Source organism: Phoenix dactylifera, chromosome 9, assembly GCF_009389715.1.
Source record: "Phoenix dactylifera cultivar Barhee BC4 chromosome 9, palm_55x_up_171113_PBpolish2nd_filt_p, whole genome shotgun sequence".
In the NCBI taxonomy this organism is placed as follows: Eukaryota; Viridiplantae; Streptophyta; class Magnoliopsida; order Arecales; family Arecaceae; genus Phoenix; species Phoenix dactylifera.
In genome coordinates, this window is record NC_052400.1 from 19743986 (window position 1) to 19813998 (window position 70013).

Below are 70013 nucleotides of genomic sequence, written 5' to 3' on the forward strand. Positions count from 1 at the left end.
TGATATTTGCAGGATAGTGAGAGATTGCAGTTCTTTTTAGGCCGTGCATATGTTTCGAGAGGCAAATAATTTGCTGCTCAACATTTGAGAGAGGTCCTCTGGACATGTTATATAACTGCCCCTCTACCCTTGCATCACATCCTTTCTCTAGACTCTTTTGGCTATACTTGTATTAGAGCTGCGTGAGCGGCCATTGTTTTATATATATATATATATATATATATATATATATATATATATATATATATATATATATATATATATATATATATATATATATATATAAACTGCTCACTGCCACCGGACAAAATTCTGTTGAACCAGAGTCATCAGACGAAGTACTAAATGATTCTTTTAAACCTACTTCAAAAGTAGAAAATGCGGATTATGAAACTAAACCGATGACTTGGACAACTACTGTTATGATACGTGGAATTTCATCCCAAGTAATTACCTAGAAAATTACAGAAAAATAGGGCAATAGTTACTTTGACTGCATTGTTGCTTCCTCTCAAAACACTGTTTTCCCACCCAAATATGTAACAGGAGTCAACCCCACTTTGATACGATCATCAATACACTCGAGCTAAAAGCCTAAAACAAGCAACCAGGCACGGAATCTTTAGATGACTCTCCAACTTAAAGAGGGACATTTTTTATATCAAGAAAAGAAAAGAAAAAAAAGAAAAAAAAAAAAGAAAATAAATACCTGACTAATTTCTAAAATCATGCACAAAAAAATTTAGCCTAGATTAGAACTCCTTGCAGGAATCGCGCAGGCCCTTTCTTCCCAACAAGAAAATGTGATCCAAGTCTCATTCCCTTTGCATTTAGAGATACATTTTCTTGAATGAATGACAATGACTGCCCTGGCCTCGTCAGTCAATCTTACATTTTCTCATGAGTCATGATTGCCAGAAACCATAGGCCACACAAAAATCCAATTTATTCATATCTGGGGATATCTTAAAGCATTGCCAGATAATTAGATCAATATGCAAGCTAACATAACTGAAGAACTGCAGAGCGTCATACCGTCGGACCAGAAAAGACTTGTACAGCAGCTATTTTGAGTATTTTCCATCATACCATTGAGCCATGAAAGTCTCAAGGAAGAATAATTTTAAACCAGGAGACTACAATTTAACTGAATATTACTGGTTTATGACATACAATCTCCCTCTGAGTAGATAGCATTAAAAGGACTCATCCATACACACGTATTCTTTAAATAAAAATAACAGAACGAGACGGGCAGATCAGCGTCCACAACTCCTTGGTCTTTATCACTTGCGAATGGCATAAATATTTGATTCAATTCTGCATGCATATATTTGGTAAGCAATTGGTGAAACACCTGAGAATACAGTTCCAAATCTAGTACTAAGAAGAGAAGTAGAAAAACTGGAAGCAGTAGGAGAAAGCTGACTTAAATAACAACTCTAGCAAGTTCTTGGCTAGCAGACTGTTAGAAAAACAAATGACAAACTTAGTTCAGTAATAGATGACGTGGATACTATCTCATTTATGAAGAGTGCTGGCTATGCATCCTACATAATCAAGGTGTTGCAGGGTAACAGGAAAAAGGAGGATCAAATGATTATTACCAACTTGCACCAAGATGTATCAGAAGTCATCTTGATGACTGCCTCCAATGCTCTGCAAAACAAGATGCTATTTGATCCTCACATTAATATATCTGAATCAATTTGCTGAAGATTTGGAAAAAGCTTCTTCAAAGTAGTAGAGTAATTTGGAAAGCCAGCCTGCAAAACAACGAGAACCAGGAGAAAGCATTTTAGTACCATGTGCCTTGAATTGGCATCCAAAATCCCCAATTAGCCACACGTCCTAAAAATCAACATATGGTGTAATAAATATGGCTTCATAAGACAGTCGTAATGGTAACTACTACATCGAAGAATTCAAAAATTCTTGGCCTGCATACATTTTCACCAAATATTTTGATTTTAAATAACAGTACACATGTCAACAGGAACTCGGTTGGTGTTCCATGAAATCTTACACAATTTTCTCGCAGCTTTACAGAACTGTAAGAAAGTATGTTCCTATCAGTGCATCGACCTTTCCTACATAAGCATCAAGGTGTTTCATGAAAGATGCAGAGTGATCATCTTGCAGCATTCAAGAACTAAGGAGCTCAGAAGCGCCAAAGCTACTTGGGAACTCTGGAAGGGAATAAATAGGATAAGACTGAAAAACTCTTGTATGGATTGTGCTCGGGTGGAAAAGCTTCAAATCCATGCTTACAGAGGCAGAGTTGGTAATAGGCCAAGTACCTTCATTTATTTCTTTTATCTGCCATTGGTGTCTTTTTACTTTTTTTATTTCTGGGTATCCATGGAGCTATCAACTTTTTTCTTTTCTTTTAACTTCTTCATTCTCTCTATCATACTTCCTCTTCTCCTGCCATTGATTAACAATCTGATACATGACACATGCAAGTACACAAATAGACAGTGCAGGGTGACTCAAACAATACATTTCTTGGACAGCTATGGAAGATCTCATATTCATGCTCATCATCCAGATCCATGTCATAAACATATTATTCTTTAAAAAATAGAATAACGATTTAATCATTTGTCAATAAAAAATGTTTCATGACTATAAATAAACATGATAGTTCAGAAATCTCAGTTGACAACTGTGAAAAAAAGGATTTGTCCTCTGAAAACAAATTGTCCATCATGCATCATTATTGAATTAGTGATTCTCTATTTTCACAGAGAGCATTGAAACAAATCATTTCTCATTTGTTAAAGACTGTTTGCAGTGGAAAAGATAACAGAAAATAAGTTTCAAGAAATGCAAAAAGGTGACATTAAGCAAAACGATTTTATATTCCAGGACCAAAGAAAAAAGAAAGCAGCAAAAAGAAGAAAGAAGTAAGAACAAAACAAACAAAAATGTTAAGATGTAACTTTCTATCTGCTGAGTGATGTAACGTACAACACCAGGGGATGTGGATCCATAGCTGTTTAGAATTCTCAATCTTTTGGTATTTCTACAGATGCTTAGCGCTATAAATATACTTGAGATCACATTTTGAATGACTTAATAAATATTTAAGAGGGCAAAAGTGCAGACTATTTTAGAACCCTTCACAAGCCTTCTGGGAATATCCCTCGAAGAGAATCCTTTTAAGGGAGTGCTCTTAGCAAGGCAATAACAATTTCACCTATATCACGACCAATTAGGCATCACAGATGATTTTTGAAGAGCTAAAAAAATTTTCAAAATCAATTTCATTAAATATGTGATCACAGCCCAAAATGTGATTCTAGTTGACATGCTAGCATGATGTGTTTACAGGGGCTTAGACAAGAACTAAGAAATGGGAAAAGAAAAAGGAAATTAGTTTCCCACAATCAGAAATAGCATTTGGATTTTCATCATACTAAAACGAAGTTTTCGTTGATATCAGCAGCAAATTCATTCAAATTATGATACTTGACTAGTTATCTTTTGAGCACTATGATCTGCCATTAAGACGGCAGCACAACAAATACTTTTATAGCAGTAGTAATCTATTTCTATGTCTCCATTCTTCATCAATTCACTTTGTTCAAGAATAAAACATTCTATGCCATCAACAAGACTTGGGTTAGCTGGTTGGCACCCTTCTTCACCTCAACATATGTTAAGATTCCAGGTTTTGATCGAGAAGGTGGCAGTCCCACGAAATTCCTCAAACATGCCATAATTTTGAAGGTCATTTGACAACCCTTGCTTAATGCTAAAGACCAGCATATCTATATTATGAGGGCAAGAACACAGTCACATACTTGGTTAGACCTAAGCCTACCACACTCCTAATGCTTATGTATTTTCACTGTATTGATTATGGTCATAATATTTGGTACCAAGCCAGCCTCATGTCCAGAGTTCAAGTCATGAAAGGGGTGACATATGGAAAGGGCTACCAGAGGGGGAAAAAAGGCTAGAGACCTGCCTATGGAAAGGGCTACCTAGCGATTGGAGTGCAGAGGCCATGGGGAACGGGCTACCTGATAGTCCAAGAGTGAACGCAGTCATGTGAAAAAGGGCTCATGCAAAAAGGGTTACCTAGAACAAAGTGAGAGCTGCTACAGACTGAGCCGCTGAGGAAGTCAGCGACGAAGAGTGTTGGCCCTTTATGTCCTTAATTAAGACCTATGCCTAATGCATCTCTAACGCCTAAGCATTTTTGGTGTATTGTTAGTAGTGGCAAAGCCAAGAGTTTACTTAGAAGAAGGGCAAATTGTATTCCTAGGGAAAAGCATTGTCCCAATAAATTCTTTTCTATTGAGTTATTATCATTCTACTCCTTGTTTATTAGATTCTCTGCAAAAAAATCACAGCTAATAACCTAAATATATCATTATTTTTCCCAAAAAGTTCAGATCTTGATAGTAGTTTTTAATAAGACATGTTATCCAATCTATTAAGCAATTATATATTTTATGAGTATACTTTACATAAACAGCTTTAGTATTTCCTATTTCAAATATTATAGTAAAAGTGAAAGTTTGAATAAAAATAAGTAAAAATAAATTAAATAGCATTAGCATAAATAAAATATATAATTAATTTAAATACATGTGTATTTCTTCATCATATATGATCTCTAGAATAGAAGATTGATCATACTTACACAATAAGTAAAGGATAAGTTCAGTAAGATAGGGTACAGAAATGTTAGTACATAATAGTCATGCTATGAGAAAAAAAAATCAGATTCTATAATCAAAGAAATGAGTTAGAAACCAAAAAGCAACCAAAAATTTTATTAGAAAAGCACATCAAGAATAAGGGAAACAAAAACCAACACCAAGGGAATCATGGTTGGAAGATGATTAGTTTTTTCTCTTTTTTTTGTGGGGGTGGGGGCGGAATCAAGGAGAGAGTATGTGAGGAACCGTGCGGGCGTGTGTTTAGTCCCACATCGGTTATTCGTCGGATAGATCTTAGGTAACTTATACAGAATCAAAGGACCCAAATAATACCTTCCGACTGGCCATTTTGGGTGCGGTCATGGGTTGTTACAAATAATATCAGAGCGGACCTGACTCATAACCTATGTGAACTAGGAGACATTGCAGCACAGATCCATTGGGGCTGACCACGGGCCGATGGTGGTGCTTGTGATTAGATTTGAATGAATTTGAACTCTTAGCCTAACGAAAACGTCAGAGCTTAAACAGAGAGAGTATGTGAGAAACCGTGCAGGCGTGTGTTTAGTCCCACATCGGTTATTCGCTGGATAGATCTTAGGTACTTATACAGAATCAAAGAATCCAAATAATACCTTCCGGCTAGCCTTTTTGGGTAAGATTCTGAGTTGTGACAACAAGAATTTCAAAAGAGATAATAAATGCCACAATAATCAATCACCTTCCAAGAAAACTAACATTAAGCAAATTCAATGCGGCTAAAGCAACAATAACAGTTCCAAGTGAAAAGAGTCATACACAAGGATTATGCTCCAGATATATGGTTGTAAGCTTCTCCCTTGAACCCGATACAGCTAATTCTAAGCCCTCCAATGATGCTATTTGGTTGTCGTTAAGCCATAAGTCTTCTAACCTGCATATTGCAATGATAAATGCCTAGAAACAAGTAGTGGTTAATGAGATATTAGGGAAAAAGTATTACAAACCTTGTCAAGTTCTCAATATCCTCGATAGCAGTAAGTTTATTTGATGAAATGTCTAAGACACGCAGATTTACTAAGGTAGCTAAACCTTCCATTTTCTGAATACCATTGTGGCTCAGATACAGTTCTTCTAGTGCTACACATTCCTGAAAAGAAATAAGACAAAATCAGCATTTAGAATGAAGACCAAAACTCATCAAAGCAACAAGAACATAGACTAAAATTTATACTTGAAACCCTGTCATGCACGTCAATCGGTTGCTCTGCAAACTAATTTTTCTGATACAGTTCAGTCCGCACAAGTTCACCATGCGGATACGATTTCTTCCGAGCCACAACTCTTGCAAATTTGTCAATGTCTGCAAGTTCTCCATTATCTGAAATGAAATTCAAACTGTTAAGTAAAAGAAAACAAGTTTAGCCATGATTTGGAGTTTAATGGGGATTTTGTTAAAGAATGAAGCATCAATGATCACGGTGAGGCTTCAACAAGCTTTTGCATAACCAAGTTCAAAAGTTTCACTTCTAAAAAAGTGCTTTTTACATTTTTCTAAAATGCATGAGAGAATCCATTAAGGTAATAACTCACCCGTAAGTTGTTTGAACCAAGTTCAAGAATTCGCAGTGCATGCAAATGCTCAAGTTCCTCCATCTTGGTTACTTCATTCTTTGAAACATAAAGCTCTTCTAGTGTGTTTGATACCTTGGACAAACCATTCAATGAAGATATCTCATTGAATGAGACATCAAATACAAGGAGGTTCTTGAAAATGCTAACATCAGGTATTTTTCTGAGCTTGTTGTCCCTGAGTACCAGCTCCTGCAGAATAGCGCATTTTTCAGGTAATAAGAGCATAGAGCAGTAATAACTTGCACTCTCATACATGCAAGAACCCAATAGTTTTATAGTGTATTCCATGTGCAGAAGAGATGATGGCTTTCTCTAGTTGTCCTAGCAAGACACACTACAAGATCTTGCTACCAGAATAGTAGTTTGGGACCTTGTTTGCTACATATTATAAAATGTTTTGTACCTTTAGATTTGAATGGAAGCTCCTCTCTTGCTGAATAATTTAGGGATGTAAGCATGAGTACTGTCACAAGTGATGATTATAGAATTTTTAACAAGTATACAAGATAAATGATGTTTCTCATTTATTATATCGTTATAAAAGTTATACATGCATATTCATCTACTGCTATGTTATTGCCATATATTTGTCCTATTTTTCAGTATTTTCCATACCTACAAGCGGGTAGGTTGAAAAAACTTATATTTAAAAAATATAGACCCATATATGATTCCGTAAAAGCTCTTCAATCTTTATTTCAACATAACTTTAAAGTTAAGCAATGAAAACCATCATACACTTTTTGCTGCCGTGCAAGCTAACCTTCACAACTAGCAGTGTCCCACATCGCAGTTTAAGTTCAGATTGTTTTACTTACTAAAATAATCATCTCCGGTGAACACTAGAGAAAAGATTTTTTTTAAAAGATTAACTAGTATTTGCAAGCATGTAGTTCCCTTCATCACCAGTCGAAAAAGTAATAATCAGATCAAAAAAATTATTGATTACTTTTTAGCTCTGAACAGAATACAACACTAGAACTCATCATTTCTCTCAAGGATAAGAATGTGAGAGAGGGTCAACCAACTAAACAATATTGTCCAAGACATGGAGAATGTGGCACGTGGCTGTCAATTTGCACCACCCCAGTTCACCAGATTTTATTAATTGCCCTCGGACAATGGCGCTTGTTGCTGGAAATTGGACCCGGGGGCCGCCGCGAAGCCGGGGAAGGAGGAGCTCCGCTGCTACAGGGGGCGGACGGCGGTGCGCCGGCCGGCTGCGCCCTCCACTGCGGGGGGGTGTGTAAGTCCTGCAAGGAAAACCGGTGGCCGGGCTCCCCGGCGCCGGCCCTCCGATGCCTAAGTCAGAGGGGGCAAGTATGTGGAGAGAGCAGGGAAGAGAGTATATGGAGAAGACAGCAAGAACATTTGGATAAGATAAAGAAGACGAAGAGGATAATGTCCTCAATTGTGTCTGTGCTTCCCGGCGGGTTCAGTCCCGGGGATCTGTTTCCGTTTTTTGTTGTCCTCCCCCCTTCACTTGGTTCTCCCAGGTTCCCTTTTATAGGGGGGGATTACGTTACCTGGGAGGTAACCGGGGGATTTGTCCCTGTCTGTGATAATTGGGTACGATTTGGCCCATTTATGGCGTAGTGGAGAACGGGGCCGAATCAGACCGGAACCAGGGAGTTGTCACGGTCGATCGGACCTGTTGGAGTGGTTGAACCGCCGGCCGTAGCGGGCCTGGGGTCTGTGGATGGTAAGTGCATTTATTACCGAATGAACCGGCGGCCAGGTAGAGCCATACGCTCTGATGGTTCAGTGATCCGGAGATCGTCTTGGGCCGTGTTCATTAAATGCCTGAGTGTATCGGAGACTTGAGGGAGTCTCATGCATTAATGGCAGATTGTGCCGAACGCCTGCGGAGATCTTATGCCTTGATGGCTTGGAGATAGTGGCAGGTCGCAAGCCGTATGAGTTGTCAAGTCCCTTGGACTTTAGGCGGGGGTTGAACATTTGATAAAGGCATCGGTTCGGCAAGGGTGCCGAGCCGAGCTGGTCGCCCAATGGGGCGCCCTGTGGCGGGGCTGCTTTGAGTACTCCTGGTCGGCGCCCTTTAGGCGAGCACCTTCTAGCAGAGCGCCTTGGCGCTGTCTTTGGTCGGCACTTTCTAACCGAGCAGCTTACTTTGGGTGGGGCACCTCTTGGCGCGCGCTCTGGTCGACGCCCTCTAGTCAAGCGCCTTCCTGGTCGGCATCCTTTGGCCGAGCAGCTTTTCGGTCGGTACTCCTTGGCCGAGCAGCTTTTCGGTCGGTCCTCCTTGGCCGAGCGGCTTTCCGGTCGGCGCTCCTCGGCCGAGCGGCTTTCCGGTCGGGGTACTTCGGCCGAGCGGCTTTCCGGTCGGCGCTCTTCGGCCGAGCGGCTTTCCGGTCGGCGCTCTTCGGCCGAGCGGCTTTCCGGTCGGCGCTCTTCGGCCGAGCGCCTCCGTGGATGTATGACTTAGGGTTTTTCCCCTAACACTACCCCCCGACTTCCGAGCTCCAGTCGGCTATCAGCTGGAGCGCGGGAAGTAGCTTTAATTGGGTTATTACGAATTCCCAAAATTTCGATTTACTGCGCGTTTTGAGCTATCGAACGCTTCAAGGTGCCTTTAATAGGCGGCGTCTCTTCTTTCCCGAAGAGCCTCATTATCGGGACACCTTTTGCGAAGCGTCCTCGCGTTGTGGGCTCATGATGGGGCCGCACGATCTTCGATTGCGGACGCCTTTCCGCGCGATCCGATGGGGCGCTTCGACGTTCGAAGCGCTAGCCCTAATTAAATGCGTCGCTCTGTCTTTTAGACCGACACGTGTTATCATCTAACCAGGACGCAGCGCTTTCTTCGCTGATCCGGGCCGTTGGGGAGGTCTATATAAACTCTCCCCCGGCCCCCTGTTCTCTTTCCATTGCTTTCTGCTTCCAGCTTCCTATTCTCCCAGTCTTCCTCAAACCGAAGTCCCTTCTCTCCGGCTTCCTTCCCAGGTCCCCCTTCTTTTTGATTTCCCTCTCTTGTAATGGGTTCTTTGCCTAGCGAAGTAGTATCCACCATGAGTGTCCTGGAGGTCGAGATGACCGAAGAGTGGTTTTTCCCTCTTCACGGGTTCCGTTTGGAACCCGCCAGGCGAAGGGATCGGGTAACCGATCCTCCGGTAGGCCGGATCGGAGTGCACTCGGAGTCACTCTGGGCCGGCCTCCGATTTCCTCTCCACAGCTTTGTGAATGAGTTGCTGGCGGTATGCCAGTTGGTTCCGGCGCAACTCACTCCAAATGCTTGGAGGACAGTGATGGGTTTCCTGTCACTGTGTTAACTACAGGGGATTCCTACCTCTGTCAACGTCTTCCGGCGACTTTTTATTTTCAAGTCGAACCCGGGAGACGGGGAGTGACTCTACATTGCCCTCCGGGCGGGTCGGCCACTTTTTCATGGTGCCCCCTCATCCATTCATGGTTGGAAGGAGAAATTCTTCTTCCTGGGCTCTAAACGGTCCTGGGGGTTTGACCCCAGGTGGAGGCCGGCCCAGCTTAAATCCATCGACAGGCTCCCCCAGCTTTCTCCGCGTGAGCAGGAGATCTTTGACACCATCCGCAGCCTTGGGGACGGGATTTTGCTGAATGGCCTCATTAGCGAGGACGCCCTGGTGAATGTGGGCTTGAGCTCGGCACGTCCTCAGGGTAAGGATAGTTACAGCAACTTTTTATTTCCTTATTGTTCTAATGTTCTAATTTTGCTTATCTTTGCAGACATCGCAAAAATGGTGACCAAGAGTGAAGTCCTTTACGCCCGCTTCCAGAAGAGGGCAGCCGAGCTCTCGGGGGAGCCCGCGGAGCCGAGAAAGAAGCAGAAGGTCTCGGTAACCTCGACTCCCTCGACGGCGGTGGTGGCCGAGGCGGGTTCTTCTCGCCCTACGCATCCCGAGGCGGGGCCTTCTCGTCCCGCTATCTCCGAGGCGGGGCCTTCTCAGCCCGCGCGCCCTGAGGCTGATCGGAGAGAGGGCGCGGGCTCCGGGGGCTCGGGCTCCAGAACCCCGATGGCGCCCCCATGCCCGGCGCCCTTGGTGCAAGTCCCTGGTCGGCAGGACGCTCCAGTTGCCGACCAGGGGAGGAGTTCAGCGGGTCCCGTGCTTGCACGCCCCGCTGTAGTTGTGCGGCGGTTAGACCAGCCGCTCGCCCGACCCCAGCCCCTTAGCTCCCAGCCGGGGAGCGGTCAAGGAGCCTCGGGGTCGGCTCCACCTAGGCCAGATGGCGCTGGCCTCCCGGGCCCTTTGAGCTCGGAAGAACGGGTGCCCTTCGCACCCACCTGGTCGGTGTTCGAGGGCGATTCGGCCCTCGAAAACCCGCGAGTGGCGCGCGAAGTTTTTCGGCTCGCGCTGCTCCCGACCGGGCCATAATGCAGTCCATGAGCTACAACGCTTTTATGGACGCTACACGCTGCAACTCCGTCCGGGTAAGCAAAATTTTTCGCCTGAGTAATCTGTATTGTTTTTCTACTAGCGGCGCCTTATGTTTTCCTTTTCGTCTTCTTTACAATATTTGCACGAGACGGAGATGCTGATGCACCTGGTTCAAGAATACCGGGAGAAAGCCTGGAGGTGCCAGCGCGGCTATGAGGAGGCCCAGAGAAGGTACATGGCCGCCGAGGCGAAGTACCAAGCCTCCGAAGAGAAGTACCAGGCCTCTGAGGCCGAACAACGGGTGCTCCAAGAGAAGGTCGGAGCATCCGATGAAAGGATTCGAGCTCTGACCGCCGAGCTCGATGAAGAGAAGGGCGCGCACGCATTGGCAAGGTCCGAGCTGCGCGCCGCGGAGGCTCGATTGGCTAAGGCCGAGCAGGCGTTGGCCTCCCACGAGCAGGAGGTGGGAAATGCCCGCCTCCGACATTCGGAGCTCGAGCAGGAGCTGAGGGGCCTCGAGCGGAGAGCCGCTTACCACGAGGCCCGGGAGATAGAGGCCCGGGAGAACGCCCAAAACGCAGTGAAGCTCTTCCGTGAGTCGGAAGAGTTTCACGAACTCATGGCTGAGGAGGGCGTGAACGGGCTGATCCAAGGCTTCCGGGATTTCCGCAATCAGCTGCGGCGGCTTCTCCCGGATTTTGATGTTAACCTGCTCCAGCCGGGAGCAGGGAGGGCGGAAACAGAGGCAGAAACTCCGGAGGCGGAGGCAGAAACTCCGGGGGCCGAGGCGGCCATAGCTGTCCCCGAAGTGACCGAGGTCGCCCCCGAGGCTACTCCTATGGCTGCCGAGGCCATCGAAGAGGTACCGGCAGCCGAGCCAACCACTCCTGGTACTGCCGAGGCCGAGGTGGTCGAGCTCGAGCCTCCGATGTAATTTTGTCATTTCTTGTAAAGTCGGGATGGCTTCCCATACTTGTAAGGGCCAAACCCGGATTTTGTACTTAGCCTACGGGCCTTTTTGAAATGAATATACATTTCTTTTTTGAAAACTCGTCTGTCGTAGCCTAAGTTTTTCTGCTCGGATCCGTTTTAGGTTCCGAGGATATGGGCTCTAGGGCCTCAGCTTTTTCCGCCACAGGGTTTGAGTCTGAGTTTGGCTTGCCGAGCTCCATTGCTCGGTTCTTCGACTAGTGGTATAACAACGCTTGTGCTTATACCAAGGATTTGGGCTCGGAAAGTTTTTCCGAGCCTAGTCCAGAATTCGACCAAGCCCTAGGGCGGTCGTTAGGACTTAAGACTTCTTAATGCGGCGAATTTCGAATCCGGGCCTCGAGTTGCCGGGGCGAACCGGATTCTTCTCTTGCAAATGGATTGGATACTCGTCAGCTCGTGACGGGGATTCACCGGATTTAGTACAATAATGTGTCGGTGTCATGAGCACTCCTTCGCCGAGGCGATTGAAGACGCTCCTCTGCTCGGTGTCCGTTCTTTGAGGACATCGGCAGAGAAATAGATAAAATGATGCAGAAACATTAAATACATGGGTACCTTGTACCGTGTGCGTCCTGGCGCCGAGGCGACTGAAGACGCTTCTCTGCTCGGACTCCGTTTTTGGAGGGCGTTGACAGAGAAATCCAATAATAGGTAATGTAAAGACATTAAATAAATAGGTACCTTGTACCGTGTGCGTCCTGGCGCCGAGGCGACTGAAGACGCTTCTCTGCTCGGACTCCGTTTTTGAAGGGCGTTGACAGAGAAATCCAATAATAGGTAATGTGAAGACATTAAATAAATAGGTACCTTGTACCGTGTGCGTCCTGGCGCCGAGGCGACTGAAGACGCTTCTCTGCTCGGACTCCGTTTTTGGAGGGCGTCGACAGAGAAATCCAATAATAGGTAATGTAAAGACATTAAATAAATAGGTACCTTGTACCGTGTGCGTCCTGGCGCCGAGGCGACTGAAGACGCTTCTCTGCTCGGACTCCGTTTTTGGAGGGCGTCGACAGAGAAATCCAATAATAGGTAATGTAAAGACATTAAATAAATAGGTACCTTGTACCGTGTGCGTCCTTGCGCCGAGGCGACTGAAGACGCTTCTCTGCTCGGACTCCGTTCTTTGGGGACGTCGGCAGAGAAATCCAAGAATAGGATAGACAATGTAGAGACATTAATGTAGAAACATTAAGTAAATGGGTACCTCTCATGCAGTTGGAGTTAAGTGCTTCAGGTCGACTCAGCGGCCTTCTTTGGGTTGTGGTCGACTCAGCAGGGTGCCCCCACTCAGATCGGGGCGTGTTGTCGTAAGAGGCGTCGAATGGCGTTGAAAGGCGTCGAATGGCGTCGAATGGCGTCGAAGTGTCGTCGAATGGCGTCGAATGGCGTCGAAGTGGCGTCGAATGGCGTCGAAGTGGCGTCGAATGGCGTCGGATGGCGTTGGATGTCGTCGAAGTGTCGTCGAATGGCGTCGAATGGCGTCGAATGGCGTTGGATGTCGTCGAAGTGTCGTCGAATCGGCGTCCCGAGCTTAGCCAGAGCATCATTGGAGACGCATACAGGAGACGGACTTCGTCCGTTTAGCGATCGTGCGCCCTATTCGGGGCGACGTTTGGTCGTTTTTTGGATTCTCCGACCTGGAAATAGATAAAATATTGAAATTATTTGAAGCCAAAGTGGCGTCCTGTACCTTTTGGAGATATTTTGATGGCTTCCGAGCTTCGAAGTCCCTTAGGACTTAGCTTGGCACTAGCTTTCTTTGGCTCGATTTTCTGGGGGAGGTGTTCTGCATTCGGGCTTCTGAGCTCGGGCTTCGGAGCTTGGCAGCCTTCTGAGCTCGGCAGCCTTCTGGACCATCAAAGGATTTAGCTTCAAAGTACTTTCTTGGGGTAGAATCTCCTATGAATCTAGCCAGAGGAGCGCTCATCCTTTGGAAGGCATACAAAATAAGGCATCAGCCGAGCTTTCATTATGTACTAAAATCCTTTTTTTAAAGCCTTGCAATGATGAGGGAAATAGCTACAGCGTCGTCATAAAGAGGGCTCAACACCCTTTTGGTCTTCATCAGAAAAGGAGATGTGACTTTCACAGTGCACGGATGCTTTGAGGAAGCTCTTTTTTCCGAGCTCGGAGCTTCTGGTGCCTCTAGTTGCCCGCCCTCTGATGGTATTGATGATGCCCGTGAGAGGTCAGTTATCATTCTGCTCCTTATGCGGCACTGGATTTTGTTCCTCGGGCTCTCTCCTGTAGGCATGATCACGGACAAAATAACTCAACCGACCTCGGCGGACAAGTGCCTCGATCTCATCACGAAGCTCGTAGCAATCCTCCGTATCATGGCCGCGATCTCGGTGGAAGCGGCAGTACTTTTTCGAGTGCTTCCGCGACTCTGTCGGACGCATTCTCAATGGAGGTCGGAGGTAGCCCCGACCCTCAATCTCCATGAGGATTTCTGCTCGGGTGGATGTGAGAGGAGTGTACGTCTGAAATTTTTGGAGGGGAGACCCCGGGCGAGCTAGGCTCTTGGGCCAAGGAGGCTCTTTCTCATGCCAGGGGAATCTGCTACTTGGTTGGGAGTGCTCCTGGTGCTTCTTCTGCATCTTGGCAGGTTGTTCGGCTTCCTCCCGCCGAGAGGCCATAGCTTCCTCAGCCTTGGCGTACTTGCGAGCTCGAGCCAACATTTCGGTGAGGTCCGCAGGGAAGTTCTTCTCGATAGAGAAGAGGAACCTGTAAGACCGGGCTCCAGTCTTTAGTGCCGACATGGCGATTGACTGGTCCAGCTCCCGGACTTCCCATGTTGCGGCAGTAAACCGATCCAAGTACTCCTTGAAGGACTCTCCCTCCTTTTGTTTGATGTCAAGGAGGGAGTCCGACGTCCGCCGCTGGGGCTGGCTAGCGGCAAAATTACTGGCAAACTGCCTGCCGAGCTGCTCAAAGGAGGAGACAGTACTCGGCTTCAGCCCGGTGAACCAAAGCCGGGCCGGTCCTCGGAGCGTTGCTGGAAAGGCTTTGCACATCATGGCCTCCGAGGCTCCTTGTAGGGCCATTAAGACCCGATAACTCTCCAGGTGGTCGAGGGGGTCGGCCCTGCCGTTGTAAGGCTCCACCTGGGGCATCTTGAACCGCGGCGGGACTGGTTCGTCATCAATTTGCTGGGAGAAGGGGGACTTCGTATTGAACTCGAAGTCGCCGTTATGTCCTGACTTCCTCCCGTGGAGTGCCTGGATTTGACGTTCCAGCCTCTCGACCTTCCGGTCGAGTTCATCGTTCTGGAGGATCGCTGCAGCGGTTCGTTCGAGCGCAGGTTGTCCTGGAACCGATTCAGCTTCCGAAGGCTGTGGCCAGCCTCCGTGGCCTTCGGCTGGGTGCTCTCTCCAAAGGGAGGCCTGGACTTGGGAGTCCTGACCTCGAAGGTGAAGTCCGCTTGTGGGAGGCTCCGGTTGAACTGGAGCCGGAGGAGGCGGTGCCGTTGGGATGCCCCTGGGCTGCAGGCTTTGGACAGCGGTAGCCAGGGCCTGCACCTGTTGTACCAGGGCATCGAACTGCTCCGGCCGAACTTGATGAACCGACTCGGTCGGAGGTGATGAGTTTCGGACGGAACGCTCCGGGCTAGGTGGAGGACGTTGAGAGGCATTGGAAGCCCCTTTGCTTCTTAGCTTCATGGCAGCGAACTCGGTCCCTTCCTCTAGCGCCAACTGTTGCTGGAAATTGGACCCGGGGGCCGCCGCGAAGCCGGGGAAGGAGGAGCTCCGCTGCTACAGGGGGCGGACGGCGGTGCGCCGGCCGGCTGCGCCCTCCACTGCGGGGGGGTGTGTAAGTCCTGCAAGGAAAACCGGTGGCCGGGCTCCCCGGCGCCGGCCCTCCGATGCCTAAGTCAGAGGGGGCAAGTATGTGGAGAGAGCAGGGAAGAGAGTATATGGAGAAGATAGCAAGAACATTTGGATAAGATAAAGAAGACGAAGAGGATAATGTCCTCAATTGTGTCTGTGCTTTCCGGCGGGTTCAGTCCCGGGGATCTGTTTCCGTTTTTTGTTGTCCTCCCCCCTTCACTTGGTTCTCCCAGGTTCCCTTTTATAGGGGGGATTACGTTACCTGGGAGGTAACCGGGGGATTTGTCCCTGTCTGTGATAATTGGGTACGATTTGGCCCATTTATGGCGTAGTGGAGAACGGGGCCGAATCAGACCGGAACCAGGGAGTTGTCACGGTCGATCGGACCTGTTGGAGTGGTTGAACCGCCGGCCGTAGCGGGCCTGGGGTCTGTGGATGGTAAGTGCATTTATTACCGAATGAACCGGCGGCCAGGTAGAGCCATACGCTCTGATGGTTCAGTGATCCGGAGATCGTCTTGGGCCGTGTTCATTAAATGCCTGAGTGTATCGGAGACTTGAGGGAGTCTCATGCATTAATGGCAGGTTGTGCCGAACGCCTGCGGAGATCTTATGCCTTGATGGCTTGGAGATAGTGGCAGGTCGCAAGCCGTATGAGTTGTCAAGTCCCTTGGACTTTAGGCGGGGGTTGAACATTTGATAAAGGCATCGGTTCGGCAAGGGTGCCGAGCCGAGCTGGTCGCCCAATGGGGCGCCCTGTGGCGGGGCTGCTTTGAGTACTCCTGGTCGGCGCCCTTTAGGCGAGCACCTTCTAGCAGAGCGCCTTGGCGCTGTCTTTGGTCGGCACTTTCTAACCGAGCAGCTTACTTTGGGTGGGGCATCTCTTGGCGCGCGCTCTGGTCGACGCCCTCTAGTCAAGCGCCTTCCTGGTCGGCATCCTTTGGCCGAGCAGCTTTTCGGTCGGCGCTCCTTGGCCGAGCGGCTTTTCGGTCGGCGCTCCTCGGCCGAGCGGCTTTCCGGTCGGCGCTCCTCGGCCGAGCGGCTTTCCGGTCGGCGCTCCTCGGCCGAGCGGCTTTCCGGTCGGCGCTCCTCGGCCGAGCGGCTTTCCGGTCGGCGCTCCTCGGCCGAGCGGCTTTCCGGTCGGCGCTCCTCGGCCGAGCGGCTTTCCGGTCGGCGCTCCTCGGCCGAGCGGCTTTCCGGTCGGCGCTCCTCGGCCGAGCGGCTTTCCGGTCGGCGCTCCTCGGCCGAGCGGCTTTCCGGTCGGTGTACTTCGGCCGAGCGCCTCCGTGGATGTATGACTTAGGGTTTTTCCCCTAACAGCGCTTATATTTGGATCAGAAAGGAAATTGAGCACGCCCATCCAATTATCTAATTGAGGTTGCCATCCAAGTGATGAATGACAGAAACAAAATATCACGACACAGGTTGAAACTTACAATGGTTAGCATTAAGATCACAGTTGAAATCAGCAACAGGGCACAGATTAAGATTACTCTCAGGGTTGAGTCTGGAGTGCTGGAAATAATTAGGTGGTGGAATCCATTAAGATGCAACAATATGGTTACTACAGCATGAATAATACAGTGAATTACAGCTATAAGTCATGAAAAAATAACCAAATTTGGTCCTCTTTAATTGTTTCTGGCTACTTAAAATGGCAATCTTTACACAAAAAAGTTAACAGAATTACAAGAAAAACATAAAAAAGAAACATAAAAAGGAAAAGGGGAGGGGGACTTACATGTAATCCAGAGATGGTATTCCAACCGGAGATGGGTTCCACGCCGTCGTCGTCGAAGAGGTTTTGCCGCAACGAAAGCTTCTTGAGATGCAAGAGGAGACCAATCCGCGGGTCCAACTTGGTGAGCCTATTGGCCGTGAGATCCAACTCTTCGAGGCTCTCCGGGATCTCGACCTCGCCGAGATCGTGAAGCTGGAAGCTCGTCAGATCGAGGCAGTGGACCTGTGACTCGTCCTCCACCCTCCCTTCCTCCCATCCGTTCCCATCTTCCTCCATCTCGCGTGGTAGTAGGGGCGATCAAGAACCGGATCGAAACCCTAAAACGAAGTAGAAATATAAATAGAGGGAGGGGACTGAGAGAGAGAGAGATAGAGGGGAGGAGGAGAGAAGAAAAGGACCGCTTTCTAGAAGTCCTGGGGGAGAAGAATAAAGGAACGTCGCTTTCCTTTGGGGCAGGTAAGACAGAGAGGGAGGGAGAAAAGAAGCGGCTGAAGTGGCGACGATGGGCGACTCTTTCCGGCGCACCTTCGCCCGGCGTTATGTTCCCATACCCGTTTTATTATTTATTTATTCACTTACTTACTTACGGTACACCGGCGGCTCACAGTAATCTCACCACCCGATAGAAAAAGAAATACAAAGCGAAGCTAAAGTATTTTTCTAAAATAATGAGCAACAAAAAATAATCCAATCAATAGCTTCATTTGCCTTCCAAAATATATGCATGAATTGAAAAACAACGTACTTCTATAGCAGCCGCCGAACGTCTTCTAGATCCTGTAAAAGCGGATGGCCAAACGCACACAAATCTAATTTGAACAAAAAAATAAATAAATCAAAACATAACAAGTCTCATCAATCCGGAGATCGTAGGTTTTCTTATCTGCCGATCAAGAAATTCGTGTACTCACGATAATATCCCATGTAGCCCCAAGACCCTAACCTATTGATGGCTGGATTTATTTTTCAGTACTACTGGCTAAAGAAAGAGACCACAATGAGGGTGAGTCACATGATGACCATGATTTTATATGTTGACCCTTATTATAAACTAATGGGTATGCATGCAGCATTTTAAGATGGATGCCTGGCAAATTGAAAATGGCAACCTTATACCACGCATGGAAGCTCAAGGCCCACACAAGGAGGCTCAACTATTTTGCATTATGATAGCAGAGATTTACAATCGCATCGTTCTTTTCACGAAAAAAAAAGAGGAGAAATATCAACTCCACCCATATCTCCTCCACACAAAAATATTTAAAAAATGGTAGATCACTATTTTATAAGCATTTGGTACAGTCTACGCTCCGGGCTTTACTGGTTACTGGAACCTAAACAGCCTCTATAGGGTGAAATAAACATATTGATTAATGCTCTGGCAAAACATTTTTAATAATTCCGATGATGATATACAAGGAACCGAAAGAACGTAATGGTACAAAATGTTGACACATAACCAGCAGCAGCAACTGATCTGAAGCTGGCAACAGAAAGAGATGAAACTGATTCCAAACTCAAAAGCATACTGGTTCAGCTGCTTGTTTCTGTAAGCACGTAGGCAGAAAAGAAGTAGAGATTTCCTGTCAAGAAGAATTTGATCATGAAGTTTCAAAAGCAAAGCGTCCATCTATCCTAGTCATATGCCAAACATCAATAACTTTGGACACAACTGACTTTGTAGGGGAAGCAAGGGCTCCCGGACGGAGCTCCATCCCTCTCACAGGTGGTGGTGATGCCATTCTGTAAGTGATAAAGGTCAGATAGGGGGTCCTAACGAGCTCCTGGCAGCAACTCCCAGCTGTACAATGTGAGGACAAGGAAACCATGAAGCCCCCATGATAACTGCCGTGGAGACTCCCATTCAGAAATTGGAGTTGCTGAGGATCCACCGGCTGCACCCCAATAACGAGAACGCAATTTGACTGCATGCCTTTCTTTGCAAGAGCCTTTTGGGCATCACATTGCTGCACAATATGGAAAAAAGAAAGCAAAGAGCATCAGTTTGGATATGCTTTAACTTGCAATATTCAATCTTTATGCATGTCCCTTGAATTTTTGACACCGAAGAAGAAAATTTTCGAGTATCTTCTTTTTTTCAGGGGCGGGGGGTAGACCCTGGATCAACTTAACAATCTTCTCATTCAAGTAACATATGAGCTGGGTTGAACAGTTATAGCTGAGCTTGTCTGAAGCCCAAGCCACATGTGACACCCAGTTGACATGGCCAAACTAAAACCAAACAGCCAAAACTCCACTTGCCTACAGACCTATTGGCATTATATAATTTTTACTCTTCCAAACTTTTTGCCTTAGTGATATAGAACACTTTGAGAGAGTACTCTTTTATATGTGTACTGATTTATGAAACTAAGCACTTCGAATTTGCGATATGTGTTGTATCTCATCACCATGTATCATACTGAAGTAATTTTCGAGAGCGTACACATAGAATCAAATGACTTTGATCATTTGTACACGGTTTTCAAGAGCTCCTATATTTTTTGTGAACAGTTTCTGTAAATAATGTTTTAGTTTTATGTATGTTGGATGGGCTTGGATCTGAGGAAACCAAGAAATCACAAAGATCGTGCAGTATAAAATAATTTAAAACTCGAAATAACATTTTCATATTTCATGGTTTTCTTCTTCCACATATAATACAACCCCCCTTTAAATTTCGATTATTTCTGCAACCAGTCTAACCATCCTTAAAATATCTTAGTCAGGGTTCTACCATGTTTCAGTCCTCTAATCGACAAGAGCATAGATCTTCATAAAAACCTCAAAGTGCAACCCTTATTTATAGTTATTACAAAAAAAAAGTGCCTGATATAAGGCATGCATCCACTTAGCATCCCATGGACCAGGTGTGTGTTTCAATATCACTCCACAGTTCTAATTCTTGCGGTACCAAGTTTGTATCACCAGATGAAAAATCTGAAGGGAAAGAACAAAGAGCGGTTGACACTAGAGTACAAATTTTAACTATAAAGTATATACTCTAATATATTATGACATGTAAAAAAGAATTTCAAATAGGAAAAGAAGATATGACGAAGATACCAAATAGACTACAAACTGAAGCACATCAAAACATGCACGGGTAAGCCCTGGAGGACCTGAAAGAACGATGCAACTAAGCTTCTTAACTCGTATTTATCAACAACTTTATGTTCTTCAAGGCAAAAATATTGTATAACCCCAACAGATTAACTGCAATACTCCACCAGAAGACGACATAGCTTCAAAACACAAAGAGGCAACTGAACTAAATTACAAATGAAGTAACCACAGGGACACCACAAGCAAAAGCGTTATATCTATTGAGCACAAAGCCGAGGAGATGATAAAGACACCAGCAGTACAGATATACACAAGCTGTTGTAGGAGGGATTGTAGAATTTGTCATACAGCTTCAAAAGACAGGATAGAATTTCAGAAAATTTGAATGAAAGACATGAAAAGTGTTTTGAAATTCACTGTCTCAATGGACAATGTGCCCCAATTTTGCATGAAGTGTAGAGACAAGCCTTAACAAATTAGTTCACATTCTTGTTATGTTTTAATACAAGAAATACAAATTTTAAGATCTTCAAATCCAACATGGCACGTGCATGGATGATAATGCTACTCCTCTATAAGTCTTACCAAAAATAATCTGATCCATCCAAGTCAACAAATATGTTCTTGTGTTGTCCATGCTAGAGAGTGGGATCACAATCGTGGATTTTTTTTTTTTTTTTTTTGATTTCATTTGTTTGAGCTTGCAAGTTCTAGCAGAAGATCCAAACTGAATATATACTTAGGCAGATGAATGTAATGGCAGGTCTTATAGCTTTGTTTAAGCTATAATTGGCATTCAAAAAAATTCTACATAAATATCCAAATCAAAAAAATCTTAGGTACATGAATGTAATGACAAGTATTATACCCATGTTCAAGCTATCAGTGGCATACAAAGAAGTCCCTTCATCTTCATAGAACAAAATGAAAGCCATTCATGATGCAATCTTAGACACCAATAGCGAGAAGAAAATATCACCTTTCCAAGATTACAGATGACATAGTTACAAGCTAGATGCCTAATTAACCAAATTACAGCTGTCACTGCCCTGATCAGATTGTAAGATCAAGTAAGGTGAGAAATGTAAACCTTATTCTTATTGTTCCTTCATAAAAGTCACTAGAGAGGCCTGCATGACAAGCAGTTGTGATGAAAAATAAAAAACTGCCAGATATACTACCAAGCCCAAGGGACGTAATCGGGGACAGTAGCTCAAGAGAACAGGAGTCGAATTTAAAAAGCACCCCATGACAAGTAGAAGAAGCCGTAACCCTCGACAACAACATGTAAATCTACAGTCTGTTTAAAAATCCAATCCCAAATACAATGAGGACATGTTTTCTTGAGGAAAGTTGGACTGTGGAATGGGAATGGGGTTGAATCCCGGCTCTCTCCCTAATCTCATTCTAAGAGTGAATGTACCTAAATCCCCCAAAATTCAATCCCGGCTCTCTCCCTAATATTCAAATCACACTCCACCAAATTTACTTTAAAAAATTGATTTTCTAAAAATACTCCTCTGTTTAATTCATTTTCCAAAAATACCTCTGTATTTAATTGAATTTTCAATTCTGATTCCAGACACGAATCAAACATGCTGGGGAATATGGCCTTTCCCATTTCCATTCCAATCTATTTCGTTTCTGATCTGATTCCGGTCGCGAACCAAACACTCCCTTAGTAGCATGATCCAAGTTAGTTAAGAGGTTCACAAAATACAAACTCGAACAATGCACGCAAAGCGACTGCAGTCAATCAAGGTATCTGAAAGACAATCTAGGACATACCAATATAAATCTCCAACAAAAGAACCACTCGATTGGCTGATACACCTGACTTCTAGAATAACTAATATGCTAAAACAGATTTACAGAAAGAAGCATAAAGTCCAAATTTTAAAATATAAAAGAGCCAGAACAGGGTTAGCCATACCCATTACAGTGACCAACTCCTCCTCATCGAGCCCTCCGACAGGGAAGCTATTCCTCTGCAGCTCCGGCCTCGCCACCTCTCTTGGTGGCGGCAGAGTGATCAATGCCGCCGGACAGACCAGGCCATCGACCGGGGAGCCCTTCCCCTTCTCATCGCGCTCCCCGCCGCCGCAGCCCCTTGGCCGGAGGCCACCAGCTCGAGCTCACAGGATCCTGCAGCTGACATACCTGCAACACCTACGAACGGCGCCCGTATTGCTTGCCTCGGCCCGATTCTTCGGAGGGGAAGGGGAAGGGGAAGGGGAAGAGAGGTAGCCGAGGGCAGGCGACGGGTTTCGAGCCCCGGCCTTGAGTTCCGGGGAGGGGGGGACTCGGCGAGGCGGGGCACGTGGGAGATGTCCACGCAGTCCTCGAGGGTGACGACGGGGTCCGGAGGGGGGTCCGAGGCGCCGAAGGTCCCCCGCCAGAGGGCGGAGACGGCGGCGACCTGGCCGGGGATGGCGAAGCGTCCAATGGCAGCTCCGCCGCAGTGAGCAGAGACGGGTGAGGCAAGGTCGCGGGGGAAGAGGGATTGCCTCTCGGGACCCCTCGAAAGGAAGAACCCCCATACCCTACCCTAGAGAGAGGGTGAGAGAGGACTAGATACGGGAAACGCATAGAGATTTACCCCACGGTAAACTAACCTGACCGTAGAATTTAGCTTCGCTATAACGCCATAGTAGGATGCACAAACCTAGAAATATCAATATTGTAAGGGGTTATGTGTAAAAATTGTTTGAATATTATTCGTTCAGGATCTGCTGAAGATTTTGAAAGAACTTGACGCCGCTTAAATTTATAGTTAGTTTGAAGTGATATCAGTACTTCGCTTGCCGGTTTTGCTTTAAGTTTATTAAACCATTTTTACTTATGACTTCTTTGGTGGGATAAATAATTTCATTTAAATTCTTCGTTATAACTACGCAAGGTTGTAATATCTCTACATGTTATATTTTTTTTAAATACCCCGGATTGTTTCAATTCTTCTGCCTCTAAATAAAAGAGAAATACAAATAGCTTGAAATGGAAGTATATTTATCAAGTCTTACAATCCATGCTCTTAAGAGTGAAAATTTTATAGATGGCTATCTATGATGCATCTTATAAAGGACCTTTGTTTTGCGCCACATCATTGACATTATTTAGAAGGGCCGAAACAAAACTAATGGAAGCATGGATAGTTGTGCCATCATGGACTATGGCACCATCTTCGCTAGTAGCAAAATTGCCACGAGTGGCGAGGTCTCGCACCAAAGACATAGGAGCAAATTGTAGCAAAAGTGGGTAAAGGAGTAGGTGGCAAACAAGAATTTTTTGATATCATAGAGAGAAGAGAGACAGATAGGGAATTGGCGGGTATATGCTATCGCAGTGACTAACAGAGCTCTCGTGACGTCTTGACGGGAATGCAATACCAAGAGGCATCAAAAGGCTGATTGGAGTTGATCAAGGGCTTTGATGGGAAAGAGAGAAGAGGTTAGACTTGCTAGTTCTCAATTAGTCCCATGTTTGTGCTTTGAGATTCTCAAACCTATCAATATGGGGCATGATAGACAGAGGTGTAAATGATTCTCAAAACTCGATAATTGGACTTGACTACTTTTAATAAGTGGACATGAATACAAATTAAGTTTTTAATAATCTTATGACGTGGCCCTTACATAATATTCATATCATAAGTAAAGAATATTTGAACTCTAGACCTCTTTTAAGTAAATAGGATGCCAATGGACTAAGCTATGATTGGTTGGCTATTTTAAATAAAGCTTTACGCAACATTTCAGAGCAAAGGAATATTTAGTGATTTCTCTGTCCAAACCATGTCATAAAGCTTTAGTTTTCTTCATGATGATACAACCATGAAGTCATCACCAAATTCTGAATTCAATTTTTATAGTTACTTCCATCCAAACTATCCCATCTTCGTAATTCATATACATCAATGCTACTTTGCATGTGTAGTCGGTTTAAATTTCACTAAGTGTATACATCTCCAAAAAAAATTCACTAACCAGAAGGTCATTATAGAGAGTTGTCAGGCTGTGATGGATAATTCTTTGGTCCATAAAACCAAAACAAATGATCAGATCTCATTCAAAACCATCATATTTATTTTACATTTTTAGCACTTGTCTGAATCGTTATCCATATACTTTGAAAGCATAATATCATCCCCCTCAATCTTAAATAAAAGGGATATGATGGCTAGCAAGTTACACAAAATAGGTCATGTTTTTGTAGAATGTATAGGAAACAATCAAAAAAGGTCTACTTTATAGCATGTAAAGGATAATGCTGACTTGCACTAAACGTAAGGCAAAAGATAGTGCAAATGCACTATAAGGGCATTTTATGCACGAAGTTTGTTATTGAAATAAAATTTTAAAGATTTTTATTATCCAAAAGGAATGATGCTTTCTATCACTCTAAATAAAACCAAAAAAAAAGGAGAATATATAATGCCTTTAACATGACAGTCACACTTCAAAATGGAGATGAGAGAGGCTCCCTCAATTTGGTTCCATCAGGGAATTCTTCAGAGCTATCAGGACCGCATGGAAGATTCCAAGATTTTTTAGCAAGTCCAGTTCCTTCTTCAATACCATGACCCTGCCTCTCAACCTCTTCACCCGGTCCTTTTACGGCTCCAGTCAAACTCTTTCCCTGCAAATACAGCACATCTTATATATTGCTCCTCATAAAAATTGCAGCACATTTTCTTTCTTGTAGATGTTAACTTCTACACAAGCTTCTGCGATCTCTTTTAATTCGTTAATAAACGCTATATATTTGTCATCATGAAATGCCAAATATAGACAAAAACATACTTGAACATACGATGATACCTGGGTGAAGATACTCAATGCTTCCTTGGGCTCCTTACTTTGTATTATGGCCACTGCTGCTTCCTGCATAGCCTTTATCCAGATTATTAGGCATGCTTCCAAAGAATCTACTGGAAACAAGTGTTCATCCTTCCATTGGATGAGATGGATGATGGCTTAATTAGTTAAAATACATGCTAGAAACCGAGGGAAAACACATGGAAGATCATGTGAGAAACATTGGAGGAAGCCTATTTTTCATGTTCTGCTACTTGTTTTGCATACTTCTGGCTGTGCCTTCAATTAAAGGAAGTAGCCTCCTCCATTTCTACGTGCTCCATGAGATCCTTCAGAAGCGCAACTTAAGCTAATAATTCTCTTATTGTCACATTATAAGTTGCAATCTCTAAATGATAAAAAACTGATTATTTAAAATCTAAAGCTTCAAATGAAACTGTTGCCTTTGATAAAAGAATGTCATCTGTATGTACCTTGCTTAGGAAGAATATATAATTATTACGAGCACAAGTAAGAACCATATATATAGAAATGAATAACTATCTCATTAAATAAACTATGTAGACGATGAGATCAAAACTATGTACCCGTGCATCGTTCAGTTCTCCTTCACTCAGGGTTCTGGGCTCCATTTCAATCGTGCAGCCAAACCGCTCCATATCACCAACTCCTCAAGCAAATATATCCGCACAGCTTTCCAGTGCTAATTTATAGAAGGGATCACGGATCACATAGTTGGCAATTCCATCAGAAAAAGCAGTGGGAAAAGGTAAGCAAGTGGGTCTCATGTCTCATTTATCTTGTTGAAAGTTTTAATTAGCTTCATGAGTTCTTGTGGGGCTTTCCCTTTTAACTTCTGGACGTTGGGCTTGCCGTAGACAGCAGGCAGTCTTCCATCCTAGAATCTGCGCCGTCAAGGGAAATGAGTGGCTTCTAGGAACAGCAGCTGGATTAAATAAAAGGTTTTAATTGAGTTCTTCTTATATATTAGAGCTGTTGAGCTTGATTTATATTAATTATTGATCCTTTCCCCAAAAAAATTTATTTCCTACATTGCACCACCATATGGCCATGCACGCAGCCAATCACAGTTGCTTGTTCATATAGATCCCATTATCAAGTGCTCAACTCGGTGCATGGCTATAGAAATGAGTGGTTACGATTATCTACGTGCATATATATATATATATATATATACACATGTGGTGTATGCAATGCAAGAAATAATTTCTCAAGAATTTAAGCCTTTAAGATAGAATGGTTAAGGTTATTTAACAAGGTTAGAGTTCAGGTTGTCGGATACATTGATGTTGGATGAATAGTTTGATATCTTATATACTATTATTATTGCTATTTAATTCCATTATATATAATTACTGTTGTTAATTTTGATGTCTAATTATAATTAGTATATTTTTTTCTCAAGGGATAAACTAACGGGTCAGTTACAACATTATGACACCTACTACAAAGGTATGTGAAATTGTTATATTCTGTCAGCCAAACAAAGAAAGCTTTTTGCAACCGTAAATGAATTGCAACAATTCTAATTACAATTGCAAATCTTATTGTATTTAATTGGATTTGCAGGCAACCAAATAGTCTATAAATGCGATCAACGTTTTTTCTCATTCGCTGTATTTTCAAGTTTGCCCGAGAAGTTTTAAGGTGCAGTATATATAGATAGATCAATCAATATTGTTCTATAGGTTAATTTCCCTATTTGAAGCCAAACCAGCATTGTCACTGTGGTGGCTAGCTGGGACCTTTCTTCCCTGACAGCATTGTCAAGAGTCCAAGAATGGCACATTTTTTTCTTTAAAATTTCTCTATTTGAAGCAATCAGTCACTGTTGGCTGCCAAAATGGCACCTTCATCCATCTCGTCAACTTTGCTCGTTGTAGATGGATGGTATGTCTTGCTTCAAGTATATACATTTCTAATGCACACATTTCTTTGTTCTTTGAGCCACCACAAATTAACCAATCACCATGCATGGCAACTAAAGCATTGTCTTTTCAGTTTATATCTGACTGCAGACGTATATCTAGCTGTGGCAAGTGGCGCCTGCTAAGCTCGGAAAACGCCATGTTTGCAAAAGGTCTTTGCATGCCTTCTTTTACGTCCAGATGCGGCCGCGTGCAAGAGGCCACTGATCCCGTCTATGGCGCTGAAGCCTAGAATTGCACCGGCTATTTAGCTTGCGCTGCGAAACTCTGCACGGCCACGCCGGCGGCATAAGTGCGCATCAGCGCATGCGTAAATGGCCGTGCGTACGCGCAGAAGCACTTTCGCTTAAGCTAAAAATGCTGCAATAAACAGGCTTCCGTTTTATCTAGTAGACGAAAGGAGAAGCCTGTCTTAAATTCAAAGTTACTTAATCCCATCACTCTCCCTCCGCATCCGCCATCCTTTGTCCTTTCCTATACAGCACTCAACGTATACCACCACACCAAAGACATCTCCTTCCTTCTACAAAACACCAAATATATATGGTGTAGCTGGTCATGACTGCCACGAGCCACCGAAGCCACCCACCCATGGAGTCCGTTGGCTCCAATTCCCCACGGTCCAGCACCCGGGCCACCAACGTCGGCTCCCGATACAACCCGGCCCAGCATGTAGCCGACCGGATCATCCGAGCGCTCCGCCACCGGCTCCGCCTCCTCCACCGCAACGACACCAGCTTCTTCATCTTGGGGGCCACCGGTAACGTCTACACTGTTACCCTCGCCACCACCGCCTCATGCACCTGCCCCGACCGCACCGTCCCTTGCAAGCACATCCTCTTCGTTCTCCTCCGCGTTCTCCGTCTGTCCTTCGACGATGCCTGCATCTGGAGGCGGACCTTGCGGCCATGGCAGCTAGCTCGCCTTCTGGGCACACCCACAGCCCCCGACGTCCTTGCCGGATCCCGGACCCGTGAGAGGTTCCACCGGCTCTTCTCAGGCAACGGCGAAATCGATCGAACAAGGGCGAGGGAGGATGACGGCGCTGTTTGTCCCATTTGTTTGGAGGGGATGGGGGGAGGAGGGAGGCTGGTCACGTGCGGCACCTGCGGGAACTCGTTGCATGGGGAGTGCCTTCTGGGTTGGAGGAGGAGCCGAGGGAGGAGCGCGGCCAGCTGCGTCGTGTGCAGGGCCCGGTGGAGGGAGAGGGGGGAGCAGGAGCGATACGTCAATCTGGCGGGGTACGTTAGCGAGGAGGACGAAGGTGGCGGCGGCGGCTTGTACGCAGGTTAAGGGCGTCGGGTAGATGTAGCCTTTAGTTTGCAAGATGGCGATCTGTACATATTTGTGTTCTTAAACGAAGTCGCCAACTCTTAGAATTGGATAACCATCTTTGGATCGTGCGTTAGCTTAAGCTAAAATTAACCTTTCTTTCTTTTCTTTTCTTTTTTTTTTTTTTTTTTTTTTGTTGGTCAAGACAGCATTTCAATTCTAATAAATCAAGTTTGAGTACATCCTGCTAAATCAAAAAAAAAGTAAACAATGCAACAGGTGGGGAACACCCCCTAAACTCGTCCAGATGACGTCCCCAGAATGACGTGCCACGTATGAGGCTACCCAGTCCGCAGCTCTATTTATTTCACGAAACACATGACCAATCTGAACAGCGAACATCTCCTGAACTAATCTGCGAATCTCCCGAATCAACGGATAACCGTCACCATACCTATCCACTTTCCGTATCCAGTCAATCACCGTAGTAGAGTCCCCCTTAATACACAATCTGTCGGCACCCAACATAGATCTCGCATATCGGATGCCCTCCCAAGCAGTCCGTAGCTCCGCCTCAATAACAGTCAAATCAGGTGTGCTCCGACCTCCAGCTGCAATCAATCTGCCATAATGGTCTCTAACAACAAAGCCTGCTCCACCAGAAGCTCTATCCATCGCCATATCACCATCAAAATTCACCTTAAAATAACCAGAAGATATGGGTACTCAGGAAAGAGAAGCATTAACCTTTTACAGCGGTGTGTTGTCAGCCAAATCCCAAGCCTATGGAGCTATGTGATTGTCAGCAAATGATTTTGTACTTGGAGGGCTCATCATGGTTCGAAAACCCATGGCTCGTTTCGGCCCAAAAATCTACTAAATCAACTCGGTAATAACATATAAAATAAAAATAATATAATATAATTATGTAAACTACTCGTTCCACCAATATGTGTATATACGTATACATCCAACAAACTAAGAAGGTTGCATGATATCCGTCTGAATCCAGCTTCATTCATTATGGCCACCGTGAATTTCTAAAATGGAAGCTTTGGGAGATGTTGTTGTAAGTGCATTATCAGGTTATAGTCACTAATATCACCAATATCATATTTCGGTCTTACTAACTATTCAACTCAAAAAATGAACAAAAAGATAAATGCAAGTTCATCTGATAAGCAGCTTTGATGCACCGTGTCACAATTTCGAAGTGGTTGGAGCAATTTTGGCATGGGTCTCTATATTATGGTGTTTTTTGTAAAGTCTTATTCGAATGTGGAAAGAGGTACAACAGTTTGGTCTTTTAAGATCAGCAAAACAGAGCTTTCTATGTTCAAAAGAGACTGGTATAGCAGAAAAGTGTTGGCCTAGGAATCATTGTGAAATTATTTGAAACTTTCAAACAATAAATACTCCTGCTTGTTGGTCTAGATAAGATTTTTTTTTTCCACTGCTTCTTACAAGCATCAATATTTCCTATCCTGATTATCAGACACTGAGCCATTTAGCTTCTTTTTCTTACATCTGTTCCTCTTTTTCCTTGACAATGTAATTCATATCTGTTGTAAATACGATTAATTTTCAATAAAAAGTGGGATAGCTTCTTTTACCTCCCTTTACATCAAAAAAAAAAAAAAAAAAAAGCCTGGGTCATCTGACCTGGGCGGGGCCGGCCAACCTGATTTTTCCCGGCCCGGACGTTGGTTTTTCGTTTTGGCTCTCGTCAGATTTCACTTTTTCAAGCGTGCAAACAGCCGTGCTATTTACATATCATATCAATTTATGTATAAAATAATACTATATATATCTTAAAAAATAAAAATAGACAAAATTCCTCGATCTAATTAACCCTCTCCCTCAACCTTGCAAACGCCTCCCCAGCCAGCCGCCCTTTCCCTCCTCTCCTAATTTCGGGCGGTCGGATCCCGGGTCCGGGCTCTTAATTTCGATCGAATCCGAGCAGGGCCGGCCTTGCGTCTCAAAGGATTTTGTTGGAAGCAGACCCAGGCCCGGCAAGAACCAGGCCCGACCCGACATGTGCTTCAGGTCTGGTGAAGAAAAGGAGGAGACGGTGGTTGCGGAGAGCTCGGACGCGAAACGTTTGACGACGCCCGAAGGAGCTGCTCCCCGGCGGCGGCATCGAGGAGAAAAACCCCAAACGGTTGAGGTGGGAGACATGGAGCCGGCGAAGACCGCGACGGCGAATGGCAAGAACCGGAATCACCCTTTCCCATGGCTGAATCTGCTGGTGACGGAGCCCTTCTACCTCCTCCACTTCCTCGCTTTCTTCTCCTACTTCGTTGTCCGCAGCTCCGTCCCTCAGACTATCTCGTCGGATCTATCCCATCTTCTCCTCCGTCGGGTATTTGCACCAACTCTGATCTCTCTCTATTCTTCTTGAAATTTTCACCTAGATTTCTTGTTTTCTCCTTTGATTTATATTCAGATGCTTTCTTTTCTATGTTTCTTGAAATTTTTATTCTTTTTCGAAGAATTGAGAAGTTGATTTCGTATTTCTTTGATTTTGAATCTCTTGATTTGGGGATGCGCAGGAGATGCAAGCGATCCTTACGTTCTTGGTGCTGGTATCAGTAAAGGTACGATGCTATTGATTTCTTTGCTATTTCTTGAGAAAATTTCCGCACCGATGGGCATTAGATAGTGAACACGCAATGCGCGTTGCCTTTTCTTTTGTTCCTTTGTAAGAAAGTGCCACGTCAAACGATGCAGGGATATAGATGATGATTTCACTGGTTGGACGGAGAGAGTAAATAGGCTCCTGGTTGATGGCTCTTTTCTTTGAAACTAAAAGATTGCTCTTTTATCACTTTTTGTTGTGGAGAATTGCCAGTGGAAGGCGAGTGTCGCGCATCATTTACAGAATTTTTGCCAATTTCTAAGCAAAATTAGTATTTTCTCTTGGAAGCACCGGGACGTCCAAGCAAAAATCATGCACTAAAATATTTTGGTAAAAGGTGAACTATAAAAATACATCTCGTTAGTGACTTCAACGAAACTCTTGAATTATACCTCTTGGACTTTAGAGTCACGGGGAAGGAGAAAAAGGATAGCTTGCAACATGTTTAATGAAAAGCCCATCAAGAATCCCAATGTTGTAACAATGAAAAATATATAGAAATGCTGCTGCAAATTTATCTAGTACACTGATCTTTTCAACCTACCTTCTCCTACGTAAACATAAGGAAGCTTCATTCGTGCAGTTGTTTGCCTTTCCTAATCGCCTCTTACAATGATGAAGTTTAAGTTTGACACAGAGTATAACTGAATAAACTGCAACAAGGAAGGTGCGCAAACTGTGCCGACATTCCAGGGAAGCTCCTTGACTGGGAGATATATTAGTGGGCATGCTTTTTGTAACTGCTTTATTATAACCACTGCTGTTAACCAAAGAAATTGATCTGAAACTTCCAAAAAATTTACCAAGCTATTTGGTCGAAGTGTTGTCAATATCTATGTGCCATCCGTCTTCTACGGAAAGGGTGAGTGGTGTTTAAAGCGACTGGCTGACCATACAACTTTCTGTCCAGTAAGATCCAGTGATATCATGAGTTAATTGAACTGATACAGTATCACATTTAGAACTATAAAGACAAAGACTTCTAGCATGGACTTCATGATTCTGACAGCTTTGAATACACTTTTGTTTATGAATGACGTATTGTGCTGATCCAGATCTGTACTTGTTCAACAGATGGTCAAAGAGGAAACTTGGGAAGCATTCATTGCTGATACCCTATTCTACGCAAAGGTATGGCCATCTATCTGCTGTTTTAATATGATTACAAGATATTCATATTTTTTCATGCAACTTTAGTGCCTTTCAATTGTTCACTTCCCATTGGTGATCCTTATATGAAATTTTTTTAGTAAATTAGATAAGACTGAGAATGCCATAAGAGCTTCATTATGATTTACATTTCTATTTTATCTTTTCAATCTCAGCAGATGTTTCTCTGAAGTCTAACAAAGTGTCTGCCTTATTGGTTACTTGTCCTTTGGGCTTTCCTTTTTCAGGGTTTTCTCTTTGCAGTTGCTTTAGTCATCAACTATCATTTGGCTTTCTGTTATTTGTTAGGGTTCATAGGTATGTGAACTCGTAATATTGCTGACTTTTTAAATTAGCAGTTTAATAGATTGTGTAATATAGTATAGGCTAGACAAAAAAGAGAGAAAGGAACAGATCAACATCATAAAAGTGCTTATGGCACTAGTAAGAAAACTTTTTTTTGTATGTGTGTATTTAGCTTGGGATGCTGGACGAAGAAGCTCTTATAACAGTATTTGCTGCGTTCTGCTAGCACTACTATTGATCTTGCAAATTCCATATATTAGTGACAGAGAACTGTCATTTTATAAATCCTCATACCTTGTAATCAATAGCATGCTCTTCCTTTCTCATGTATGCTGTATATATTGGACTTCACACTGTGAATGGAACTTCCAACATTAAAATAGGTCATTTTAGATATCCATTTTCTGGCATTTAGGCTAACTGGCTGTAAAATATGTTAGGACGCATGACTTCTAAAAGTTATGAATAACCACCAGATGTTTTTTCTTTAAACAACAGAAGCATAGTTGATTAATAAACTTGGTCTTTGTGAATTGGAATTATATTTGCCAATTAAGATTTTAGTCTCAATGATGATTGTAGGATATGCTAGGTGAAAAAAAAAGCTATTCAAGGAAACAGGATTAGGAAAACATAAGGAACACTGTAGTGCCTTAAACTCCTAACATTAACTAACTCTTGACCCTTATAATGACTAAATAAGGAAAACACATAGCTAAAATTCACCAGTCTCAAAGTTGAGTGACCACATGCCTTTATGCCCCACATACGTGGGATAGCTGAGAACTGCATATTATATCCTACATCAAGAATCCATTTAGAATATAGATTTTGTAGGTGGGAAGTTTTGTCTTAACGATCTAATTCAGAGTTTCCAGTATTATGAGTATTTTGTTTCCAACTATTTATCTGCCCTAGTTGTCAAGATGGTGATTTAGGTATATTGTAATGAAATTTTATGATGAGTTCTTGTGTGTGGCTTTGGATGAATTTTCTGGATATTTTGTAGTTGTTTTAGAGTTACATGTTTGTTAAATTTTTTGATGGCATTTTCTGTAATTTTTTTCAAAAAAGTTAATACATTTTGATTATCTCTTGCAGTTATATATGTTGTATGTCAGCAACCACCTTATGATGGTTTAGGTATGGCTCATTTTTTTCATTCTTCACCTAAGCTAATGGATATCTGATTCAATTACATGTATAGGCTTAATATCGGTTGAGATCTATGTTATAGCCCTTTTTTTTCTTAAACAAACAGTTGATTTTAAGGATGATATGAACTAAGAGTTTTACAGTTTAACTATTATTTCTGAATTTTGATATCTGGAATTCATTTTGTCTGCTTTCCACTTGCTTTCTGGTAATGAACACTTGGTGCTTGTTCTGTGACCTGTAATAATTTCTTCCATTATATTGCTCAGTATACTGGTGAGTCAATTTGCATTTCAATCTTTGGTGTAGTCTCAACACTTGCACAAGCATTGTCGCCATGATATCTCATATGTCCTCTTGCATACTCTTAATCATGGGAGTCTACATCTAAATCTTTCTGTCAACATCCTAAGCATAAAAGTGGACTTGATGGCTGGCCTTCTTGGCATCAAGCCATATGGGTGGTCACACTTTAAATTTTCCTTCACAGCTTTCTCCGACTTTTGGCAGTTTTCTTTGCATTACACATTTTCCCCTGAAAATTGGCATGGCAGCACTTCTTCGTAAGATCAAGCATTCTGAAGGTTTATAATACATTTGATAAGTTTTGAGTTGTTTTCTCTTGCTATTGTCTGTGTAAATTGTACACTACATATGATCATGAGATCTTATCATTTTGCATTCTTGAAAGCTTTCTCTACTATAATTATAGCGGAATACTGTTACATAGCTGTCCCCTTTGAGCATAGTTTTATTAAAACTTCTCATATAGCATAGTCGTTGTTAAAGAACTTCTAAAAGTTTTCCTTCATTTATGCCATCCTTTTATCATATTAGACTATCATCTTTGCCTATATTGCATCCTATTGATAACTGCCTACTACTATGATATAGAATTTTTATTTTATGTGCAAGTTTACTTTCATGCAGTAAAAGGATATGAACTTACTAGTTCGAATTGCATAGGAAAAAATGACGTGGCTGAAAGTAGTTTATAGATTATTTGAATAAGCGAGTCTCCAAGCTGTAGATGTAAATGGAACGCACTAGTGGGTTAACATCTTTTTGCTTGTAAGCAACTTGGATAACCATGAGGCCTTTATTCCTTTTATCTCTCTTTTTTTCTGACATGAAAAGTTTTGCATTTTATTTGCTAGAATAATTGGTTGATATGATTTTTATTTTATGTTTTTACCCTAATGACTTCTTTAGGTGATTCCAGTCAATTGACTCCGTTGCAATTGGAAAGCTTATTAACTGAAGGAAAGACCTCGAGATTTTGGTTGGTCAGTTTTAGTGCTTACTTTAGCATTTATTATTTCATCCATTTATATTGGCCATACATCTTGTCTAAACTAGGTAAGGTAAATATTTTCATTATGTTTGTCACTTTTCAAATATGCTGTTGGAGTCCACCTGATTGGTAAATCCAAAAGATGAAACACTAGTAAAGGGTATGGCATCAACATGAACTAACTATTTGCAGCCATGAAAGAAATTGCATTTCTCCTGTATTCATTAAGTGTGATGTGGTCCAGCCTTTCACGAAGCCCAGAGAAATTTTGGACTGTTGCTCGATAGCATTAGCTTAAACTGCACAATTAATAGTGCACGTCCTTATACATGCCAATCGGTCTTTTAGGTTTCAGGAAATGCCCCTTGCTGACCCAAAGATGTCACCTAGAAATTTAACACCATTCAGTAGAGGGTTGACAACTTGACATCGTATGAAGAGCTAGCCATAAAATAGCTTGATGGATTGCTACTTGATATATGAAGGTGAGCTTGAAAATAACTGATAATGTTCTTGTATTCATGGTCCTCGAACTTGATGACCTTACTTTATTTGGCTTTCCTTACATGTTCTAGATCCTGGGACCTTGAGCTTCTATCCATTTACTTAACATACATGCTCAAAGTAGTATACCTTCTATGTAAGCAACTTGAGTCCTTTTATCTTGAGATCCTGCAAGTATACAGGTTATCCACTTCTTGCACATAAGCCTTTGTAAGATGGGTATTTCCCAGCATGCTTCCTTCTTTCAGATACTTCCCACAAAACTCAACTGTCAATCTTCAATATATGGCACATACTATTGGCTTGTTTATCATCAGCATGGCTTGCTTGCACCTGTATCTCCAATTTCTTGCCATTCAACTTTGCAGGCCATTCCACTTCATTAACATTTGACCTTTTGAAGCAATTCATCCTGCTATTAGCTTGCATTGTTATCCCACAATTTTATATTGTTGAAACCTGCTTGCACCAATTTTATCGGTAATCCTCCCTTATGCTTGAGATGTCAAAGGTTGGATCATATTTTTATGACTTCTATCAGTTTGTGCTCTTTGCCCTTGATGTGACTCTTCTTTCTACTTTGCAAAACTTGAAAATTACCTGCCTTATCATGAAAGTTTCATTTATTTCTTTATTTTTAGTATGTCTTGTTGGAGCATCTTAGCACAGGGGACCTCTTATCGATGTTCATGTGTCGCATGTGCATCATCTCAACTATTCCATCAGATTCAATGTAATGACTGACTCTTGTCTAGTTATCTTCATACTTTCTTCCACACTATCTATATATTGCTCTCTATTTTTTGTAGACTAACTGCATATCCTATTGTTTATCAGTCCTTATTTGAATGCTTTATGAGTTTTGGTGCATTGTTAGAGATTGTGAATTATTTCTTGGTTCTGTCTGTAAATATCCTACAAACATGCCCAATTAGCTGTCTAAACATTTCTTTATTTATTTTTAGTGAGCCTGAATATGGACAAAATGATTCACATTTGTACTTTGGTTCCTTAAATGCATCTCTAAGTACATTGTTTCCGATACATGGTTTAAATCCATATTTGCTGTATAACTTTGCTTTAGTGTCTACTGAGATATCACATGCACCCTACCCTTCTCAAGTTTCACCTCTTTATATTTGTTTTTTAACTCTCAACAGCACAAATTTAGTCCTTATGGACCCCAAGTTATTATATGGTTTCTTAAATTTAACAAAAGTGATATGGAGACTGTTTCTCTTTTCTTAAATTTTCAGTTAATAAAGAAGAATAAAATTGTCTTCATGGTTGACTTTTGTAGCATGAATCTAATCTAGTTTATAAAATCATTATCACCTGTCTTTTCATTTTATTACAACTTGTCATAATGGCACCATGCGCCATTCAAGTTTAATTCCTTGGTAATCCTGAGATCATCTCAATACTTTTAAATTGATACGAGTTCTCTTCTCTGATATTTGTTGTTATATTTATTTTAATAATCTCATTACAGATCTCAATTTACTAAAACATGTTTGATAAAATAATTTTCCAAAAAACAATTATATTAACTGGGGTCCTAGACATCATTTCCCCTGGGCATATTTTCCAGAAATTCCACTTTGATAATACAAGTTGACCAGTGGTTAGCCTGCACATACTTCAAGTTTACTTCTTCTAGAGTAGATTTGACACACTTAGACCTGGAATTATATATCAGGGGCAATGAGAAGCTTTTTTAGGTAGAAGATAGAGCAATGGAGAAAATCAGCATATGATATAAGACTTTGTATCTTTTTCACAACTTATAGTACGATATTCTTTGTAAAGTGACTATATCTTCTCATTTAGCTGGTATTTAAAACCTTCCCTGCATATATTTTTTTCTAATTCCTTGAAAAATTTGTCATTATTCAATACCCTGAATGCTTCTGTGGAGATTTTTTTTTTCCAAACATCCTCATGGGTCATGGCATTGACAGTATCATTTGTACTTACTAGTTACCACTTGTTCTGTAAACAATTAAAATATCTTAAAGAAACAGCCATATAGAGTAGTAGGCAAAGTAAGCACATTAAGTTTAAGGTGGACGCATTGATTATCTTCCATGTTCCTTGTTTTTCAATTTTTCATCCTAATTAACCAATTGATATTTCAACAGGTCATTTTTAATTCTTCAAACCGAATGATTCAACTTAAAATTCAGATACCTATTATACTAATTATTGTTATACAAAATTGATGAACTAGTGTTTCTGGCACCATCTAGTCCATTCCATGTATTTTGCTGCTGTCGTTGGATGTTAGTTTTTTTGGGGAGTCTCTACAAACATGCACACACAATGTTCATTGGTATATGTTTACTTTTTTAATTTGTTTTTGTTGTTGACTTGAGCTTGTCTTTCTGGATTAAATTACCCTAATTAAATTCCTTGGAAGATCTTTTTTTCTTTTACCATATGATTTATTGAGAGGGCCAAGTTTACTGTTTAACAGGTTGAATTTCGGACTTTGTGCTCTTCAACATGGATACGCACGAGTCGTGTTTTTCCTGAGCTCTCCACCATGTGAGTTTCTATTCTACATTATGAGGGCGACTCTTATGCATCAAATTGTGTAGGACCACCATGCCCTTAAGATTTATCACATCTGGTGCTGTGTAATGCCAGAGATAGATGATCAGTACTGCACTAGAAGGGGGGTCATTCTGCATAACATTGCATCCAAGTATCTTCTATTTATTTTCTGAAATTTGTTGTGCTAGATAAAGTTCTTGACACGTGCATCAGAAAGTTTCATATTTTATTAATATTTCCTTCATCAGTTTTATGTTTATAAAGTTCTTTACAGATCTCATGCTTATTATCTGGCATTACATATTCTGAGTTTTTGGGCAGATATTCAAATAAAAATATTTCTTTTGGAATAGTTGATATCGGGCACTTCCCAAATGCTGCAGAGACGTTTGGAGTATCTCTGTGGGGTAAATTTCTATTGTCATATTTTTGTGTTGCATCCTGTTGGTGACACTTGATTCTATTAATTCCTTGCTTACAAAGTTACGGCTTTTGCTACTATTACATGTATTTTAGGTCCCTTTGACTTGGATATTGATACACAGGTCAGCTTCCAACTTATATATTATTTGACAATGCGGTGGAAGTTTCTCGATTTCCAGATTTCAATAGTCCCATGCCAACTATTACCAAGGTTTTTCCCATAACTGGTTACTTGTTTTTTTTTTCTTGACATGCGGCTTGATGATAATCAGTGATAAGTATATTTTGACATTTCCGCTCGTTCTCCAAAAGCTATGGGAACTTCTCTTTTTACATGTGACCTGACAATATTCTACATTGAATTTATACTACTATTATTAAGGAGCTTCATGATCATTAGAATTATGAGACTGGAATGCAATCCTCATTTCCCCTAACCTTGCATGTTCAGACTGAATGCAGTAGCAGGAGATAATAAGCTTTTTCATGCAATGGCACAAAAGAAGTGCAAGTCATGAAGTTAAACTTAGATGTTTCGTATAAGACAGAGGGGAAGAAAAGAACCAATTATTTTCTTTGAGAAGTATTTGGAAGTGTGCGAAATAGTTTAGAAGGAAATGAAAAGACTTCTGTGATTCAATATCAATGAAGTTATGGAGATTTCCCTTTCTTTTAATAGGGCAAACTTTTTATGTGGCTTTCATTTCGATTTCTTTCTTGAATTTTCAGCATTTTGATATCGTTAGTGAAGTCTTATGACAAGTTTTGTTGCTAAGGTTATGGATGAGCTTATTCTACATCTATTTCTGAAGTCTCCAAAAAGATGGTTAAGCATATGACTGTAGGCCATTGATCTGTTTTTCAGCTTTTACAGTGTTGCTATGCAAGTATTCCCTTGATAGTTGAAGGTGTTTGAGTCGAACTAGTGATGCTTATGTTTGTAGGATTACTTGTTGATGTCTTGTATACTTAGATTGGTCTGCAGTGTATTCACGAGCTATATAACGTCAATGGCCAGTTGAATTATATGCATGCTTTCATGTATACGTAATGTCTTTGGTCTAACAATGTGCAAAGCGCGAACATGCTGTTGTTGCTGTACTAGTAAAAATTAGATAAAGATTACTAGTTATCCATGTTCCCGAAAAACAATTAGATGACTGTTATGCTTAGAACCTCTGGTCTATTTAAAGTGACTGAGGGTTCACGAACTGTCATGCATCAATGCCGTTGATGAATGACGATGCGACATCTTTGGCTCATCATCTAGTCACCCTTAGTTAGATCTTGCTGAGGGGTTGTGAATAGTTGAATTACAAAAAGAATTTACGGTATATACTGAAATGGATGTGATTAAGTTTTCTATATTGAAATGCTTGGTGACATTGGATTTCTATGTTGAACTGATAAATGGTGACAATACAAGCTTAATTTTCTCGTACTAGTAGAATATCTGTAAATAAGTAACAACTTCTGTTAATACCTTGTTTAGAGTTGCCATCATATATACAACTCAAAATCCACAAAAGTCAGTCTGATGTTGAAAGAAGTCGATGCACTAGTAATTCTTTGGAGCAACGGAAATTAAGATCATTAATGGATCCAAGAAAGCAAGCATTTTAGAAGTTGATCTTATTTATTCTATTGGAGATAAGCAGTCAGTTTCATTTCTATTTCCCTTTCTTGTTTTATAATTTTAATATCAAATATGCTGATTGCACATTTTAAATATCATGGCCATATGTAACTTAAAAATTAATTTTTGTACCTTAATATTTTGCCCCTTAATATTTTGTTGAGTTGTAGTGGCAAAATATTACACAGTGTAGGCTATCTGCTGATTGACCAATGCGTACATCTTTCATTTGGGGTTTCTGAAGCTGTCAATAATTTCCAGTCGGATAATTACTAATAAAAGCTTTCTTTTTGTTGATTGTGGTTGTGTCAAGTCATATTTTATCCATTTCTCATTAATAATCATTATGGAAAAGATGTCTCATGTAATCTGAAGTGTTGACTTTTTTTTTTTGGTAAATTATTATCGCATGGGTTGTGAGTTTTAGTAGATTAAAGTTCAAAATGACAAGGAATTGTAGAAGTTTGACAGTTGTTCCTTGTGCCTTCTCCATTTGCAGAAACTTCTTTGCCAACATTTTGAGCTCGATAGGCGGCTCATTGAGTATGTATCAGGCTAGCACATCAATTTCTCTATTGATACTGAGACCATTTGTCGATATTGTTTTTGTCGATCTTGTTGCTCTCTTTCTGGTTTGTTATAAAAGAGTTGTGCAAATGGTACCACCACCACATTCACCAGGGAAGTCATGGAGGATTTGGACATCCTGTACCGTAATGAGCTCTACTAGCTTGTTCTTGTACTCAATAATACTTCATTTCCCTTTCTCTGTGATTCTCCTATCATTTAATATTTTTAACAAGTGCATGTTATGATCCTTAGTATGTTTTGAAATTCTTTAAATGTGTGTCGCATTTGGAGATCTTGGTCCGGTCGACCATATCCACCGAAGCCTCGAATGGTTGCTAGAGATAAATACAAACAAGCACTAGAGAAATAATCTATCGTCGCTGGTCTCGCTTCACCTTTTTATTTCTTCTTTGTTAATAAATATCCAGGGCAAACGCGAGCTTCTTCTAATTCCTCTATTTTACAATATTGTACCTGATCTTAAAACCCTGACGGTGAATATGGGCAAGGTTCGTGGCTCGTATTAACTTTTTAACCCTTGAGAAGCCTGGAATGCGTTTACATGGAACCTTTTATTAGTTTTGCCGGACATCCATCCTGTAAGTCCCTGAGCAGCGACCAAAAATCAAAAGGGTCAAAAAGAAAAAAGCTTCTGATGGGCCCTACTGGATCGATTCGGGCCCAGCCCAAGCCTTGAGACATTACCCAGCATGGGCGGGCAGCGTGTCGGCGTAGTCTGATGTGGTGTGGGCCTGCAGTTGCAAAGAAGATGAAGCCCGCTGCACCCGCTTCGTGTTCGTTAACTGGTCCTTTGTTTAGCTTGTCTTTCAGTATTATGAGAACAAACAAAAGCTAGGGCACCTATCTTTTTAATGTTTGGATCGACGGCGACCTCTTTTTAAAACTAAACTAAGATGTTTCCTTGTTTGATGCTCTAGTTTAAGATGTTATAATGTCTTTGGCTTGCTTAGTATAATCAGGCTTGTTATCGGCTGCTAAGACCCATCTGTTACATGATAAATATGTGAACGCCGTTTCCCTATACTGTTTTGGGTGATTTTATGCTCACCAATGTTTGCATATATCCTTTTCAGCTCACCAACTTGCACGGAACATAACGACAATAAAAGAACATCACCCTCATTTTGACGACATGTAACTCACCTTCTCAGTGGACGACATCACCTGAGTAGGAAACAAAGGCCAAATAAGTATCCAAAGCAAACGACAGAAAACTAAGAGAAGAAGAAGAGAAAATACGAAAAAAAAGCAAATAATAAAAGGAAAGGAAGAAGAATATAGAAAATGCATTATGCATCATATAAAATTGCTGAAAAATCTCATATAAAGTGGTTTACCAGTGGGTTTAATCATTTTTCAAGAGTTTTTCTGATTCCTTGTGTTTATAACATTTCCCCCATATTATCTCATCTCAGGAAAGCTATTTCACTTTAGTTTCCCTTTTCTACCAAAGTGAACTTTTTTCTGAAAAATGCGACCAACGTCACGTTTGTGGCCAGGACATAGATGTTACATGTCCTGCATGAAATCATGCCGGCTTTTCCCATAGCTACCATAACTCGGTCCCTAATCTTACACCATGCCTTTCAAAGCGAATTCTAATTTCCAGCTCACATTCTGAGGCTTTCACGTTGGATCCACCCACTGCCTAAAGAATTTAACAATGTCATCGCTGTGTCTGATGCATCTTTGTGGCTTAGATTTCGGGTGTTATAGGCGACGGCTGTTACTTTTTTTTTGTTTTTTTTTGAAAAAAGAATGCTGTTCACATGGATGCATGTATGGCATCCCAGAGAAAAACTAGGAGCATGTCTCGAATTACAGAGACATACATGAACGGTGCTTGTCAGTTGCTTCTCAAACAAAGAAAGAGGGGGGAAAAGTTAAAGAAGGAATGACATCTTTTCATTTGTTCAACTTAACAGCTCTTCTGAAAACCAAAAAAAAGAGCGGATGAGAGGTTTTGGAGAGAGGAGATAAAGGTGGCAGAAAGAGCCTTTTGCATGGTCTCCGAGGGCTTTTGATGCATTCCATGGCCCTGTGGTTCCCAAGATGAAATACTCTTCAAAGTTAACGCCAACAAAAAACGGAAGCTAGCGGTCCTCACCAAGGTCTCATTTTCTTTACCACCCAACTTTGGTTTGGAATCTTCCTTCATAAAAACTCCTTCGGTTACAGGTTACAAGTGACAAGACATAATCAGGTCTTTTATAACCACCATCATTGCAAGCAAAGTAATGATGAAAGGGAAGCAGACAGCATCATCAAAGACGCAGGAGAAGTGGGTCACAAGCAAGGATGAGCTCTGGCCTGGTCTGGTTGGAGAGGCGAACCCACTTAAATTTAAGCATATATATATATATATATATATATATATAGATAGATAAAAGGACAGTTTGCACTCTGAACTCGCCAAAGTGCAACTAGGATTTAAGTATGCTGACCGGAAAGAGCACCATATGTTAGATTTATGCTGGTTTTATCTCTCAACTCCCTGAATTCAGGGAAGTTGTGGGAGATGCTGAAAGGTTCCTAAAAGGCTTAGTTTAACATGGTCCAGCTTGTAACCATATTTTATTTTCCTAGATATAGTTTTGAGGTATTTTTTTGGTGAAAAAAATAAATTATATTTTATTTCATATAAGGAGGGCCGGCCCCTCCCCTGCGTCCACTGGTGAACCACTTCCTGCTCTGCTTTATAAAAGAAGTTTGGGATTTCCAATGATAAAGAGGATAGGAATGAAAATTTTAATCAAGAAATAAAAATTTTCTTCCCATCGAAGGCGCTCTCAAAAATTAAAAAGATTGAGTTGAAAACCGGAGTAATTTAATAGGCTAAAGATCAGAAAAAATTCTTCATTTTCTGCACTAGCTTCAAACTCTCAAAATAGAAGCAAGGATCGAAGAAGTTTGAGACAAAAACTCTTTTTTTTTTTTCCCATTGGTTCCAGACTAATTTTGATCTATGCATAAATGGAGTCCTGAGCTCGTCTATCATTCTTTAGATGAAAACTACTTTTGATCCAAATGACCGAAATCAACAATAAACTTCATCAAAGATCTTCTTGAGAAAAAACTCATCCGACAAGCATCATTCCCAGTAAGTCATGTGGTAAGTCATTGTGACAAATCCCAAGAATCATCATTCATCAGACCAAACTGACCCATAAATGTCGCCTCATCAATAGCATCTGATTGCCAAAAAAACAAGGAAATGAGCCACCGGCCAACATTATAATTCATGACAGCGTTTACCACTCACTCTCCACCAGACCATGGGCATTATATTTCTGAAAAAAACACTAGGAAGCTATCAAGTGGTTCATGATGTTGCAAGTCCAATTGGGTTTCGACAGTCGCACTACATTGTGATTCGGATACAGCACAGATCACGAAGATCATTATTGAAGTTGAAGGTGAGGAGCTTTTGTTGAGCCCCCTCCTCCTTTTGCACCTCTGTTGAACCTGGCAAGAAGATGAGCACAACCAACATGTCATCGCCGTATGTACACGCTTACAGGTAAACTTGGATCAGTAACAAGAGATAAAAATCTTTCCTTTTGTTTTAATAATTGATTTTAGTTCTAGATTTCTAATCAACTGCTTGAAAGAAAGCTATAGGATTTACTGCTATCTTTCTGTAGAGCATTATTACATATACGTTTAGCTTTTGTGGAGTTTTCTGGTCCAGAAATCTGAAAAACAGTAAAGACTAAAGGATTAATTGCGACAAAAATCTTGAATTATTTGTGGGCTTTCAATTTTCTTCTGAACTTCAATATAGTGCAATCAGATTATCAAATTTTCATTTTTTTCTCAGTTTGGATCCTATCTGTGAATTTCATTTGGCTGCTATGATGGAGGGGTCACGTACTATCACGTGGCTTGCTAAAAGTTGATGATTCATTTTTTTCTTGGCTGATGTGGAAAAAAAGAAGTCCTAAAGTTTTTCTCTTTTTTTTTCTCCTCTCTTCTGACTAGGATTTTACTTCTCCATTCTGTTCCTCCTTCTCGTCTGACAACTAGAGATCGACGATGACCACGAGGTGAGCAGCAGCGAGAGTGAAAAGGAGGGAGGAGAGTTGGAAGATAAATATGGTACTCATGATAGTCCAACCTAGTCCATCTTCAAACCCACAGTCTAGCCTTTTATTATATCACTATCTTTATCATTCAGTGAAGGAGAACGAAGAAAAGAAAAAAGCAAAAGACTGAAATTTTTATAGTGTTGTTGATCTCTGCAAACTGAAATTCTTCTTTTCTTTTTTCTCACCCAAAAACACAAACAATGGAATCAAAAAAATGAAGAAACAGGGAAAACAAAGATGGAGAAATATGACAATGGTTCCAATCCATTACTTGGTGGCTCCTAAAAGCTAATTTTTTTTGACTTGATAATCTATATATCAATATTTAAAGCACATGAAGCACTAACTTATTACAAATACTTCGAAATTCCAACTAAAGTGATGCGGGACAGCTGATTTAGAGAAGAAATTAGGAAGGGGAAGAAGGAGGGAGGAGTCTGGAGTCCACCAGATGCCAAAGCAAAGTCTTTTTTTTTTTAATCCAAAAATTCTGCTGAACAGTAGATATGGGGGTGCCATATATAGCCCCAATACAACTACCCATGATCCCCACAAATGAGATCATGTAACTATCCATGATCCAACAACATCATGGGTCACTACACTAGCTAAATACAATCAAACAAGCCAGCAACTAATAAAAGACGAAAATACATAAGAAATAAATGAAAATACACAAGAATGGAATCATGCTTACTTCTAGTCTTTGGCAATCCTAGCACGAAATCCATACTAATGTCCTGCCAAGGACGATCTGGGACAGGAAGGGGAGTATATAAACCAGTGTTTTGTTTGCGCTGTTTGGATAGTTGACAAGTACGACACTGACTAACAATTTTTGCAACATCCCGTTTTAAACTAGGCCAATAAAATCTTTGTTCGACCATATCAATGGTCTTATTTCTACCAAAATGGCCAGCTATTCCTCCCGCATGAAGTTCCCAAACAAGAAAATCTCTAAGGGATGTTTGAGGGATACATAGCTTGTTTCCTCGGAACAGAAAGGCATCAACCACAAGGTAATCGCTATTGTCCCTGGTGTGACCATCTAAGACGCTTGCATAGATCTCAGCGAAGTCTGGACAAGTTGCATAATCGTCAATCATACGTTCAAATCCAGTAACATTTATGCTTACCGACAAAAGTAATGCTACACGTCGGCTTAAGGCATCAGCTGCTTTGTTGTCAATACCTGCTTTGTGACACAACACGAAGGTATATTCTTGAAGAAATTCAGCCCACTTTCCGTGTCGTGAATTCAATCGCTTTTGGGAATTTAAGTACCTCAAAGCTTCATGGTCGGAATATAATACGAATTCTTGAGGTAGCAAATAGTGACGCCAGTGACGCAGCGCTTGTACAACTGCATAAAATTCTTTGTCATAGGTGGAATATTTTCGTTTGGCATCATTCAGCTTTTCACTGAAGTATGCGATAGGATGCTTTTCTTGGCTTAGGACACCACCTATACCTATACCAGATGCGTCACAAGAGACTTCGAAAACTTTAGTAAAATCTGGGAGGCGCATCACCGGGGCTTCAGTCATTCTAGTCTTGATCTCTTGGAATGCCCTTGAGGCCGCAACGGTCCAATGAAATTCACCTTTCCGGATACAATCCGTAATCGGTGCAGTGATCGTACTAAAATTCTTGATGAACCTTCTATAAAAGGTGGCTAGGCCGTGGAAGCTTCGCACCTCAAATAATGTAGTGGGTTCGGGCCATTCAAGAATAGCTTGGACCTTCTGTGGGTCTGCTGAAACACCCTCAGAAGAAACAACGAATCCTAAGAAGATTACACGATCTGTCATAAATGAACACTTCTTAAGATTCGCATATAGGCTTTCTTTTCTTAGTGAATTGCAAACCAAACGTAGGTGCTCAAGGTGTTGTTCCTTATTTTTGCTGTAAATTAAGATATCGTCAAAGTAGACTACAAGGAATTTACCCATGAAAGGTCTTAGTACTTGGGTCATAATTCGCATAAATGTACTAGGTGCATTTGTTAATCCAAAGGGCATGACTAGCCACTCGTATAACCCATCCTTGGTTTTGAAAGCTGTTTTCCATTCATCACCTGGACGGATACGGATTTGGTGGTAACCACTCTTAAGGTCAATTTTGGAAAAGATAGTGGCACCTGCCATCATATCAAGCATGTCATCCAATCGTGGTATTGGAAACCGATATTTAACCGTTATCTTATTAATTGCCCTGCTATCCACACACATTCTCCAAGTGCCGTCTTTTTTGGGCGTTAGAAGCGCCGGCACCGCACACGGGCTAAGACTTTCTCGGATGAACCCTTTTTGGAGTAGTTCATCAACTTGCCGTTTCAATTCAGCGTGTTCGATCGGATTTAGTCTATAATGAGGCAAGTTCGGGAGAGTCGCCCCTGGAACCAAGTCTATGGCGTGCTGAATGTCACGCATAGGGGGAAGCTCATCAGGAAGGTCCTCGGGAAAGAGATCCTTAAATTCTTCCAGAACATGATGAACTTCCTTCGAAAAATCTATTTGAAAATCAGGAACAACTTCTTTGGACACTAACACAAGGACTATGGATCCTTGGGATGCTGCTTTCTCAAATTCCTTAGGGCCAATGATTTGAAGGCGCTTTTCAACCTTCACATCCTTCTTTCCAGCATTAGAAGGTCTAGGTGGTAGAGGGTTTAGTCGAATTTTCTTTCCTTGGTGAACAAAAGAACAGGAATTGGACTTGCCATAAATGGTCACATCCAAATCATAAAGCCATGGTCGACCAAGGATGATGTGTCCAACGTCCATGGGAATAACATCACACCAGACCTTATCATTATATTCAGAAAAGTTGATTTGAACTAGACAACGCTCAGTGACTGGTATAGCGGTTTTATCCACCCAAGACACATTATAAGGGTTAGGATGAGGCACTGTCTTTAACTGTAGCTTCTTGACAGTTTTTGTGGATACAACATTGACACTACTCCCACTGTCAATGATAACCTTACAGCTATGTTCGCCACATTTGATATAAGTGTGAAATATGGATCGACGTCTCCAGTCATCATCTTCTTGCTTAGGTTGTGTAAGGACACACCTAACTACGCCTAAAGGAGTGGAACCCTCAAGTGAGCCGGATTCCTCACCTTCATCTGACTCTTCAGGGTCTATCTCTGGTTCATAGACCAACTCATTCTCTTCATCATTTCTATCTTCTTCGATGACCAGTGTTTTCTTAGTAGGACATTGACTAGCTCTATGCCCAAAACCAAAACATCTGTAACACTGATCTCTAGAAATTTTGGGTGGTTCACTTAAAATTCCCTTATTCTTTTGATCATTAATTTTTGGGGACTCGGTCGCTTGATTTCTAATATTAGGCTTACTCCAAGTATTAGTTTGACTACCGTGGGTGTTCTTATAATTGGTCTCCTTAAGATCAAATTGCCTAAAGGTTGTCTTATTAGTATAACGCTCAATGTCTTGGACAAGTTGATAAGCATGTTCTAATGAATTGACCTCACGCAGAATAAGCTCTTTTTGTAAATCATCTCGCAATCCGGACCTAAACCTAGAAAGGGTCAATTCCACACTCTCACGTGCATCACATCGCATGAAGAACTCATCAAAGCGAGCGATGTACTCAGACACAGGTTTGTTTCCTTGAATCAGTCGTTGCCACTGATCTAACAGGCGACTCTTATAGGATGTTGGGAGATATTTTTCTTTTAACTTCTCCTTCATTTCATCCCAATGTACCACAGGGGGTTGTCTAGCTCTAGCAAGCATATTTTCTATTGTGTTCCAATGTAATTTTGCAGGACCAATGAGCTTCATTTTTGCAAAACGAACTCTGCGATCGTCAGACAAGCTATACCATTCAAAGTAATGATCCATATCAGCGAGCCAATCGATGAAGACTTTTGGGTCAAGACGACCATCATAACTTGGTGCATCGATCTTAATACTGCGCATTACATGCTCATCTGGTGTCTCACGTGCTCTTAGGTAGTCCCTTTGGTGTTGTGGCCCAAGGCCTCTGGGGCGGGACGGTTCAATCTCACCAAGTTCAGATTCTCCATCGTTGTGAGTCACTTGGAGGTTGGTGATTGAATTTTCAGCCATAGTCAAGCGAGTGTTCAGCCTAGTTTCAAGGTCAGTGATTCTTGCTCCTAATCTGGTTTCTAATGCTGCTATGGCATCTAACACCTGTTGGTTTGGGTTGGTCGACATCTCATGTGAGTAAGATGTACCGCTGCGAGTTGTCATACTCTAGAATTTAAAAATCCTAGATATATAATTAACATTCAAAATAAAATCAACAATGTTGAATAAAAGACGACTTTTGACGTAGTCTTGGTTACCTTCGAATTAGCACAGGTGATAACTAAATATCAGGACCTTAGGTACTGCTAACCTTGGTCTGGATCATGCAAAATCTTTATAGGTTAATCTAATGAAAGTGGGGTCCTTCAAATTGATTTGGGTTTCACCAGATTCAAGTAAAATTTTCTAGTTGCCTTTCGAGGATTTGAAAATAATTTGTAAGGCTCAATATGTGTTTTCAAGGGGCATAGGCTTTTATAAAATTAAAGTCCTATCTCAAACCGACAACATGAAGTGAAAACAATAATAATCTAAAGATAAACTAGTTTATAGGGAAAGGCTGAAAAATAATTATGTAAAGGAAAGATACGACCTCTTCTTACAGATCTGATTCAGTGGATGAGTTTGGATGTCAGAGTGTAGGATGCAGAACCGGAACCCGACGATTTGTAGAAGATGCTGCTGAAAAATGGCTGACTGCAGTGTCGTTGTAGAAGCCCAACTCACGGCAGGGTCTGGATCCAGGTGCAGGGTCTGAAAGCTGGGCCCGCAAGATACTGGGCCAGAGGATCAGCTGGGCTCGCGTGACAGCAGGCTAGATGCTGGGCCGGCCCACTCGCCCGAAAGCGGAGACTAGATGGGACCCGAAGCTTCTGGATGGCTTCGGATCCCTCTGTGTGATCGGGAGAGGAGCTGAGGGAGATCGGGTGGAAGAAGAGAGGCAGACGATGGGTGGCGATCTTCGTTTTGGGGAGCGAAGGAAGCGGCGAGGGTGGACGATGGAGTCGGCAACGGAGGTGGAGGTGGTGGCGCGGGGAAAGAGATGGGAGGGAGGTTTCGGTGAGATGGGAGGGAGAAGAAAAGAAGATTAGGGTCTGAGGGATGAGGTATGGAAGGGAGAAGGGTCTCGGTGAGCTGGAAGGGGGAAGAAATGGGAGAACTCGAGGGTTGGGGAAAGAGTGGAGGCAATGGAGAAGATGGAGGGAGTGGCGGCGGTGTGACCGGGCAGCGGTGTATGTGGTCGCAGAGGAAAGCGGCGGCGGCGGTGGATGAGGATGGTCCGATGACAAGAAGAGAGGCGGCTCGGTGGCAGCAAGAGAGCGGCGACAGTGGCGGTGGAGGCGCGGCAGCGAAGCGTCGACGGCGGCAGTGGTGGCGGAACCCTAGATCTAGGGTTCTTCTCCGTCGACGACAAGGTACGATCTTTCTTGCTTCTTTTTTTTTTTTTTTTTTTTTTGAACAGCACGTGCAAGTCACGTGCTGCGTCTGGAGCTGTCACGTGTGATGTCACGTGCGAGACTCACGTGAGGGTCATGTGACCTTTTTTTTTTCTCTCTTTTTTTTTTTTTTTTTTTGGAAACGGATCCGGGTTAATAGACTGGGTAACGGGTGAGGGACTTACCCGTTAGCTGGTGTTTCTTCAACCTCCCGACGGTTTTGGGAGGTGGTACCGGGCTCTGCGGCTACGGTTGCCGAGCGGAACCTGTGGCCTGCTGCGATGGACAGCAATCGATTACAAGCCCTTGACTGGTTGGAGAGATTATAGAAGAAGAAACCTCTCCTTGCTCCTTCTGGTGAAAGCCGATCGAGAGGGAGGTGAACAGAGACGTAAGACTCTCCCTCTTCTTCACACTGTGCGCTGGTCGTCGGCATTCATCATGCTCCGGTGTCCGTGGTGCAAAGTCTTCCGTGAAGAACTCGTGCGGCATACGAAGCAGGGGCAGCCTGTCCATACACCAGGTCTTTGGGGATTAGGACGGCTACAGATGTACCGAGAGGGAGTCAGGAGGGAAATAGAATGACAGGATCAGGGCGTTGGCACAGAGGCAAAGCCCTGGCTGGCTCTGATACCAAACTGATGCGGGACAGCTGATTTAGAGAAGAAATTAGGAAGGGGAAGAAGGAGGGAGGAGTCTGGAGTCCACCAGATGCCAAAGCAAAGTCTTTTTTTTTTTTAATCCAAAAATTCTGCTGAACAGTAGATATGGGGGTGCCATATATAGCCCCAATACAACTACCCATGATCCCCACAAATGAGATCATGTAACTACCCATGATCCAACAACATCATGGGTCACTACATTAGCTAAATACAATCAAACAAGCCAGCAACTAATAAAAGACGAAAATACATAAGAAATAAATGAAAATACACAAGAAAATAAAACTAGGGTGGCCAAAGTGCTATGCACGCCGGCGACGCCTGTATACATGCTGGAAACGGTGGTTTGTGTCTCCACCATAAAGGCTGCCAGTAAATTCAAATACTAAGCATCAACCTGTTTCCGGTTGCAATAAATAGGATGAAAAACCTCAAAAGTAAACCCAAAAAATCCTTACACCTCAATCCGAATCTATCCCACGTCTTTCACTTCTTAAGGAAGAAAGTGAAAGAAAAGAACTAGTAATTAAACGTTTACCATTCCTCCAAATCAAATTCATTCAATGTTTCTCCCTCAAATAATAAATGGTCACATCAAGAAACCAAGAAACAGAGGAGCAATGATGGGGTAAAAAATATAAAAAATGCTAGGATCCAATCACTTGAACACCATCATCCTTATCAATGAACAATCTTTTCTTAAGTAATCCATCTTCTCCTTTCTCCCTTTTTCTTCCATTGTCAATTGATCACTGCTCGTCGATGAAAGAAAATCCCACCACTCTCATAGTAGTTGTCGATCTCCAGTTGCCAAGAAAAAGAGACGGCAAAAAAAGAAAGTTAAAACCCTAATTGAAGAGAGATGAAAATAGGAGATAAAAATTTATCCACATCAGCCCTTTTTGTCACATCAGCAGGTTACATGATATCACGTGCTAACTCCATCGCGACAGCCAGATGGAATTCACATCCAGAGTCTGACTCGAAAAAATGGCAAATAGTTTAGAATTTTGGCATGATTACTTCCAGACTAAATGGTATACCATAATATTGTTTTTAAGAGAACCTTGATCCGCTCCCGATGTGAAGGCTAGATGTATAAAATTAGAAATTGTAACAATTGGTTTTTGCAGTTGGGTGTCTTATGATTGTATCTCAGACAAAAAATTCAGTTGTGTCAGATCCCTAATTCTAATTGTGCCTCAAAAATCATTGGTCAAACCACCTAAGCTGCAGGCCTATGAATCATAATTTATCACAGATCATTTCTAGAATCCTGATCATTTTTTGAGGAGGCTAGAAACACTCAACAGTTGAACAAAAAGCACAATGGCCATTGACCATTAACATCTCAGATTAATCTATGAATATTTCTCCATATCAAATAGCATGAACTAATATATAAATAACCATGGTTCAATCTTAGCTATCTTCAAGAAATACAAGAAAAATTGAATCATTACAAGCAGCCTTTACTTGTAGCATCACCATGTGTCATCACCCAGTTCCCGAGAGAAACAAAAAAGGAGCCTCAATATTGAAATTTGAAAAGCGTACCATCCTCTCAAACAACCTCATCAGATTCTCAGGAAATAATTAATCCCATTGCAAGTTGTATGATGATGTTCATCATCATCATCATGACTGCAGCATTCAAACCAACTCGAGTCACTGACTACATAAATCTATCGAGGTTTCCAATAGGCCAAACTTGGATAACTACTTAATAGAATATAATGCATACATGAAGTTTTCCTTCTCTGGATTGTAAGTAAAGACTTCTTATTGCTTTCCCTCCCGACCTCTCACGCGCACACGCACACGCGCGCCCGCATCCAAGTAAGAATGGAAAAACCTGTAACAAAAGAGCATCTACAAGAGTTCAGGAAAGTAATTTAAGTTTCATTTCCACAAGAGAGCTCAATAAGAAGATGGACAATTCCACTATTAATGCTAAGAACTTCTATTTATAGCTTCACATTCAAGTACATATTTACACAATTAAAACTCTAGCAGATGCAACCATCCTACACTTATGACACTTATTAACAATATAAAACACACAAAGTTTGGAGGTAATGATGCAATTACACAGCACTTCATAATTAAAAGCTAAAAGCGAAGAATATGTTTAATTATATAGGTAATGCCCTTTTGATTTTGGAGATCCATGGCCCTGGCTTCTCAATGGATTTTACCAAAACCTTCACCACCTCCTTCATGCACGGCCTCTCCATCGGATCCACCGAAGTACACCGAACCGCCAATTCCATGGTCCTGATCATCTCATCTCGATATTCCGCGTGCTGCCCTCTCATCGCCGGATCGATCCACGTGTCCAAATGGCACTCCGAGTACAAGTGCCGGGCCCACTCCACGACCCCACCATGCTTGCCCGCCTCGGCATCCACGTGGCATCTCCCCGTCAGCAGCCCCACCAGTAGCACACCGAACGAGTAGACATCGCTCTTCTCCGTGTACTCCGCCCCCTTCCCCTCCTCGATCCCTGCCACGTCCGTGCATGGTAAATTACCGTTAATAGGAAGGCTATTTCCGTCCTTCCATGATAGATTAAAACAAAACTCACAAGCTTAATTTGGTAACTTTACCTGGAGGGAAAAGGTTGACTAGGAGGCGAGCCACGCCGTCTCCGTCCAAAACGACGTTGTTATCTGCCGTCAAGCTCCCGTGCAATAACATTCCTCTGAGATGCAGGCAATGCAACGCCCTAGCGATGCCGACGGCGACTCTGCAACGCTTCTCCCAGCTAAGCTCCGTCAGTGCAACGCTTAAACTCCTCCCTCCGTTAACGGGCTCGTATATAAGCACCCAACTCGTCTCCGACCGGCACGCCCCGGCCAAGCCCACCACGTTCCGGTGACGGAACCGCCCCATCTCCGTCACCTCCGCCCACCCTATCCTCGGAATGTCCGTCGCATTCCTGACAGCGAACAACATCCCATCACCGGCGCCGTCATGGACCGCGAACTTTCCCTCCTTGATCGACGTCGACAGGGCGTTCGCCGTTATACCTTTTGACGCCTTCTCGTCAAAGACACGCACCTCCCAAACGCCGTTTCCGTTTATCTCGACCTTCTTCAGATAAATGTGCTCCCTTCTGCGCCGTCGGATCAAGAGGAATAGAAGAACGGAGAGCATGAGAATCAAAAGAACCGCCATTGGAAAAAAGACGGAAAACCGGCACGGCGTTTTCTCCACGGCGGCGGTGCACGGCGGCAAGCCACTTCTCGCGGTTCCACCGCAGAGGCCTGGGTTTCCAGCGATCGAGCTGGCGTTGGCGGAGAGGAAGGCTCCGGTCGCCGGCAAACTGCCGTGGAAATGGTTGTGGGAGAAGTTGACAAATACCAGAGTTCCGGTTTTCCCTAAATCCTGGGGAATCTCTCCGGAGAAGCGGTTTTCCGAGAGGTCAAGTTCGGTGAGGACCGGCAGATCGGAGAGTCCGGCCGGAATCTCGCCGGAGAGCTGGTTCTTGCTGACGTCCAGACTGACCAGTTTCTTGCATTCCGCGATCGCTTCTGGGATAGGGCCGGAGAGCTGGTTCTTGCTAAGCTTCAATCGAGCCAGCTCGGAAAACCGCCCGAAGCCTGCTGGAATGCCACCAGAGAAATGATTTTCAGACAGGTCCAGATTCTTGATGCTTCCACTCCCAAAAGAGTCGGGCAATGGCCCGGCCAAGTCGTTCCTCGCAAGGCTCAGCATCTGGAGCGCCGGCATCTCCCAACTCCGGCCGTCTATCCGGCCAGAGAACCCATTGCCGGAGGCATCGAGGTAGTAGACGAGCGGAAGCTTGGTGAATTCCGGCGGTATCTCGCCGGAGAGCCTGTTGTTCTCGATCCGGACCCTCTCCAAGCTCCGGCATCCGCTCAAGCCGCCAGGGATCTCGCCTTCTAGAAAGTTCGAGAAGAGGATCAGCTTAACGAGGCGGCGAGAGTAGCATAGGTGTTCTGGTACTCCACCGGTGAGGTTATTCGACGAGAGGTCGAGCACGGTGAGGTTATTCCCGCGGCCGAGATCCGCCGGGATCTCGCCGGAGAGGCGGTTGGACCAGAGCTGGAGTACTTGAAGGCGAGGAAGCGCGGCGATGGACCTGGGAATCGTACCCTCGAGTCGGTTGGAAAAGAGCTGGAGGACCTCGAGATTCTCGAGTTTGATCACTTCTTCGGAGATCTCGCCCGTCAGATCGTTCTCGCTGAGATCCAGCGAGATCAAATCCGTCAGGTTGTAGATGGACGGCGGGATTGGACCCGAGAGGCGGTTCTGATAGAGGAACAGGTACCTTAGTTTGTGGAGATTCCGGATGGAGCCGGGGATTTCGCCTGTGAGATTGTTGTACACAAGATCGAGGTGATTGAGAGCCGTCAGATTGCCGATCTCCGGCGGGATTTCGCCGGAGAGGTTGTTGTACCCTACGTATATGAATCGGAGGGTCGTAATCTCGCCCAGCTCGGGAGGAATCCTTCCAACGAGCTCGTTCGAGGCTAATGTCAAGAATTCTAGCGTTCTAAGCTTGGAGATGGAGCTGGGGATTGGTCCACGGAGAGAGTTCCCGCCGAGATCGAGGACCTTAAGACGAGGAAAGTCGTCGGAGATCCCATCCGGCACCCCCCCGGTGAAGTAGTTATTCGACAGATCGAGGATCTCCAAGCTGCTGTTGATGATTTTATTCGGGCCGTTGGATCGGAGCGGGATTGGGCCGGAGAGGTGGTTGTTGGTGAGATTGAGATAGCGAAGGGAGGAGGAGAGATTGGAGAAGGCCTCGGGTGGGATGCCGCCGGAGAAGCCGTTGGATGAGAGATCGAGGGTGTGGATGAAGGGCAGCGAGAAGAGCACGAAAGGGAGGCTCCCCGAGAGATTCTTTGCGGAGAGCCGGACGATGGAGACGTGGGAAGTGGAGTTGCCGTCGCATGTGATGCCGTGCCAGTTACAGAAGGAAGTGGTGGAGTTGCTCCAGCTGGAGAGGACGTTGAGCGGGTCGCTGATGGAAGATCTGACGGACAGTAGGGCTCGGAACTCGTACTCCTCCGAGGAGAAGCAGGTGGATAGAAATGGGAGTAAGTGGAGAAGCAGCGTCACGGAGGCATAGGGCCTCATCTCTTTCGAATGAAAGAAGGGAATGGGAAGTGCGTGAGGAAGCGGGAAGGGAGGAGGTCGGGAGAGGGCTTAAATAGGATGGGTAAAGACAGCGCCATTATTGGTTGGAGGCATATAGAGTAGGGAAATGGGGTCGAATTTGCAGGAAATAACGAGAATGCCACTAGGGTTTGAAAGAGGCACGGGTTAGGGGTGGTGGGTCAGAAGGCGTGACGGGGCGGTAAACGCCGCTAGCTGGCTGGTGCTCGAGTAGTTTGCAAGTTCATGGAGGGGCTGGCCGGCTGGGAATCGTGAGAGGTTTGACCCACAGATATAATGCTTCCAGAAACTATGAATCATGAGGTTTGGGCGTGGGACGGCATGTGGCATGTCGAGGTGCCAACTGGTTGGTTTGTTACTTTGAATGGGAGTCCTGAGTTCAAAATACTAGGCTTAGGTTTCAGAATTCGTGCCTGCAAAGTAGGTGGAATGGTTTGGTTTAGCCCCAATGGTGAATTTGCAGGAAGGCAAAATGGATCGTCCTGCTCTAATGTGGAACCACTCAATTCCTATCGAGCAGATCCCAGAGCCAAACAGCCCCCGAGCAAGTAATGACGCCCCAGTCCAAGCCGGGGCACCCTGCAGAGTCGATCGAGAGTCGAGGAGGCCCCGTCGACCGCAGATATCTACAATAATGCCTCACGAGCCGGGCTCGGAGCGCCCTACAGAGTTGATCAAGAGGCGAAGAGGCCCCACCGACCGCAAGTACCTACTATGATGCCCCTCGAGCCGAGCTCGGGGCATCCTACAGAGTCGATCATGAGCCGAAGAGGCTCCGTCGACTGCAGGTACTTACAATGACGCCTCTCAAGCCGGGTTCGAAGCACCCTACAGAATTCATCGAGAGCCGAAGAGACTCTGTCGACCGCAGGTACTCACAATGATGCCCCTCGAGCCGAGTTTGGGGCATCCTGGAGAGTTAACCAAGAGCCCAAGAAGCTCCCGCAACCGCAGGTATTTGTAATGATGTCGCCCCCTCGACCAGAGGCCAAGCCGACCTCGGACCCCGCCGAAGAACGAGCTGACCTCAACCAGGGAAGGCCTCCTCGACCTCGCCCAAACGTCGGGCTGACCTCAACGCTTATCAAGCTGACTTTGTCAAGCGTATGCCGCGGCCTCCGGCCTCTCCGACCTCGCCTGCGGCCGCACCCACGCGCGCGCCCATACTTGCGCAGGTGGCCGTACATCACAACCTTACTACCCCATGTCTTGCTTACTGGCCACGCTATGACGTGTCAACTAGAGACCATGCTTTGCTGCCCCAACCATACTTACTGCTAGAGGCCGTACTTTGCCACACCTGTCAACGCCATGCTGTCCACAAGGACTGTCCAAATCGTGTGTCTCAAGCAAGCCTTGGCTACATGCTACCTAGCCAAAACCATCTCCTCCAATGATGAGGACGGGCCATATCTCCGCCACTTGGGCACTTCTGCAAGAACTATAAATAGCCCACATTAGGTAACGCCTGGGGACTTTTGGACCCACTCAAGTCCATTCTAATTTAAGCATTGGAGGGTCCTCACCGGAATCTTCGGTGAGGCTTTGTGCAGGGTCCCCAAAGCGCAGGAGGCGCCACCCTTTTTCCGTCCTGGCCGACGGCTCGATCGACTCCTCCGGCATGGTCACTCTTAGGCCAGATTTCAACCACAACAGCAGGGATGCGAATGAGTGGCAGAGGCGAATGTAATTTTGAGCACAAATGACATGCATCGAGCACCATGCGAGTTGATTCCACCAATCTTCTAGCCTTTTTTTTTCTTTGGTACATCGGCTGCTCATACTGCTTTCTTATGAGCACAGCTAGCTACATCACTAGTAAGAAGGCTACACAAAGCAAAAGAAACAGAGAACTGTTGGGTCTAGAAAAAAATTTTCAAATGATAAGCAGCATATGAGACGACCCAATCAGCAGTTTGGTTCGCCTTCCGAAGGACATGCCTGTTTTGGATAGCACGGTACTCCCGCAGCATCCGTCGTGTGTCGCCTAGAAGTGGATGCTCTGCCTCCTCCCGCCTCTTCTGTCGTAAACGCTTAATCAACGAAACTGAGTCCTCCTTTAGGATGATAAAGCCAGCCTTCGAGCCCTCTTAAAGCTTAGTTGGAGCCTGGAGGCTCGAGAAAAGATATTTGATGTCATCCTGTAGATAGTGCTTGTGCCTAGGGGTGCACCCGAGGGTGGTCGGACACGAATTTCTCATTGGATTCAGGTCTCGGATATGGACTCGAACCTGTCCGATTTACAAGACTTACCATGTTAGCCAGGTTTTGCTTTTCCAGGCGCAGAACGGGCCTCGCGGAGAATCTGGTGAATGCCCGATGAGCCTAAAGGTTATAATTTCCGGTCCGGAGCGGTCTAATCCATCGATGACCAGGGTTTTCACTTTATTTTCTGGATTGAAGAGGGCAAGGACAAAGCAGAATGGAGATCAAAATGGGCAGAGGCAATTGCATCAGGAAGAGAATGATTACCGTGGAAATGCTCTTCAGAATATTATTCTTGCCTTCAGTCCGGACTCCTTGCACAGGTGCGGCAAAGAGAACTGCAGCATGGAAAAGGCTAAGGAAGTGGGGAGTCGTGTCATTATGGGGGACCGGAGCGAGGCTCGTGCGCAGCCTTTTTGTCGCACCGCCTTTCACCTCTCTCTCTCTCTCTCTCTCTCTTGCAAGGACTATTTCATTTCTTTACAGAGTGCTGTCATTGTCATTCCAAGCACGCATGCTCGCCGCCTCTCCCTGTCTCTCTCCTACCGCATTTTTCTATAGCCTTTTCCCTGCTGCTCTTGTGTACGTAGTTTGGGTGTGGGGTTCAGTTCATATAATAAGTTTGGCAGGCAAGGCACTCTTGTACAGATTAAGTCCATGCCATGGTTGCCAGCAGTAGAACGCTGGTTCCATTACAGTGGGGAACATGTACCGAAAAAACAAAAAAATTTCAGTGGGTCTGAAACCAACAATGGAAGCAACTTTTGGAGGAGACAAACATTCAGGTTTTGGCCACGGAGCAAAAGATTTTGGTTGTTGAGGGATAAAGTTTGTGTGAGGGCCCGGTCAGACCGGTCCATTGACCGGCCCATGGCTCAGCACGTATTTTAAAGAGAGATCGAAACAAAAAAATAAAAAAAGAGAGAACAAAGTTTCTCTGTGCTCCGTCAAAAGCTAGAAAACCCTAGCCTTCATCCCTATTTAAGCAAACCCTCTCCTCTTCCCTCAAGGCATCTCCCTCTAATCTCCGATCAATGCCGATGAAATTTATTGAGATTGTTTTGATTTTTCTTTTCCCTGTTCCATTTTGGATCTATTGTTAGTAGGGTCGAGGCTCATGCCCAAGCAGCAATTGAGCCGTCGGCCACCTCCAAGACCAGAGGCAGAGCTGTCATCGGCAGGTGAGCCAGGCTGCTCCCTTCTTCACCTCATTTCTGAGCCGACCTAGGGGTCGGTTTTTCTTGTTTCTCTCCCTATCACCAGCCACCGTGGCCAATGACCCTGTCACGTTGTCATCGGAGGTCATGCTAGCCACCTCGAGATGCTCTGTCCAGCTTAAGGGAGACACCCTCCCCTAAATTTCTTTCTCTTCTCTTCTTTCTCTCTTAATCACTATTTCTCTTTCTACTTTCTCTATGTAGAAGCCTTAATAGGCCCGAGGAAAGGACCCAATATCTTGTGGATCAATTGCACATAGGAGGGGTCCCAGATCGACGTTGTGTGACTAGAGGTCTTGGGACAGCATTGCACGACCAGGGGCCCCATGCTGGTGTTGCAAACCGAGGAGGGTTCTGAATTGACGTTATGCGGCCCTAGGAAAGGGTTCGAGTTGATCTTGTTAGGATCATCTACCATAATTTAGGGATAGTTATGACTATTCTAAAAATAAGACCTGGTCTATAGGTAAGCAATCATTTGGCTAAGAAAGTGTTGAGCAGACCACTTTGCCCTCAAGTTCGTAGATTGAGAAGAGGATCGGTGTGCGCAGTATTTGAGTCTGAGATCGGTAGAGGGAATAAGTTCTATATACAATCACCTTTATGCATAATGTATATTTTGTAATATATGTTGATGATTTTGGGGTTTGCATCATTTTTTGTATGACTCCCTTATGATTTCCAACACATATATTTTATTAATATATAGACATATCGAATATCGGTGATTATGGCTGCTTGGATTATGGTTTTGGTTGTTGGGATATGATGTTGATGATTTTGGAATTTGGATATGAAATATAATATCAAAATATATTTTCTTGGTATGGATGAAATTAAATGATTTGTTTGATGAACAAAGAATTTGGACTAGACATATTACGGATTGCCAGTCACGAGCAGAATTATAACACATTAGTTTGCCACTGCGGGCTGAAGTACAGTTATCTTGGTTTGTTACTGCGGCATGAAGCGTAGTTATCTTGGTTTGCTACCGTGGGCCGAAGCGTGGATATTTGGATTGCTACTGCGGGCGGAATCGCAGTTATCTTAGTTTGCCACCGTAGGCCGAAGCGCGGATATTTGGTTTGCCAGTCACGGGCCGAAGCATGACTATGAATAGTCCAAATCAGAAAGATGATAGTTGATTGAAAATTTGGACAAAAATGAAAGATTAAAAATATAAAACCACTGTATGATAATATTTTATATATTTTCTGGAAAGGGTTATATGTTTGATGACTTACATTATGGATGCATATTTTATCGAGCTATGTTGGATAATTGGTATGAGAATTTATGATTTTTTCTGTATTTTGATGAGTTTTGTAGTTAATCTTATTTTAAAACTACTATATTTATATTAGTGTGAGTGTGTGATATTCTTACTGAGATAAAAAAGCTCATATTCTTCTTATTTTTTTCCTGGAGTTACAAGAGGCATATTTCGAATGGGAGGGACGTAGAGTTGAGTATCAGATTTATGAGTTAGTTTGTCAGTTTATTTTTCTGATACGATAAGCATTTGAAGATCTTGTGATTGGATTTGTTTATTGGATTATTCGGCTATTCACCATTGAGTTATTGGATACTTGTTCGTCTTAGTTTTTCCATAATCTCTAGAGCATTGCCCTAGGACTCATGCGGCTGCATCATGTGGTCGACTCAAGTGATGGGTTCGGGGCATCACAGTTTGGGAGTTTGATCAATCCATCTCTCCAAGGAGCCAGGAGGAGATGGTCGCTAGAGTCCTGCTCTTGAATACAGTATAAAAAAAATCTAACCAGTTAATTAAGGAAGACTAGGGCTTCAACAGGGATATTGCATATGGCCAAACATGACTGATGTTGCACGAGAAAGATTAAGGTTTTAAGTATGTAAAATGGGATGATCCAAGGTATTGCTGTTTAGCGTCGACTGCCCTGAGAACAATGACTCTAGGGCTAGGCCCAGCAAAATCTTCTCCCAGGCTCACATTTTCGTCACCCTCTTTCTTCACGTCGGCCCAACACACTATGGGCTTGGGCTAACTCACAGATTACTTTTTGTCTCCTTTATTTTTGGTAGAAACCCAAATTTACTTCATCAAGATCCGGAAGGTATGTTATATAACTATTTCGCCGCTAATTTAGCCATGGGGAGGCTCATGTGGTTGTAACTTGTAACTTGTATGCATGATATACCAATTTGTCCACCAAATCTAATTATGTACCCCTGGGTTTGGGGGAAAGAGGCCTGTGGAATTGACAAAGTATGTAAACGGAAAATTGAACCAAGGATTAGAATTCAGACAAAACATGGTTTGGTCTCAATTGCCAAATGGCATTTGCTGACCCGATGGGAATTATTATTATTTTTTGGTCAAACCATGACTAATTAATTAGAGTTAGATGCTATATTCGTAATCCAATCCAACCAGTTATATAAATATTTATGGACCACATAGTACCATAGCTATCTCGTCGACTTTTTCGGATGAAATGCTATGTACATCCCGCCGATCATGGAATCTTATGAGATAACATACCATGTATGGTCCATCAATTTTTTTGGTGGCATACCATGCACATTCTCATCAATCATGCAATCATGTTCCTTCATACACATACCGTGATGCGAATAATGTTGCAATCTCATATTTTTATTCTTAACATTTTTATTTTATGATCCAAGCTCGCATTACAAAAGCAGATTATTTAATAGTTAATGAAAAACTCCTGAGACGAGTTATGACATGCTACGTACATGGCCACAACGGAGGCTGGTCATCGTGCAATACATGGAAGTCTTGGGGAGCCGTGGATTCATGTTCAACATATCATTACTTTAATTTGTAACAATTTATTTGTATTACATGCTGTAGACTAGTTTGCACATTTTTCTTAAGAGCTAATCATGATCAAAATTTGTAGGCATGGATTCAACCCAATCCGACCCAAATGACCCATCGAGTTAAAATTTGTAAGCATGGACTTGACCCGATTTTCAACCGGATTGGGTTTGGGTCCAAAATTAGGACCCGAACAAGAAACTGGGTCGTATCAAAGTCACTTAGGACCCGACTCATTTGCAGCCCTAGTAAAAAGTCACCCCTATTAACATGACTCTTCATCACTATGAAAATACGTTTGTGCCCTCATTGTAATTATCAGAATTAAAATTCAAAAGGCACTTGCCATTGTGGGCCTCAACTCAATAGGATCCAACATATAGATCTTGCAACATACGCACTTTGCGTCAAAAGACAAGAAAAACGACATGGAGATGTGCTAGATTTTGTTTGCGACTCCTTAAATTGGATCATCTCCTCCACATGAACGAGCATCGCTATCGAGTGTAGTTCTCCACTCCTTTAAGGCCGCCGTTAGCCGCGGGCCTAGTTAACCTTCGACGTCAACCGTTCCGAGCCCAAAAGATAAATTAGAAGTGTGGTCACGGCATCGGACGGTCCCCTACATCGTCTCTTAACCCTGTTCCACTTCCTAAAAGATCTCACGAGGCCGGTTCTGATCTCTAGCTTTAAGGGAGTTAGGGGAGAAAGGTGGCTGATGGGAGGGGATAGGCATGCATGCATGTTGCTATTTGACATGGTCCTTCGAACCCTACTTGCGACCATCCTCTCTCTTACCGCACGGATGACTTGTGTTTCTACCTCTCTCTATCTTACCATTTCTTTTCTTTGTTGCGTCGACTTTTTTTTTTTTCTTATCCAAGAAAATGCTTCTAGTGTTTTTTTTTCCCCTTTTTTTTCGTCTTTTTTTCATTTGGTACGAATTATACCTGGGGTTATGTCAAATATACAATTGCACTTTAACCAGTTAGTATCATCATTGTTAGCTTGGAACCAATTAGTTCTCCATTTTTCGTACGTGGAAACTGGTTAGTTCACGTTCAAGAAGATAGATCAATGATCAGCTTGGAAAAGTTTGACAGGTTTCCTAATATTTTACATAAAGATCATACACACACTCATACTTTTGATTGCTATACTTTCTCTCTTTTGAAAAAGTTAAGCTAAGATAACCGCATTCTATTAAGACACAGTAGTGCGTGTTCTTTTATTTTTTGGGTTTTTTTTTTTTTGGAGAGGAACACCAGGCGAAGTCCAATCCGATTCTCTTTCTGCTGCAATTTATGAGGTTGTTGGTGCAACTCTCTATGTTGTTTCAAGAACTTTTTCATGAGAACGATTTTCAGAACTTTTCATGTGAGGCGTTCCAAGGCATTATTCTTTTAAAAATATCTTTAAATGGTTGAGCGTCCAGTTGATCAAACATTCATGCATGGAGAGGTTTTTGCTTCATATAAAGCATTCAACTTGCTAGATACTAACAACTGGATGGTCCTTTCTTGCATCTTAATTTGTTTTCTTGGCCACAACTTTATAGCTTGCTCCGGAAGCAGAGGATATGAAAGAAAAACAATGAGTTGATGAGAACGAGGACCCTTCAATCAAACAAAATAGAGTTTAACATTCATATTTTAATGGATGACCAACTATCTTTTCTTTAGAAACCATGAGATATATGAACTTTTTCCCATTAATTAAGCGTTCAACCTATGTATGAGTATGACAAGATACACTGGAAGAGGTGGTTTGAACCGAGAAATTCTAGTTTTTATCACAACCAGAATAAGCTCCATTAGAAGAATATGCGACCCAATAGAAGTCGACATTTCCTCCAACTCAGGCAATTTATTACTGGGCGGTCGTGAAAAATGTATGATACATACAATAATTTTTTTAGCATCTCTATTATCAGTGATTACTACACTGATTCACGAATTTTGATAACTGGGATAAGATCGATGGAAGTCCCGGATTTCGGCATTGGTTCAAAAACAAAAACAAACAAACAAACAAACAAAAAAATAGATCAATATTTTGCTATCATCGATTTGGAAAAGGTGATTCTCACAGTCAATTGTGGTCCACACAAGTTGGATCTACTTGCACTCAGAGGGCAGAGGACAGTCTTACGTCTGAAGTCTCGATCAGTAACTCGTGGGCAATCACAAGCCATGATACGGACAAGTAAAATATCCCATGCATGCTCACTACCAAATGAATGCCATTTCCATTAACGCTAGGGTGAGGATGACTTTTTATCTTACCCTAACCCCTATCTGCCGCAATTGGCATAGCTTGCACCTTTAGGATCTATTTGGGTAAGTCAGCAAGATTTGGACTGGATTTTCCACTAGTTTCATCGTTTGGAAAGCTTATTTAAGCAGTGTCCATATCAACCCCCCCAAAAAAATCTCCATAATTTTTTTTTTCTTCCTGCAGACCAACAGACCCATAGGATGAAATTTAGACCAGAACTTCGATGGGTCTTTAGAAGATGCGGGCCGAATAGGCTAGCAAATCCGACTTCAAGAACTTTAACTACAAAATTTTTGGACTCTCTTTGCCATTCCAATCAGATGCCTATATCATGGTAGAAAAGCTTATTAGAACCCTAGTCACCTTATCTCACTTTTGCTTGCAACACCATCTCACTATATATATTTGAGGTGCTCCCCACCTAAACCATAGGCCACCCTTTTGCAGCCTGAGTATCTATAAAAGGGTAGGCATCCCAGTAACTGAGAAGAGAGAGAACTACAGAAAGAAAGATGGATAGTGTGTGCAGAAAGAGAGAAGAAGCCATGCAATCCAAACGAGTTACTGGAGAGCAAGAACCATGCCTCCCTCCACCCAAGGTAATCATCAAGGGAACTACTGCTATAGCAGTTTGCATCAAACTGTTCCATGCGTGCAAACTAAGTACTCTTCATTTTCAATATTAAGATCATTGACATGTCCTTTGTTTAACCAAATATTAGACCTATCTTACTCGTTTCTCTCTTCATTGTAATAAGGATCAATGGCTGAGAAGGGTCTACTCCGATCTTCCGACTGACACAGAAAAGATCAAGGATCGGAACCTAACCATGGAAACCAATGAAGTGCAGATGGTGGAGTGCGAGTGCTGTGGGATGTCGGAAGAGTGCACTCCTACCTACATCGGCCGGATCAAAGGATTCTTCTGCGGAAAGTGGATCTGCGGGCTTTGCTCGGAGGCGGTGAAGGAGCAAACGAGACGCAACCCAGGAGTAGCAAAGGAAGAAGCTTTAGAGTCTCACATGGCTCTTTCCAAGAAGTTCAACAGGACTGTTAGGCTCAACCCTAAGCTCTCCCTAGCTGGTACAATGAGGGATATCGCAAGGAAGAGCTCCCAACAAAGGACCTCCATGGGTCATTGTGCATCCAAGATACCTAGAAATATGAGCTGTGGTCCTAGAATGAATGTAAGATCAAACAGCCACCAGTCCACTGAAACTTCATCATGCCACTATTGATCATTCAATAAGCATCACAATTTAGGTCCTGGCTTGGCACCATCATGCGAGCTAATTAGTTTAATGCTTTGGAGCAAATATGCATGTCTGTTTTTGATGTTAGCCGTGGGTTGGCTTTCATTTCAAACTTTCCCTCACTTTAGTTTTCTTCCTGCTCCCTTACTACGACGTTAGTTTGTGACTTCTTGTATATCATGTTAACAATGTTAGTTTTTGTAGAACTTTCCATGTGGGACTTGCATTAATGTTGGCGTTGCCCTTGCGGAGCCATCCTCTCTCTCTCTCTCTCCCCTATTATTTTTTTCCCTCCTCCTCCTCCTCCTCCTCCTCCTTCTTCTTCTTCATCTTTTTGTTCTTCTTCTTCTTTTCTTTCTTCTCGAAACGGCAATTCATATAGCTCTAATGTACATCCTACTAAATCAAAATAAAGTAAAAAGTACAAAGAAGAGGATATGTCTACTGCGGATGTCCAGAAAAACTCTCTGGAGTGTCGGGCGACGAAGGAGGTGATCTAGTTTACTGCACTGTTCGCCTTCCAAAACACATGTGCTGTCTGAAAATCGCCCACTGTTCTTTTATGCTGATCTTACTTGAGAGTTGTGGCACTCTACCACGATGACATAAATGAGCAGGTAAGATTCGTTCAATGTGCAGTATTAGCGGAACTCTGGAGTTCATATCTGAAAATAGCACTGTATAAACGCGACATACGATAAGGGCCATGTACGCTCATTTTGGATTGAGAGATTTAATTGGACAGAAGTGAAATGAAACTGAAGAGATAAATCGATCCATCAACTTTTGTTGGAAAAATAAAATGAGGAGAGAAGAGAACTAAAAAGAAGAGGCTTCAACAGAATCAGAGATTTTTTCTTTTTTCAAAAACCGAATCCATGTAAAATATTAACCGTGGATCTCAAAAATGTTGAAATTATTGAAGTCATAGACTTTCATCATTCCTCCAACTTCATCTAGCAGCCTGTCCTTTTCACATCGTTTCGCTTGCATGGACGAGATGATCTGTTTTTATAGATAATTTAATGTCAATATTTATGAATATTGTTTGAATTTTTTAAGATGCAAACGATAAGTAACGCATAGAGACTTAGAACAATAAAGAACATGAGGAGAAATACGTACACACCCAAAAAAAGTATCAAAATAAATTTCCATTATTTTTTTTAAAAAAAAATTGCTTGCCTTTTTGTATTAGACTGAATCCTATTATAAATTAATTCATATATATCAAACCACTTAACAATTCACTTCTTAGTGACATGGGGGATTATGAGTTGGCCAAGGTACAAACATAGGCCTGCAAATGTGGCCGCGTTCATGCATGACCATTCTGAAAGTTTATCAGCATTCTGGACAACATACAAGATCTTAATTTCTTCATTCTTTTGGTTCAGAAAACCCAAAGCCGCGTGTAGATGCACATGCATGCCCTCATGCTAGATGCATGCATGATGGAACTTCCTTTGAACTCGAGCAAACTCCTGTCTGTTGAGCTTCTAAATCCAGTCCAAGCGCATGCATTCATGCCAGCAGAGATCTTTATATCATGTAGTGCAGCCATTTGGGAGCACATATGACGCATGTCGATGATTCAAGCAGAATGCTGCGATCGATCCATGGAGGAATTAATCTTATTTCATAGTCGCATGCATCTGATGGATTGAGAACAGAGTGTTTGAAAGATGACTTGGATCCTAACACCCCGACGAAGAAGCATTCGATGCATGGTTGGAATAAAATGGATAATTTTGATCCCTAGAAAGATAAAAATAAACTTAAAATCGACTAATTACAATGCACGATCTCTTCAGGAACTTGCAAAAGATTTGTGTATTCAAGGTCCAGGCACGAGGGGACTATTTCGGGTCACAAAATACACTCCCAAATCACTTTAAATTAGCTTGTTGGCAGCACCTAAATCACAACAGCCAATCTAGACACCTGACCACCAAGGTGAGACTCATGGTTCATATGAATCCAGAGCTAGATGTGAACATATGCATTGAAACTAATTTATAAAGACTGGAATAGATCTAAGCAAGCACAATCAGAGCTGATAATGGAAATGATCATATTGAGGCAGCAGAGGCAGTGCTAGCAAATCAAAGCTTTCATAAAAATTAAAACACACAACACACACACAGGGAGGGAGGGAGAGAGACAGAGGGTTACCTTTCAACTAGCCATCCAAGTGTAAAATTTGAACCCTGCTTATCGGATACCACAACCATTGATTTTAGCAATTGCACTAGTTGGCATCTACTATTGGAAGTGGACTTCAAAAAGGCTCATGATAAATTTAAGTGAAATTTTCTGTTCACTTTGGGAAAGAAGTAATCTTGGGTCTTTGGATCTCTTGGATTGAATCTGTTGTTACTGCTAGCAAAGTGGCAGTGTTAGTGAATGTATAATTTGGGAATTGGGCTCGGTGTTGCAGAGGCGTTCTTTCAATCCTTTGTTACCCTCTTTCTGCTTCCTGATTTTCCTCTTTCTGCTTCCCCCACTCTACTGTAAATTTGGTGCATTATGCCCTCTTTTTCCATCAGGAGAAAAGCTACAGCCACAGGCTCCAAGCTACATATCAATCTAACATAAATCCAATGAAAACCTGACCTTGAAAACCAATTCAGGATGAAGGTATATGGCACAGGAAAGTCCGATACAATTTACAATCTGCTCTTAACCAGCTTAATATCTCATGAATTTTGAAGTCTGCACATAATCTGATGCCAGCAACCCATACTATCAGGATAGCAACAGACTGACTGTTCTCAAACCATGCTTACTCCAGTCTCATTGTGAATAATGAAATTCTAGAGCACAAAAGAAACATACTCCAAAAGGGAAAATGCTTACTACTTATTGCAAAATGATAAAAAGATTCTGGTTCTGCTCATGATGATGCGATCACGCGCTGTGTAATGTACAGCCTGACTCTATTACACAGGGGGCTAAGTTCATAACTCAAAACAAGACCAAATTCGATGTTCGTCCTCATGAAAATGAGTTATAGATATCAAATGAGAAAAATAAAATTTTGGAGGTGTCATTCAACAATCAAAATGCACCAACAAATCTCAAGCCTGAAATCTCCCCAGTATATCACATAAAAACCACTCTTTCAAAGGAAATCTGTTTTCTCCTCTGAACAAAATGCTCCAATTAACTCACCTCGTGCTTTGTAGGTTCGCAGAAAAATTGTGTGAAGTCTTAGTCTTGGAACTCCATGTCCCCATTGTCGATTGGTTGTGGTTAAAAAAAAAAAAAAAATCCTTGACCCGTGATAAAAATAAATTACGAACTCGCCTGCATAAGATACAAATGAGAAATCGGTAATCCAACTGATAAAAATAAACATGCGGAAGCCAGGTAAATGAATATGCAAGCTAACTTATACCAGCAATAAGCAATATTCAAATATCTATCCCAACCTCCCCCCACACGCTTTTCTGCCTTTTTTTAAACATGCAAAAGCCAGGTAAATGTATATGCAAGCTAACTTATACCAGGAATAAGCAATATTCAAATATCTCTCCCAACCTCCCCCCCCCCCTCAAGCTTTTCTGCCTTTTTTTTAGTACAGCGTCCTTCATGTCCTCTTGGTAAGTGACTACCCTGTCGAAATACAGATATTAAGCAATCATTTTGCAAAAGAATGAATCAGTATTGACCAAATTAAGTTCAAAGGGAATCTGGGAGGTGAAGAATCCAATCTGTCCCACAAATCAGCATGCCAGATGCCAGGATCCTAACCGCTAGTAAAGCTGCATTTGCAGCATTTCGTATTGCAACAGTTGCAACTGGGATACCTTGTGGCATCGATATATCAAACAAGCATTAATAACTGCTTTGCTACATTAAATCAAACAACGAATAAAAAGATTAATTATAGCTGTACAATAAACAATAAAATTTATATACACACGTAAATACATGAACGAATGTGTATATGTATGTATATCAGATCCAGTAGTGGGACAACTAGGTCAGGACAATATTTCTTAACAAGATACTATGCATTTTTGTTTTTTACTTTTTGCTAAATTATGCTGTCAGTCTATTTATTCACCAAGATTTATTTTCAAATGCCACAATGCATAACTTGGCCAGGTCATCGGTAACTTCCCGCACAAGGGGGGACAAGAACAAGGTTCAAAAAATGGCCATTATAATGCTATAGTGGCCATTATAACAATTCTGGGTCTCCTCGGTTAAGTT

At 42.7% G+C, this 70013-nt stretch overlaps 6 protein-coding genes, 1 long non-coding RNA gene and 1 pseudogene across 17 annotated transcripts in view; 3 read left to right on the top strand and 5 right to left on the bottom strand.

Moving 5' to 3' along the window:
• Window positions 1-985: 985 nt before the first annotated feature.
• LOC103710245 (protein phosphatase 1 regulatory inhibitor subunit PPP1R7 homolog) lies at window positions 986-17747 on the bottom strand. The gene is made up of 8 exons (XM_008795902.4): window positions 17625-17747; window positions 17227-17543; window positions 6249-6479; window positions 5890-6036; window positions 5663-5805; window positions 5475-5589; window positions 1608-1766; window positions 986-1320 (listed from the first exon to the last, which is right to left on the bottom strand). Exons 2-7 carry the CDS (start codon window positions 17500-17502, stop codon window positions 1686-1688), a joined length of 993 nt encoding a protein of 330 aa, XP_008794124.2. The 5' UTR covers window positions 17503-17543; window positions 17625-17747; the 3' UTR covers window positions 986-1320; window positions 1608-1685.
• Window positions 17748-18350: 603 nt separating this feature from the next.
• Window positions 18351-22427, bottom strand: LOC120111943 (annotated as a pseudogene).
• A 2169-nt stretch (window positions 22428-24596) lies between these two features.
• Window positions 24597-25776, bottom strand: LOC103710244. 3 transcript variants are annotated; one of them, XR_005513563.1, is made up of 3 exons: window positions 25694-25776; window positions 25110-25435; window positions 24597-24927 (listed from the first exon to the last, which is right to left on the bottom strand). XR_005513563.1 is itself a non-coding variant. In XM_039130645.1 (3 exons), exons 1-3 carry the CDS (start codon window positions 25763-25765, stop codon window positions 24748-24750), a joined length of 315 nt encoding a protein of 104 aa, XP_038986573.1. In that variant the 5' UTR covers window positions 25766-25776; the 3' UTR covers window positions 24597-24747. The 3 variants fall into 3 exon arrangements, 2 of the variants coding, with proteins under 2 accessions (XP_038986573.1, XP_038986572.1); XM_039130645.1 differs by having other exon boundaries at window positions 25110-25172; XM_039130644.1 differs by having other exon boundaries at window positions 25110-25181.
• A 1870-nt stretch (window positions 25777-27646) lies between these two features.
• On the top strand, window positions 27647-28453 carry LOC103710286 (mitogen-activated protein kinase kinase kinase 1). Its single transcript, XM_008795949.2, has one exon. It carries the CDS (start codon window positions 27647-27649, stop codon window positions 28346-28348), a length of 702 nt encoding a protein of 233 aa, XP_008794171.2. The 3' UTR covers window positions 28349-28453.
• A 1750-nt stretch (window positions 28454-30203) lies between these two features.
• On the top strand, window positions 30204-40815 carry LOC103710243 (thioredoxin-related transmembrane protein 2 homolog). Of its 5 annotated transcripts, XM_039130367.1 has the most exons (11): window positions 30280-30357; window positions 30393-30692; window positions 30883-30927; window positions 32043-32099; window positions 32366-32435; window positions 33525-33566; window positions 34791-34864; window positions 37853-37923; window positions 38254-38339; window positions 38449-38566; window positions 40491-40815. In XM_039130367.1, the coding sequence occupies exons 2-11, from the start codon at window positions 30507-30509 to the stop codon at window positions 40804-40806; spliced, it is 1065 nt and encodes a 354-aa protein (XP_038986295.1). In that variant the 5' UTR covers window positions 30280-30357; window positions 30393-30506; the 3' UTR covers window positions 40807-40815. The 5 variants fall into 5 exon arrangements, with proteins under 5 accessions (XP_008794119.2, XP_008794121.2, XP_038986294.1 ...); XM_008795897.4 differs by lacking the exon at window positions 40491-40815 and adding an exon at window positions 38807-39158 and having other exon boundaries at window positions 30204-30692; XM_008795899.4 differs by lacking the exon at window positions 40491-40815 and adding an exon at window positions 38807-39158 and having other exon boundaries at window positions 30211-30692; window positions 38478-38566.
• An 11562-nt stretch (window positions 40816-52377) lies between these two features.
• LOC103710284 (probably inactive leucine-rich repeat receptor-like protein kinase At2g25790) lies at window positions 52378-56018 on the bottom strand. Its single transcript, XM_039130368.1, has 3 exons — window positions 53469-56018; window positions 52604-53365; window positions 52378-52503 (listed from the first exon to the last, which is right to left on the bottom strand). The coding sequence occupies exons 1-2, from the start codon at window positions 55969-55971 to the stop codon at window positions 52995-52997; spliced, it is 2874 nt and encodes a 957-aa protein (XP_038986296.1). The 5' UTR covers window positions 55972-56018; the 3' UTR covers window positions 52378-52503; window positions 52604-52994.
• A 9288-nt stretch (window positions 56019-65306) lies between these two features.
• Window positions 65307-65859, top strand: LOC103710282. Its single transcript, XM_008795946.3, has one exon. The coding sequence runs from the start codon at window positions 65370-65372 to the stop codon at window positions 65775-65777; it is 408 nt and encodes a 135-aa protein (XP_008794168.3). The 5' UTR covers window positions 65307-65369; the 3' UTR covers window positions 65778-65859.
• A 2775-nt stretch (window positions 65860-68634) lies between these two features.
• Window positions 68635-70013, bottom strand: part of LOC103710241 — a 5242-nt gene continuing 3863 nt past the window's right edge. For 3 of the 5 annotated variants that reach the window (XR_005513451.1, XR_005513453.1, XR_005513452.1), the window contains exon 5: window positions 69108-69410. This is a non-coding gene — a long non-coding RNA (uncharacterized LOC103710241). The other 2 variants (XR_005513450.1, XR_604593.3) reach the window with 2 other exon arrangements.

Coding starts and splice junctions, on each gene's coding strand:
- LOC103710245 (XM_008795902.4), bottom strand. CDS start 17,502: ATGGAGGAAGATGGGAACGGATGGGAGGAAGGGAGGGTGGAGGACGAG. Junction 6,037..6,248: donor TTGGTTCAAACAACTTACGG/GTGAGTTATTAC, acceptor ATTTCATTTCAG/ATAATGGAGAACTTGCAGAC. Junction 1,767..5,474: donor ATCTGGAGCATAATCCTTGT/GTATGACTCTTT, acceptor GTTGTTTTGCAG/GCTGGCTTTCCAAATTACTC.
- LOC103710244 (XM_039130644.1), bottom strand. CDS start 25,765: ATGGAGCGGTTTGGCTGCACGATTGAAATGGAGCCCAGAACCCTGAGT. Junction 25,182..25,693: donor GAGAACTGAACGATGCACGG/GTACATAGTTTT, acceptor ATCTGGATAAAG/GCTATGCAGGAAGCAGCAGT. Junction 24,928..25,109: donor CATTGAGTATCTTCACCCAG/GTATCATCGTAT, acceptor CTGTATTTGCAG/GGAAAGAGTTTGACTGGAGC.
- LOC103710286 (XM_008795949.2), top strand. CDS start 27,647: ATGGAGTCCGTTGGCTCCAATTCCCCACGGTCCAGCACCCGGGCCACC.
- LOC103710243 (XM_039130366.1), top strand. CDS start 30,366: ATGTGCTTCAGGTCTGGTGAAGAAAAGGAGGAGACGGTGGTTGCGGAG. Junction 30,693..30,882: donor CCCATCTTCTCCTCCGTCGG/GTATTTGCACCA, acceptor GGGGATGCGCAG/GAGATGCAAGCGATCCTTAC. Junction 38,340..38,448: donor GTTTGGAGTATCTCTGTGGG/GTAAATTTCTAT, acceptor CATGTATTTTAG/GTCCCTTTGACTTGGATATT.
- LOC103710284 (XM_039130368.1), bottom strand. CDS start 55,971: ATGAGGCCCTATGCCTCCGTGACGCTGCTTCTCCACTTACTCCCATTT. Junction 53,366..53,468: donor AGTCAACCTTTTCCCTCCAG/GTAAAGTTACCA, acceptor CGGACGTGGCAG/GGATCGAGGAGGGGAAGGGG.
- LOC103710282 (XM_008795946.3), top strand. CDS start 65,370: ATGGAAACCAATGAAGTGCAGATGGTGGAGTGCGAGTGCTGTGGGATG.